This window comes from Hyperoodon ampullatus (assembly GCF_949752795.1).
Source record: "Hyperoodon ampullatus genome assembly, chromosome: 4".
NCBI lineage: Eukaryota > Metazoa > Chordata > Mammalia > Artiodactyla > Ziphiidae > Hyperoodon > Hyperoodon ampullatus.
In genome coordinates, this window is record NC_136917.1 from 118,277,398 (window position 1) to 118,349,486 (window position 72,089).

General features: G+C 45.1%; 1 long non-coding RNA gene across 2 annotated transcripts; it reads left to right on the top strand.

The window, feature by feature from the left end:
- The first annotated feature begins 21,688 nt into the window (after nucleotides 1-21,688).
- On the top strand, nucleotides 21,689-44,777 carry LOC307051498. Of its 2 annotated transcripts, XR_013810826.1 has the most exons (4): nucleotides 21,689-21,755; nucleotides 34,860-34,929; nucleotides 39,054-39,116; nucleotides 44,550-44,777. It is a non-coding gene; the product is annotated as an uncharacterized lncRNA (long non-coding RNA). The 2 variants fall into 2 exon arrangements; XR_013810827.1 differs by lacking the exon at nucleotides 44,550-44,777 and having other exon boundaries at nucleotides 39,054-40,022.
- The last annotated feature ends 27,312 nt before the right edge of the window (nucleotides 44,778-72,089 follow it).

The window sequence follows — 72,089 nt, forward strand, 5'->3', positions numbered from 1 at the left end:
TCCTCCAGCTGTGTTCTTTTTTCTCAAGATTGCTTTAGCTATTTGGGGTCTTTTGTAGTTCCATAGAAATTTTAGAATTGCTTATTCTATTTCTGTGAAAAATGCCATTGAAATTTTGATAGGTATTGCATTGAATCTGTAGATTGCTTTCGGTAGTATGGGCATTTTAACAATTTTAATTCTTCCAATCCATGAGTATTTTTCATTTACTTGTATCTTTTTCAGTTTCTTTTGTCAGGGCCTTATAGTTTTCAGCATATAGGTCTTTTACCTCCTGGTTAAATTTATTCCTAAATATCTTATTCTTTTTGATGCAATTGAAAATGAGATAGTTTTCCTAATTTCTCTTTAGGCTAGTTAATTACTAGTATATAGAAATGCAACAGATTTCTGTATATTGATTTTGTATCCTGATACTGTATTTATAAAATCATGTCTTCCACAAATAGTGACAGTTTTAATTCTTCCTTTCCAATTTGGATGCCTTTTATTTCTCTTCTATATTTGCTCTGGCTAGACTTTCAGTACTATGTTGAATAAAATTGTCAAGAGTGGGCATCCTTTTCTTATTCCTGATCTTAGAGAGATAGCTTTTAGTTTTTCACCATTGAGTATGATGTTGGCTGTGGGTTTGTCATAGATGGCCTTTATTATGTTAGGGTATGTTCCTTCCACACACACTTTGTTGAGAGTTTTTATCATGAATAGATGCTGAATTTTGTCAGATGCTTTTTCTGCATCTATTGAGATGATCAATGACTTTTATCCTTCATTTTGTTAATGTGGTGTATCACATTGATTGATTTGTGGATGTTGAAGCATCCTTACGTCCCTGGAATAAATCCCACTTGATTACTGTGTACGATCCTTTTAATGTATCATTGAATTAGGTTTGCCTATATATATATATATATATATTTTGTGTGTGTGTGTGTGTGTGTGGTACACGGGCCTCTCACTGATGTGGCCTCTCCCGTTGCGGAGCACAGGCTCCGGATGTGCAGGCTCAGTGGCCGTGGTTCACGGGCCCAGCCGCTCTGTGGCATGTGGGATCCTCCTGGACCAGGGCACGAACCTGTGTCCCCTGCATCGGCAGGCAGACTCTCAACCACTGCGCCACCAGGGAAGCCCGTGTTTGCTTATATTTTGTTGAGGATTTTTGCATCTTTGTTCATCAGCCTGTAATTTTCTTTTTTGTGGTATCATTGTCTGGTTTTGGTATCCGGGTAGTGCTGGCCTTGTAAAATGAGTTTGGAAGTGTTTCCTTTTCTTCTACTTTTCGGAAGAGTTTAAGAAGAATTGGTATTACTTCTTCTTTAAATGTTTGGTAGAATTCACTAGTGAAGCCATCTGGTCCTAGACTTTTGTTTACGGGGTATTTAAAAATTACTGATTCAGTGTCCTTACTAGCAGTCAGTCTGTTCAGATTTTCTATTTCTTCATGATTCAGTCTTGGAAGGTTGTGTGTTTCTAGGAATTTACCCATTTCTTCTAGGCTGTCCAGTTTGTTGGTGTATAATCATTTGTAGTAGTCCCTTATGATCCATTGTGTTTCTGTGATATCAGTTTTAAGGTCTTCTCTTTCATTTATGATTTTATTTATTTGAATACCTTCTCTTTTTTTCTTGGTTAGTCTAGCTAAAAGGTTGTCTATTTTATTGATTTTTAAAACAAGCTCTTGGTTTCATTGATCTCTTCTGTTGTCTTGTTAGTCTCTTTTTCATTTATTTCTTCTCTGATCTTTGTTATTTCCTTCCTTCTTTTAGCTTTGGGCTTCATTTTTTCTTTTCTAGATCCTTGAGGTGTAAAGTTAAGTTATTTATTTGAGATTTTTCTTATTTCTTGAGGTAGGCATTTATCACTATGTACTTCCCTCTTAGAACTGCTTTTGCTGCATTCCATAAATTTTGGTATGTGGTATTTCCATTTTCACTTGTCTCAAGATATTTTTTTATTTCACTTTAGATTTCTTCTTTGACCCATTGGTTGTTCAGTAGCATGTCATTTAGTCTCCATGCATTTGTGGATTTTCCAGTTTTTTTCTTTTAGTTGATTTCTAGTTTTATTGTGGTCAGAAAAGATTTTGATTTGATTTCAATCTTAAATTTGTTAAGACTTGTTTTGTGGTCTAACATATGATCGATCCTAGAGAATGTCCCATGTGCACTTGAGAAGCATGTGTATTCTATTGCTTTTGGATGAAATGTTTTGTATATATTTGTTAAGTCCATCTGGTCTAATGTGTCATGGAAAACCAATGTTTCTTCATTGATTTTCTGTCTGGATGATCTATCCATTGATGTAAGTGGGGGTATTAAATTCCCCTACTATTATTGTACTGCTGTCTATTTCTTTCATTAGATCTGTTAGTATTTGCTTTGTATGTTTAGGTGCTCCTACATTGTGTGCATAAATATTTACAAATGTTGTATGTTCCTATTGAATTGACTCCTTTATCAGTTTGTAATGTCCTTCTTTATAGTCTTTGCTTTAAAGTCCATTTTGTCTATTACAAATATAGTTACCCCAGCTTTCTTTTGCTTTCAGTTTGCAAGGAATATCTTTTTCTGTCCTTTCACTTTCAGTCTGTGTATGTCCTTACATCTGAAATGAGTCTCTTATAGGTATCATATAGATGGATCTTGTTTTTTCATCCAGCCAGCCACCCTATGTTTTTTTGATTGAAGAATTTAATCTATTTACATTTAAAGTAATGAACTCCTTTAGCTTTTGTTTGTTTGGAAAGTTTTTTATTCCTCCTTCAATTCTGAATGAGAACTCTGCTGGGTAGAGAATTCTTGGCTGGAAAAGTTTTTTCATTCAGCACTTTGAATATACTGTGCCATTCCCTTCTGCCCTGAAAACTTTCTGCTGAAAAATCTGCTGATCATCTTATGAGGACTCCTTTGTATGTCACAAATGGTTTTTCTTTGGATACTTTTAATATTCTCTCCTTGTCTTTAACTTTTAACATTTTAGTTATAATGTATCTTGGTGTGGGTCTCTTTGGGTTCATCTTATTCATAACTCTCTGGGATTCCTGGATCTGGATGTCTGTTTCTTTCCCCAGGTTAGGGAAGTTTTCAGCCATTATTTCTTCAAATAAGTTTTCTGCCTGTTTTTTTTTTTTTTTTCTCTTCTCCTTCTGGGACTCCTATAATGCAATGTTAGTCTGCTTGATGTTGCCGTATAAGTCCCTAAAACTGTCTTCATTTTTTAAAATTCTATTTTTCTTTTTGCTGCTCTGATTGGGTGAGTTCCCCTGCCCTATCTTTGAGTTCAGTGATCTTTTCCTCTGCTTCATCATCTACTATTGAACCCCTGTACTGTATTTTTCAGTTTAGTTATTGTATTCTTCAATTTTGTGACTTCTGTTGGAACTTTCTTGTATTTTCTCTTTGTTGAAGTCCTCACTGTGTTCATCCATTCTTCTCCCAAGTGAGGTGAGCATCTTTATGACCATTACTTTGAACTCTTTATCAGGGAAATTACTTATCTTTGTTTCATTAAGGTTTTTTTTCCTGAGGTTTTATCTTAGTTTTTTTGTTTGGAACATATTTCTCTGTTTCTTCATTTTGCTTGACTCTTTGTGTTTGTTTCTTTGTATTAGATGAAACAGCCACTTCTCCCAATCTTGAAGGACTGGCCTTCTGTAAGAGATGAAACTTACTGTTCAACTTTGCCCTGGCTTTTGGTTGTCTCTCAAACCTTTGTGATCATCCAAACAGCCTATTTTATTTTTCATAGCTCCCAGTTGTTGAGGGTTTGCCAAGACCAGTCAGTGTCCCAAAAGGGAGGATCTCAGTTAGCGCCTAGATTCAGGCTGATTGGAAGCCAGACCCTCAGGCAACAGCTTTTAAAGAATGCAAATATATACAGTCCTGTGGGACTACAAACGTAAACCCTGTTGGTCCCTGGAGCCAGGTGATCTAGAGGTGTCCCTTGGGCAGCAGTCACAAAAATTAGGGCTCCAGAAGAGGGTGAGTTGTAGTGAGGCAGGAGGAGAGTGCAAAGATGGCATTGCCCAACTTACGTTCCCTGAGAACACCTCCACACCCTCTGGATGTGTGTCAAACCTGAAGCCTGCCCCTCAGCCTGCTGCTCCAGGAGCAACAGGTAGACCTCTTTCATGGAAATGCTGGGGGTGTGTTTCAGTGTGCTGTCTGTGCATTGCCCTGGAGGTAGTCGCCTGCCAAGGACTGTCTCTCTGATTGTTATAGTCCCATAGGAGCTAGTAAGTGCCCTGGCCTCCAGAGTCAGGCAATCAAGGGGTAACCCCTGGGCGGCAACTGGAAAAACCAGGGCACCAGACATAAAAACCAAACACATGTAAGAGCTCCCCTCTGAGAGATGCTGGCACTCTAGAGCATGGCAGAGGGAGAGCGTGAAGATAGTGCCTGCTCTCTGCGGTCTCAGGAAAGGATTATAGTCAGCCCTTAGATGTATGTTTAATTAGAAGCCTGCCCCTCAGGGTGCAGCCATGATGATAAGCTAATTGGCCTCTTTTGAGAAAGATTGAGCTCCTGGGTCTGTTGCCTCTTTCTGTGTCCTGGGATGGTAGCTGTTTAAGAACTCTCTTTCTGGTTACAGTCCTGTAGGACCTGGGAGCATAAGCCTCACTGTCCACCAGAGCCTAGCAGCAACTGCAAAGATCAAGGCAACCAGAAAAAGTATAAGTTCCTTTTTGTAAGATACCAGCAAGCTGGAGTGAGGTGGAGGGAGATTGCAAAGGTTGCATTCACCAGTCTCTGTTCCCAGAGATCCCTTCTGTGGGCCCCTAGGAGCGGGCCAGACCTGAAGCCTGTCCCTCAGGTCAAAGCTCCTGGACAAGCAAATAGACCTCTTTCTCAGAAAGACAGGAGTGTGTTTCAGTTTGCTGTCTATGCAGTGCCCTAGGAGTGGTAGCCTACGAGAGCTGTCTCTCCCATTTTTAGAATCCCATGGGACCGAGGAACTCAAGCCCCTCTGGCCTCCAGAGCCAAGCGATTAAGAGGCATCCTCTGGGTGGCAGCCACAAAAACCAGATCACCAGATGTAGAAACTGGGGCAACAGACATGTGGAAGCTCCCCTCTAGGAGATGCTGGCACTTGAGTGTGGCAGAGAAAGTGCAAAGATGGTGCCCACTGGTTGGAGCAAGGCAGAGGGGGAGTACAAAGATGGCACTACCTGAAAAAAGTGGGGAAAAAAGAAAAAGAAGAAAAAGAAAGAGAAAAATAAGGAGAAAAAGGAAGAAAGAGGAAAAAAAAAAAAAAGATGGCGCCTGCTGGCTTTAGCAAGTCAGAGGGAGAGCAGAAAGATGGCACCCAGCCTCCATCCCAGGAGAGTATTCCAACAGATCCCTGCCCCTCAGACCAGCACTTTAAAATTAGGAAATGAGTCTCTCACATAAAGTCTGGGTGCTTTTCAAAGGGCTGCTTCTTCAATAGGCCCTGAGCCAGGTAAGTCTGCACATGAGCCACTTAAGAGATGTTCTTCAGTTTGCCACAGCCCCGTGAGTCTCAAGGCCATGAGCCCCGTTGGTTTTCAAAGCCAGTTGTTCTGGGAGCTCGTATCTCAGGTGCTGGTCTTAAAACCTGGAGTGCCCAATGTAGGGTACAAACCCTTTGCTCCTCAGGGAGAAGCTCTGGGTTTTAAGTTCCCTCCCGATTTTGTGATGCCACACCAGGTGTGAGGTTTAGGAGAGATTGTGTCTTAGCCTTTTCTACCCACTTTGATGTGGTTTCCCTCTCATGTGCCCAATGTGAAAGGGTGGCTCCACCAGTTTTTAAGTTTTTTTCAGAGGAAATTGTTCCATATGTATCTGTAGATTCAGTGTGTCTGTGGGAGGAGGTGAGTTCAGGATCTTCCTATGTCACCATCTTAAGCTGGAACCCTCTTGTATTATTATTTTAAAAGTATATTTCTCTATGACTCTGAACACAGGGGAAAGCAGAAGCAGAAAAGGAAGTTGTCCATCCAAGGAGGGCTGGGAGACCCAAACTGTGTATGTGAGTAGTAATTACTTCCACACCAATTGTGGGTCACACTCTGCCTTGTATGTACCCTGGAGCCATGTCACAGTGAAGGGTGGGATGGCTGCAGGTATCCAGGAGGCTGCTCTCATGAGGTGGGTCCACAAGAACTGCTCCCTCCCCGGATGTGCCCAGAAGTACATGCACGACAAGGCCTGCAGGGCCTGCTGCTCTCCAAGGATCCAGCCTCTGCGTCCCCCCTTTCTTTCACCCTGAGTTAAATATTTCCCATTGTGCCTGGGGAAGGCTGCAACCTTGGGACTTAGGGCAAGGCTCGCCAGCGCTGGGGGTGCCAGCGTGCTGTAGGATTGCCCCAGGACCTCTAGTTCAGTCTGAGATGGGGTAGGGATATGGTCAGTGAGCACCAACACAGCTTCTCTCTTCACCTGCCTCCGAGGCCCTGGTCACCACATGCAGAGGACTTGAGGAAAAAGGAGCATTTTAAAATATTGAGTTTCCCACTGGAAGTTAAAACAAGAAATGAAGCAGCGGGGGTTGCTCCATTCAGTTGCCTGAGAGCAGCTGCTGACCGCGTCTCCAGCCCCCAGTGAGGGGAAGGCAGCACTTGCCCCGGGTAGGTGCTTCTTCCATCCAAACCAAACTTCCCCTCAATGACTTCATTGAAAGCTGGTGGTTTACATCATGAAGAGAAACTCCATTTATTTCTTTGTAATAACTTTGGGATTTTATGGACCCACAAGAGGATGTAATTTAAGAAAACATTAGCAAACTATTCCAAATACCAAGGTTTTGAAACTTGCTACGCCAAATAATCATCAATGGAAATATTTCAATACTAACAACTAAAAGCTGCAGCAAAACTTCTTTTGAGCAGGGCTTTGGAGGTGGAGAGGTTTTGAAATATATATTTTTGGTCATAACATCCTGGAGTCCTAGGAAAAGACAACTGGATTTCCAGGAACCCATTATGAACAACATATGATCTAATAGAAGTGGGTGCATCTAATGCCTCCCTTGTGGGGCTTTAGCCCTATAAATAACTTAGAAGATTCATGGGCTGATCCTCTCACTGTTGCTTTGCTTTGAACATGGTGTTAGAGGGAATTACATGATGTTTTTATTAGGATTTTAAAGACAAAATAATCAAAAGTTTACCAGGAAAGAGGGTGAGCTAAGAATGGCCCCTCACTGCAGAAATATGATATTTTTCAAGTTCCCATTCTATTAGCAATCATATGTTAGTGATATATATTTTTTTACACAATCATTATTTTAATATATCTAATTTGTAAACAAAGCAGTTATCTAATTTTTTTGAAGCCTTTGGTTAGACAAACATTTCTTACACAAAAACCACAAACCATAAAAGAAAACATTGATAAATTTTGTAGACTTCTTCAAAATTTAAAAAGGAAAAAAAAAGCTCTTTAAAAGCACTCTCAAATAAATGAAAAGATAAGCCACACACTAGGAGAATAGATTTACAAAACACGTATCTAGTAAAAGACCTGTGTTCACATTATAAAAAGATTTAAAATCACTCAATAAGAGAACAAATAACCTAATAGTCAAAATATTCTAACAAACACTTCACTAAAGAAGATATACAGATGACAACTAGGCACAAAAGATGCTCATCATTAGTTATTTAGAAAATGCAGATTAAAACCTCAGCAGATAATAAAATGCAAGTGTTGGCTAGGAGGTATAACAACTGGGACTCATACGCTTCTTGTAGGAATAAAAATGCAACAGGCCTTTTGGAAATTTGACGGTTTTTTTCTTTTTCAGTTAAACACACACTTCAACTATGTGACTTAGCAATACCCCTTTCTAGGTATTTCCGTCAAAGAAATAAAATATATGTCCATACAGAGACTTATACAAATAATAATAACAGCTTTATTCATAATAGCTCCAAACTGGAAACTACCCAAACCTCAACTGGTGAATGGATAAACAAATGTGATTTACCCATAAAATGGAATACAGCTTAGCATTAAAAAATAGCTACCCACAGATGCACACCAAAATTTTGGGTGAATGTGAAAAGCATTATACTAAGTAAAATAAGCCAGGCACAAAATAATGTGTGTTGTAGAATTCCATTTATATGAAATTCTAGAAAAGGAAAATCTATAGTGACTGAATATTAGTGCTTTCCAGAGACTGGAGCAGGTGGTGGATGTGAAGACAGGATTTTCTGCATAGAGGCAGAGGGGATGTCTATATCATGATTGTAGTGATGGCTATGTGACCATATTTTAAAAAATACTTTGAAATGTATGCTTAAAATGGGTGAATTTTATTGTATGTAAATTTCACCTCAATAAAGCTGACTTTATCAAACAAGGATAAATACTACAAAGAGAAACTGCAAATCCATCAAAATGGAAGAGTTTCAACAATAACAATTATGTTATCTGTAGGTTATTTGTGGATGCCTTTGTCAGGTTGGTGAAGACCCTTTCTATTATTATTTTGGTGAGTGTTTCAGGAATAGAATTTCCATTGGAAAAGAATTTTCTTTTGAATTTTCTTTATTTATTTATTTATACAGTAGGTTCTTATCAGTTATCTGTTCTATACATATCAGTGTATATATGTTAATCCCTATCTCCCAATTCATCCCACCACCATCCCCCCACCCCGCGTTCCTCCCTTGGTGTCCATACGTTTGTCCTCTACGTCCGTGTCTCCACCCCTGCCCTGCAAACCGGTTCATCTGTACCATTTTTCTAGATTCCACATATATGTGTTAATATATGATATTTGTTTTTCTCTTTCTGACTTACTTCACTCTGTATGACAGTCTCTAGGTCCATCCACGTCTCTATAAATGACCCAGTTTCATTCCTTTTCATGGCTGAGTAATATTCCATTGTATATATGTACCACATCTTCTTTATCCATTCGTTTGTTGATAGGCATTTAGGTTGCTTCCATGACCTGGCTATTGTAAATAGTGCTGCAATGAACATTGCGGTGCATGTGTCTTTTTGAATTATGGTTTTCTCAGGGTATATGCCCAGTAGTGGGATTGCTGGGTCATATGTTAATTCTATTTTTAGTTTTTTAAGGAACCTCCATGCTGTTCTGTTAGTGATATTTTTATTTCCTTAAATACCCAACATCATAAATCTTTCGAAGTCTTTTTGAACCATGTTCAACCCTGTCCTCCTATTGAAAGCATGCAGGATCCAATGGTGGGAGACACAAATTCCCAATCAGCAAATCTTCATCTTTTTTCTCCAGGAGACACTTGTTGAAAAGGGTGGATGTGCACACATGATCACCTGCTCATCTCACTGTAATTACATGCACATGCATTATACTTACAAATTTAGATATCTGTCTCCTACTCCCACCCCACTTGACTGACCTTCCTGAAGGCACAAGTAAATCTTATTTATGTTTATAGTCCTAGGCCCACACTGCTGCTCAATTGTTAAGTAAGTCTAAGTCACTATGCTGAACACTCTGTTAAGTACTGAGGGCCAGGGGAAGGACCAGAATCTGCAAGGGACACTCTTGAGCTCAAATTTTATGGAAAGAGAATTACCATTTCAGAGAAAAATTCAAGACTTTAGGGTTAGAGCTAACATTTAAATAGCAATTTATAGGTTATAAGATTGTCTCTGACCCATATAAAATCACTTTGAGGGGGATATTTTCCCTATTTTTGAAATGAAGAAACCAAGAATCAAAAGAGTAAGTGGATTTTTACAAAGTCATAGAGCAGTAAGGGTGAAGTTGGGTCTTCATCCCCAGGTTTGGTTCTTGCCCCATCATACCTTCCTCTCCCCACACTTTTCCCCAAGTCAGAACATTTACACATATACACCTACTTTTTTCCTTTCATAACTGCTTTATTGAGATAAATTTACATATCACAGAGTTCACTCTTTGAAAGATGCAATTCAGTGGTTTTTAGTGTATTCATAAAGTTGAATAATCATCATCTCTATATAATTCCAGAACATTTTTATTACCCCCAAAGGAAACCTCATACCCATTAACAGTCACTCTCCATTCCGTCTTCCCCCAGCCCCTCGCAACCACTAATCTACTTTCTGTCTCTGTGGATTTGCCTATTCTGAATATTTCATATAAGTGGAATCATGCAATATATGGCCTTTTGTGTCTGGCTTATTTCACTTTGCATAATTTTCTCAAGGTTCATCTATGTGGTAGCATGTATCAGAACTTCATTCCTTTTCATGGTGGAACAATATTCTATCATGTGGGTATAACACATTTTGTTTAACATTCATCAATTGATGGATATTTGCACCGTTTCCACTTTTTGGCTAATATAAATAGTGCTGCCATGAACATTTGTGTCCAAGTTTTCATATGAAGATATGTTTTCAATTCTCTTGGTTACCTAGAAGTGAGAATTTTTGAGGCATATGGTAACTCTATGTTTAATATTTTGAAGAACTTCCGTACTGTTTCCAAAGTGACTGTACCATTTTACATTCCCATCAGCAGTGTATGAGGGTTGCAATTTCTTTGTATCCTCACCAACACTTGTTATTTTCTGTTTTTTGATTATAGCCACCCTGGTAGATGTGAAGTAATATCTCGTTATAGTTTTGATTTGCATTTCTCTGATGACTAACAATGTTGAACATCTTTCCATGTGCTTATTGGTCATTCATATACCTTCTTTGAAGAAATGCTTATTCAAATCCTCTGTCCATTTTTAATTGGTCTTTTTTTTTCTTTTTGTGCTATTTGATTACCACAGAGCTGTATAGAAGGAGGTGGGATTTGAACAAGTTAAAACACTGAGCTAAACCTAGTCTAGGACTGTCTAGGGTTCTGAGTTCAAATTCTGGCCCGACTATTTAGTCAACTGAAAAATTCACACATCCTACTGGCTCAGCTTCATTTTCTTTTGTTTTAAAAATAAAATTATTTATTTATTTATTTTTGGCTGCATTGGGTCTTCGTTACTGTGCACGGGCTTTCTCTAGTTGCGGCGAGCAGGGGCTACTCTTTGTTGTGGTGCGTGGGCTTCTCATTGTGGTTGCTTCTCTTGTTGTGGAGCACGGGCTCTAGGCGCACAGGCTCAGTAGCTGTGGCTTGCAGGCTCAGTAGTTGTGGCGCACGGGGCTTAGTTGCTCCACAGCATGTGGGATCTTCCCGGACCAGGGCTTGAACCCGTGTCTCCTGCATTGGTAGGTGGATTCTTAACCACTGTGCCACTGGGGATTTACAATATTGTGTTAGTTTTAAGTGTATAGCAAAGTGATTCAGTTATATATATATATATTTTTTCAGCTTCTTTTCCATTATAGGTTATTACAAGATATCAAATATAGTTCCCTGTGGTATACAGTAAATAATTGTTGCCTCTCTATTTTATGTATAGTAGTTTGTATCTGTTAATCTCATAGTCCTAATTTATCCCCCTTGCTCCCTCCCTTTCCCCCTTGGTAACTATAAGTTTGTTTTCCGTGTCTCTGAGTCTGTTTCTTTTTGTATATACATTCATTTGTATTATTTTTCAGATTACACATGTAAGTGATATCATATAATACTTGTCTCTCTCTGACTTACTTCACTTAGTGTGATATTCTCTAGATCCATCCATGTTGCTGCAAATGGCAATATTTCATTCTTTTTTTATGGCCGTGTAACATATATATATATATACACATATATCTATATCTATCTATATCTATCTATCTGTCTATCTATCTATCTATCTATATCTCACATGATCTTAAACCAGTCGTCTGTTGACGGGCACTTTGGGTGTTTCCATGCCTTGGCTCTTGTAAATAGTGCTACTATGAACACTGGGGTGAATGTATCTTTTCGAATTAGTGTTTCTATTTTTTTCTGGATATATGCCCAGGAATGGGATAGCTGGATCATACGGTAATTTGATTTTTAGTTTTCTGCGGAACCTCCATACTGTTCTCCATAGTGGCTGCACCAACTTACATTCCCACCAACAGTATAGGAGGGTTCCCTTTTCTCCACATCCTCTCTAGCATTTATTATTTGTAGACTTTTTGATGATGGTCATTCTGACCAGTGTGAGATGGTACCTCATTGTGGTTTTGATTTGCATTTCTCTAATAATTATTGATGTTGAGCATCTTTCCATGTGCCTGTTGACCATCTATCTGTATGTCTTCTTTGGAGAAATGTCTGTTTAGATCTTCTGCCCATTTTTCGATTGGGTTGTTTATTTTTTTGATAATGAGTTGTGTGAGCTGTTTGTATGTTTTGGATATTAACCTCTCGTCAGTCTCATTAGGCAAATAGGAAGTCTTGAACCCTGAGGTCTGGTCATCTTTTGGGTACCTCCTTCTTTGCAGGAGGCTTCTTGGGTCTGACCCCCAGCCTCCTCTCCATATAAACCGAAGACCTGTATATTCCCAGATATGTGAGTTGAAAGGGGTGTTAGAACTGGTCCAGTTTAATCCATGGCTTATTGCTGCCATCACACTGTCCCAAGAACATTTTATGACTAACAATCCCATCTCCAGTGTGGTGCTGGGGGCAAGAACCCCAGGGGAGGCTGCAGCTGTTGAGTGATACTCTAGCATTATTTTAAACCTCCATAGAAACCTTGTCACCACATCATGGTTCTGATTATATCCATAGCTGTAGCTACTTTAAGCTGTTATTACTCCCATGGTGGCCAAGTTTTGGTTTGCCTATAGGCAGGGACCACAAATCAAAGACGATGGGCCAGAGGTGTCATTAAAAATAGCTGCATGAAGATGTGTAGGATATAACATAGAAACTGTTGAGTCTTCATCTTTGTCTCCTACACTATCTTAAAGGGCTCTTTCTGTTATGATGTTAATTCTTACTTGGCTACAACTTTGAAATTTATATGAAAAGACAACCAGCAAAAAAGGGGTCAGGAAAAGGAAAACAAGTGGTACTCACCAGCAGAGGAAAATGGACATATGTTAAACGTACCAGAGGAAGAACATTTTCCCCTGTTCTGATTATATAGTACACTGTGTGCACAGCTCGTGCTTTCTCTGGGCACAGGTTTTTGCAGGGGCTGACTTCCAGTATGAAGCTCTGGGTCATGCTCAGACCAGCCTGGCTTTCCCTCACTGTGAGGGTGGGTGGAGTGATCCTAACACTTAGGCTTTACCCATATCTTACCATCCTGAACTTTCCTCCAGAGCCAGATTAGGATTTCTGGTGACCCACTGCTCATGGAGCAAGATTAGGAAAAGAAATCTCTGGGAGACAGCAGGGTATGGGGAAGTTGTGTGTAGATTCCTGAGCGCTCCAAAGCTGCTTTCCCCTCCTTGCTTGGTTTATTTTTTGAGGGGTGAGGTCCACCAGCAAAGGGGAGGTGGCATCTTTTTGTGAGGGATCTGGGGAGCCTGCTCATACCCTTCCAGCTCAGGGAAGCTGCATTTGAGCTCGTGTGTTCAGTGGCAGTTCTTGAATTCCCTCTGTGTTATCACTGGGTGCCTATGAGACTGTGGGTCTGTAGTGAAAACTATAACAGAAGCCAACAGCTGAGGGTATTTTCAGCTGGGGCTTTGGTGGGAGACCTATTGGCAGTGTGTGCATATTTGGGGGTGGAGGCTGCAAGGAGGAGGGTCAGAGGGGAGACAAGGCCTTTTAAAATGGATCTTTCTGTATGATTGTGCTGCTTACTAAAAATGGCAACATATTGGGGAAGGTCTGCAACTCCGTGGTGCTGGGAGATTTGTACTGAACTCTGGCCACGAGGAATATTTTCTCTTAATATGGGCTGGTGGAAGAGAGATTTTACAAAAGCAACATGAAATCTTCAAATGGCCCCTAGATCACACAACCTCTTGTTTCAGACTGTTCTTAAGCTACCTTTAAGGTCTCCCTACCTTTCTTTGGCTCATCCCACTTAGCCAGGTGGATGATGCTAAAACAGATTAACAGTGAGAACAGCAGGCCAGGGGTGGCTCCTGTTGAGGGTCGCCAGGATGCTGTGCAGGTGGCAGCCCCAGCTCCTTGGAGACCACTTAGCTATGAGACCAGGGAGAAGAGCTCTGTGCAGGTCTCTGAAATCGCTCCACACTTGACCTGTCACCCACTGCAGTCTAGGCTCCTTTCCCAGTGTGGCCCACTCTCCTGCTACCTCCCAAGTGGGGGCTTTCCAATACCATTACCCTCTGTTCAATTCAAGTCCAGCTCATAAGTTGCTAATTTTGCGTTAGCAATGTACTGGTTGCATATCATAGTTTTTTTTCATATTGTTGTGCAACTATCACTACCATCCATCTCCAAAACCCTTTTCATCTTGCAAAACTGAAACTCTATACTCATTACACATTAACTCCCAATACCTCCTTCCGTCTAGCCTCTGGCAATCACCATTCTACTTTCTGTCCCTATGATTTTGACTAATCTAGGTACCTCATATAAGTGGAATCATACAGTATATATCTTTTGGTGACTGACTTATTTCACTTAGCATAATGTCTTCATGGTACATCTATGCTATAGCATATGTCAGAATTTCCTTCCTTTTTAAGGCTGGATAACATTCCGTTGTATGTATATACCACATTTTGCTTATCCATTCATCCATTGATGGACACTTGGGTTGCTTCCATGTTTTGGTTATTGTGAATAATGTTTCTATGAACATGGGTGTACAAGTATTGATTTGAGACCCTGTTTTCAATTATTTTGGGTATATACCCAAGAGTGGGATTGTTGGGTCATATGGTAGTTCTATTTTTAATTTTTTGAGAATCATCATTTTGTATTCCTACCAATAGTGTACAAGGGTTCCATTTCTCCACATTTTTACCAACATTCATTATTTTCTGTTGTTTTTATAGTAGCCATCCTAATAGGTATGAGGTGGTATTTCATTATAGTTTTGATTTGCATTTCCCTAATGATTATTGATGTTGAGCATCTTTACATGTGCTTATTGGTAATTTGTATGTCTTCTTCGGAGAAATGTCTATTAAATTTTTGCCATTTTTGAATCAGGTTGTTTTCTGGTTGTTGAATTTTAGGAGTTCTCCATATATTCTGAGTAATAATCCCTTATCAGATATATAATTGCATGTATTTACTCTCTCCTATAATTTTTTATGATAAAATATTTAATTCCTGCCAGATCAGTAACACTAACACTGAGCCTTTACCATGTGCCTGGTCCTGCTAAGTGCTTTACATACATTGTGTCATTTATTCCTTAAAATTAGGCTAAATGATTATCCCCAATTTGCAGACCAAAAATCAGTGGTAAACTGAATAAGTGCTGGGATTTGAACTCAGGTCTGCGGATGCAAAACCCCTGCACTTAAGTTCCTCACTAGATTGCTTCAAAGGGACGTGTGCAACCCAGGGGCCTGATATGGCAGCAGGCATATTCTGTGGCAAGTCAAAAGACCCAGTTCTAGTTCTAACTCTGCCACTGACCAAGGGACTGCTGTGGGATGAATGGTGACCCACCCCCAAAGGTGTGTCCATGTCCTAATCCTTATAACCTGTGAATATTACCTTATATGGTTAAAGAATGAATATTATATAGCAAAAGATGTGATTAGCAATTTTGAGAGGAGGCGCTTATCTTGGACCTACGTGCCATCACAAATGTCCTTGTAAGAAAAAGATAAAGGGAGATAACACAGATGGAAGGTGAGAACACAGAGAGCCTCACAGAGGAGAAGGCAATGTGAAGACAGAGCAGAGAGTTGCAGCCACAAGCCAAAGAATGCTGACAGCCACTGGAAGCTGGAAGAGGCAAGGAAGGATCTTTCCCCAGAGCCTCCAAAGGAAGTGCAGTCCGGCCAACACCCTGATTTTGGACTTCTGGCCTCCAGAATACATTCTGTTGGTCAAGCCACTCAGCTTGTGGTACTCATTACAGCTGCCACAGGAAACAAATACAGAGACCTCAGACACGTGAGTTACTCCTCTATGAAATTAGCGCGTGGGGTGAGAACACAGCTTGGCTTGGTTTCTTCATTGCCACACTGGAGTCACCCACTACAGGAATCTCCAAAACGTAAAAACATTTTGAGGTTAAAAACATCACCCCAAAGTAACTGAATCAGAACCACTTGGGTGTGGGCTCAGAAAACAGCAACTATATAAACCCTCCAGGTGATTCGACTAGGGTCCAAGGTGAACACCCCCGGGTTTCTGTGTCTCCACCCTTAACCTCTGAGAGTCTGTGATTCTCACCAGAGAGAGCTCAGCATTCCCTGTCATCACTTTCCTCCAAAGTCTCAAGAAATGGTATGAACTCCTGAGCAGGAGAGAACCAGGACTTGCCAGAATAGAAATGGATGTCAGAGGAAGTCTTTCCAGGACCGCAGAGAGGAGTGGAGAGCTTGGGGAGTAACGGGAAGAAGCCAGCAGGGTAGCGGGCGGAAATGAAAATGCCTGGGAGGTCTGGGGAACCTTCGATAACATTGGATCAGACAACAGAGGGGGCTGTGGGACCAGGGGGAGGCACCTGTGAAAATAGCAAATACTTGAGCCAGAGGCGTTACACATCCTGCCGTGGCTCCTTCAGGCTCCCTGCAGAGGAGGGCTCACAGGGCCAGGGTGATGTGTCTCCCACGATGTTGGCGTCCCTGAGGGCCCGTCAGGAATTTGACAGGGGCTGCAGACACATCTGAGAAAGGCATATGAGAGAGATAGAGGGAGCAATAGCCAGATCATCATTCCCAAAGATATAGCTTTCACCTCTGCCCCCTCCTGCCTGCCTGCTCTGGGAGATCCCGACAAGCCAGGAAACTTCTCTAAAAGGGGTGGGCGGGGTTCAGGGTTGGGGGAGGGCCCCTCTGCCAGGCGCCGTCGCCTCCCCTCCACCACACAGCTGACAGACACTTGAGAACTTTCCTTCCCAAGCCTGTGTCCTGCTGGTTCAGGGCAAAGTGTGCAGCTTTCCCACCAGGATCAGTGAGGAAATGGCCTGGTTTGGACTCAGACAGACTGATTTGTTTTCCCAACAAGGCCTCAGCTCAGTGCAGGGAGCCCCGGCATTACCCATTTTTCCAGGGTGCCTCTCCCTCCCTCCCTCCCCCTCCCTGCTCCGAGAACACATCACCTAGTGTCTGTAAGGCTTCTGCTTCTTGTTTGACATCCCTTATTTACAAAGCAAACAGAATGTTCCTTTTAACACACATCATGCTAAGTTTATTAATGCAGAAAACAATCCCAGGGGGCCGACCCAGGGGACCTTTGAAACCTGCCAGCACAAACTCTTCAAACGCTTAGTGCGTCAGATCCTCCAGGACAATATTTCACACAATGGAGTAAAAATAATATTTTTCTTTGGGCCTTTCCAGCCGCTTTTGTGGCGAGCAGACAGAAATGATTTTCTTACTCTGCTCCTCAGAGCAGAATCTGGACGAAGCTGCGTTTATTTGTTTAACGCAATGATTTCATCCTAAATGTCTCGACAGCAAATAGTTCGTGGTTTAATAAAGGGCCTTTGAAAGGAGGCTGGAGCTGGGGAGATGTGAGGCCTGTGGCTCTCAGGGGCCGAGTGGCCACGGGCTACTGTGGCTGGGGCAGAGGAGGATTGGGTGCCCCCCTCCAGCCGACTGGGAGCTCGGGGACAATTCGTGCTGCTTCCATCCTGGAGAAGGAAGGAGACTGACCCTTTGGTCACAAATGCCAGGTCTTCCCTAAGACCAGCTCTGCCAAATACAGGCAGACACAAACCCAAAAGCAGATTCTCAAAATTGCTTGAAAGAAAGAAGCCTTTTGAATTCATTCCTGCTTTCCCCTGATGAAAAATTTTGTCCATGTCAACAAAATGTTGGTTGCTGTTCTGATGCCAGCCCAGAGTTCAGTAGCCAGGGCTCTGATTATGAGGAGGGAGAGGGAACAGCGCCAGCTCATGCCCATTGACTTCACCAACAAGCAGACCCTTCGCTCCAGCCAACAAGGTCTTCCAACTTGCAATTAGACGTGTCAACCAAGGGGCTTCAGGGCTTCCCCAGCGGCGCAGTGGATGAGAATCCGCCTGCCAATGCAGGGGACACGGGTTCGAGCTCTGGTCTGGGAAGATCCCACATGCCACAGAGTAACTAAGCCAGTGCACCACAACTACTGAAGCCTGTGAGCCTAGAGCCCGTGCTCCACAAGAAAAGCCACTGCAAGGAGAAGCCTGCGCACCACAACAAAGACTAGCCCCCGCTCGCTGCAACTAGAGAAAGGCTGTACACAGCAACGAAGACCCAATGCAGCCAAAAAAAAAAAAAAAAAAAAAAGGTGTCAACAAAAACTCAGAAAGGCTCATTTGTGCTTCATTTCTTCTCCTTGGGAAGAATTGTCAGAGGGTGTAAAATGGAACAAATATACTCAGAGGAAAAGAGCCAAGGGCAGGTGGTGAATGGTATAAAAATTGCCCAGGTGGTCCTAGATCGTCAGAGTCCAGCTCCCTCATTTTACAGGGGAGGAGGGAGGCCCAGAGAGGGCCAGTGACATGTCTGAGGGCACACAGCTATTAGAGCTGTGACTGGAATCCAAGCAGCCGACTTCCGAGATAAAAGGAGAAAAGGGCCCAATCTAGCCTTACAGCTAGCAAAATCAAAAGGCTGAATTACAGGTCTCATTTTTGCCAGTTGGGACTTGGATGGAACATCTGATTCAGTTCCTGGTGATTTGGTTTTTGGAATAGCTGATTTGGATCTGAATCAGTTCCCAGAAGGGATGCAAGAACCAGTGAAGAAGAGAATATCTGTTTATACATACAGATATATTTCCAATTATAAAAGTAATAATTATTCATTGAGGATTATGTAGAATATATACAAGTATAAACAAGACAACAAAGATTACTTAATTATTATAAGTACTTATAATAAAGTATAACTGTTAACTTATTGGTATATCTCCTCTTGGAGATTGCTTTTGTCCTTCCTTCTATATGCTTTTTATTTATTTATTTACAAAATTAAGATCCTCATTGCTTTTTTAAAAAAATTATTTGATTTATTCTTAAGTATCTCCCCATATCACTAACAGTCTCTCTGAAGCATGACCTTAGAAAGGCCTGTGGTATCCATCATATTATATGACTGTCATAATTCCTTTCCCCAATACCCTGAGTCTGGTCATAGGGTAGAATATCTTGGAGTAGGTCTTAAGGAACAGTCACTGAAAGACTGTCAGGCTATGTGGGAAATGGCCCCCAAATTCTTACAGCAATTGAAATCTTTCCTCCACCTCAGAGTAGCTTCGATCGCTCTCAAATCCAACTGCCCGCCCTGCCCTCAACTCTCTTTGATCCTTCCCATTTCTCTCTTTTTCCTACTTCCTTTCCAGACCTGAGACAGGCATATATTAACTCCTTACATCTGCATAATATTTTACAACCTCAAAGAGTTTTTATAAAAAATGGCCTCATTTGATCTTCATTAGAAACCTACAACATGGGCAAGGCAGAATGATCTCAATATTACATTCAACAAATGTTGCTTGAGTGCCAACTTTTTGCCTTTTAATAGCCACTGAAGGAGGGATTCAAATAAGTAAGTCTTTTTTTTTTTTTTTTTTTTTTTTTGTGGTATGCGGGCCTCTCACTGTTGTGGCCTCTCCCCTTGCGGAGCACAGGCTCTGGATGCGCAGGCTCAGCGGCCATGGCTCACGGGCCCAGCCACTCCGCGGCATGTGGGATCCTCCCAGACCGGGGCACGAACCCGTGTCCCCTGCATCGGCAGGCGGACTCTCAACCACTGCGCCACCAGGGAAGCCCAGAATAAGTAAGTCTTTATTTCAAGGAATTTTTAGTCTAGTGAGCACTTTTAAGAACTTCAGTAGGTGATGGCTGCTGTTATTATTGGCTTAGATGACTTACCTTCTGTCACATGGCTAGTTAATGGCTCAGGCTAGTGACCTAGCACATCTTCCACTTTCTGAACTCTATCCCCTATATCACAACAGTTAGTTAAGAGTCGATTCAGAACTGGGGGGAATGGTCAGGGCAAATGGTTGATAGGAAGCTTTTAGAATTTCCTCCACCCCTTCCTCTCAAGCCCTAGTACAAGGTCCTAACACTTAAGATGCCAAATTTCCCTAATTGGAGTCCATGAATTGTTCTTTGTGTTGGAGGTAGACATAATGTAATTTATCTTTTAATGAACAAGTGGTTGTTTTGGATTAAACTTCTTCACCCCTCAAAGGATAAAAAGGAGGAAGGAATTTATAATAGTTATTGAGCATCTCCCATGTCTCTGCTAGTTTCTGTACTCTATGCTTTACATATATATTTCATTTAAATCAGAACAAACAAGAGGTTTTATTCATTGCTGTATTGCTTAGGACCTAGTGCAATATTTGCCACATAATAAGCATTGAATATGTACTAAATGAATTAATGAATACTCATAGGTAAGAAAATCGAGATTCTGAAAGGTTAAGCAATCAGTACTAGGGCACCTAGCTAGTAAGCAATGGAATTGGGATTCCGTTGTGATTCTTCCTGGCTCTAGAGATGTGCTTTCCCAACAATCCACCCTGTGTCCCTTGGTAAGCTGTGTGCATGCTTTAGGCTATGGAGGGACTATTCAGTCACCATGGGTGTAGTGGCTTGGAGAGTCTGGTGCACTGTGCACAGACTACCATTTGGTTCATTTTTGTCTCTTTCTACAGTTCCTAGCACTTCACTATGAAAACAGCACCTGCTATTGTGTCTGCTGATGGACTGTTCCCTTCCTCTAAGTCTTTCTGGATGCTCCTAGCTTATATCATCATTTGCAATGGCAATTTGACTCCTTGAGAGTAGAGAGTGTGTTAAGTACTACAGTGTTTTTATATTCTTTTCAGAGATATGAATAACAATGGCCTCCCTCTGAAGAAGTTAAAGCAAAAAAAAAAAAAAAAAAAGTCAAGCTTTGCAAATGTTACCTCTACATGCAGACCTGTGCCATTACTAGGGACCTATTGGGCAGGGATAGGAGAGCTGCTGGCGGAGCTGCACTTTTCCTCTGGGAATGTCAAGTGTTCTCCTTTGGTCTGTGTGCTGGGTCCCAGCCAGGGAGCTAACTGTTAAATCTTGAAGGAAAGGCTCTTGCTAGCAAGACTACCTGCCTAGCGTGTATATCTTTAAATCCACTGTATATGTCATTGTTCAAATGTCTTTGGGAATTTAGAATCCAGATGCTTATGTTTCATGCATTGCCAAGATGTAACATTCCATAAGATTTGGAAAATAGAGCTTTATGAACTAAAATTAGAGTCAGCTACTCTGAAGTTGAACAGCATCTACCTTTTTTTTTCTTTCTGAATAGTGAGATATTTGCTGGTAATATACATATTGACATAAGAGAACAATGATGTCTAAAGGCTTATAGACACTCTCTGGGAACATCTAATTGATACTAAAAGGCTCTGTCAGGACTGTTTGGGAAAGAAAATTGATGGGTATCAAGGAGAGTTGCTTTCAGCTCTGGCCGAGAACACTTTGGGTTCCTTTTTCATTGTCCTTACCTCTCCCCCATCCCAAGACTCACCTATTGCTCAAGTATGCGGGGCTCTTGGACTGAAACAATAGCAGGTAAATATTTCAACACCAGCAAAATATTGACTGCTTCAGCATGATTTCTTTGTCTTCGTCACCCAAGTCTGAGTTTCAGCCCAGCAGTCTCTGAGAGATTTTTTTTTTTTAAGATAGGGAAGGGGGCCTTTCCAAAAGTGATGATTTTATTCTGCAACTTAAAAATAGGATCCTTCCTGAAATATTTTTTTTCTGGAATTCCAGAATGTGACCTGACACTCCAGATCATCACTGTCCCTTTCTGGAACTTAGACCGTATCTTGGAGGCTTGGTAAGTTACAGTCAACCCGTTCATTTCTAACCTGAACCAAATGTAAGCAGTCCCATGTGGAGGTGACCCAGGGAACATTTTTCCCCACATTTTGAGACTTGCTGTGTATATTCCTGACATGCACACAAATAAATGATGTAATTGATTGGGGATACTAAGCAAACCACTCATACGTAGCACCTGACTTTAGAATAACCTACCTGCTGACTCAAAGTGACTGGGCATAGAATCCTCCTAAAACCTCAAAGTGCTTGCTCCTGAATATATTAAATCTCTTTTACTTATCACATCACTTAAAGCACAGTGACAGCCTGGCACTTTTAATATTCTTTTTATGACATGTCATGTCTATCACAGGTCAAAAGGGGTCCCCCAAGCAAAGCAATAATATTGAGTGAAAACGTATATAAAGTCTCTCTATTAGAAAAGTTTGTTTTGGCCCCCAAACATCGGCTTTTATGGGTTCCTGTAAAATCATGACTATTTCTTAGCAGTAGGATTTTCCAAGTCTTGCAATGAAATTCTTAGTAATACTAGTTACTTTAAAATGAAGAATGAGAGACTTTGACCTCAGGAAAGATGGGTTGGCGTATTTTCCCTATTCATGCTACTAAATACAACTAAAACCCTGACATTATATATGAAACAAGCGTAGGAAGACTCTGAAAGACGGAAAGAAGAAGGCGGACCAGCCAGGGACACGAGGCCCCAAGGAACGATGCGGGGATGAGTTCCCTGGGTTTTCTTGTTGCCTCGTATATCCTACACTTGGAGCTGCAGAAGCTGACCCAAGAAATGCCAGTGACTGCAGACATAAAAAGCCCCAACAGAAGCCTGCCCTTTTTAGCCAGAGCACTAGGAAGAGTGCAGCCCAGCAAAGCAGAAAACTTAAATAAGAACCACTCTATTCCAGCCACATACTACAGGAAAAATTATGGCCTTACCCTACCCATGCCAGCAAAGGCCTAGACCCGCACCCTCACAAGGCTGTAATGAGGCACTGCACCCCGCTACCATGATGGAGTTAGCGAAGACCAAATAGGGAGCCAGGACTTTTATCCCCGCCAGTTGGTAGTGAGGCCCACTGCCACCCCTGTAATTTTAGTGGAGCCCACATGGGGGGCCTAGATTTTTTTCTCTCGCCCAACAGTGATGAGGTATCCCTCCTCTTCCCCACTGAGGTGCTGTCAGAGGAGGCCCGGTGGAGAGTCAGGCCTGGCAATTTCAAAATTGCCAGTGGTGACGAGGCCACCCCTACCTCAGTGTCAGTGGAGACAGCATAGGGACCAGAACTACTACTCCAACAGAGCAGCAAAGAGGAGCCCCCTACCTTGGATACCAACTGGGCAATCTGGATTCTACCTCTACCTGTAAGTAACAAGGTGATGTACCCCACCTACTTCAACCGCTGGAGTGGTGTTCAAAAAGAAACCTGGGGGGAACCAGACCAGAAGGTTTAAATAAGGCTCAGTCTCATAATATAATAGGAAAATGTCTAGGTTTCTATTGAAAATCACTTATACAAGAGCTAAGAAGATCTCAAACTGAATGAAGAAAAACAATAGACTCTAACACTGATATGACAGAGATGTTAGAATTATCTGATAATGATTTTGAAACAGCCATGATGAAAATATTTCAGTGATAGATATTTGAGATTAATTTACCAAAATCTCATACCTAATGACACACCAAGTTCCAAAGCCAGGTCTAACTAAGCTCTTTCTACCACAGCATGGTGATGCCCAAGTCTCCTTAGATTCATGGTTCATGGATCACTTTGCATTTTAGCATACAAGTTCTGTACTGCTTTGTCAGATCTACACCTAAGTATTTTTTAATACTCAAGAACTCCTGTTGCTGTTCTCTGTATGCTTCTTTTTCATAGCAACCTGTTCTTGTTTTATGGTCACAATAACTTCTCAAGTTTCTCAAAGCATGTGACTATGCAGTTATAAAGGTTCTCCTTTATGTCTTGTATTATATATGTTCCTTCTGTTGTAGATAATTCTGTTTGTTCTTTTTGGGTCCTCTTTTGTGGTGTTGATTTTCCCCAAATGTCCGTTGATTCTTGATGAGTCTTCCATATTTAAGGGTGGAAGGACTAGGTTAGTAATATGGGAGGATGGTGTGAATCTTTTTTGCTGTTGAGTAGGTTTGCTGAGAGCTCTTGGTGACCATTTTTTTTCTTTGAAATCTTCATTGGTTTATATTAGTGTATAGAATTGAAAAGTGAGACTCGCCTGTCTCTATGATTTTGGCGATTCATCTACTATCCATAAATTTTCAAAGATTACCAGCAACCCCACCTGCAAATTGCAAACTGAAGTAAGGGAGACGTCAGGAATAAGGAAAGAATATTTTTAAAGGATAACAAGCAAGAGGATATGCTTACGAAGAGGTGGTAGGTGTAGAACCTTGTCTCAGGTATACGAGTTCTTTATTTCTGTTGATGATTATGGGAACACAATGCCTCCCAGCCACAGGTGAGCTGTTCATAAATATTTATTGAGCTGAATTACTTTTCCCTAATTCTTCCCTTCCATTAAATAAGAAATTATTAAGAGCATTCACAAGTACTTTGAAATGTTTTTAAGTGAAAGATTATTTGGACCTGTTTAGTGTGCGTGTCATCTGGGAGGGCGATTGCCCCACGCCAGGCACTGTTCTAAGAATTTTACGTATTTATGTTATTCAATTATGATCACAGCCCTGCGAGGCAGTGTAGCAGTTGCTGTTGGCTGTCTGTCCATGTCTACTCTCACTCTCCTCTATGCCACAGACTGTTACTGCAAGCACCTGAAATTCTCTGCCGAAATAACCTTTTATTTTTTCCTGGCTGCCGGAGCACACTCACCCCACGTGCAAGACACTGGGGTGCTGAGAGTTAAGACCCTCAGAAACATCCCTCAGAATGACAGAGGGGGGACTTGGTGATAATACCCCAGCTTCCTTAACCCTCAGCCGGGGGTATCTGGGGTACATTGTGCACACTCTCCTGGAGTCCCTCATGCAAAGGAGTCCCAGTTGCTCACAGGTAACCCCTTATCAGCTGCCTCCCCTTCCCTGTTTCACTTCTCTACCCACACCAGGGTGTCCCAGGAGCACCTTCCAAATAAACTCCTTACTCTCAAATCCCTGTCTCAGAGCTTCTGGAGGCACCCAAACTAAGGATACTGGGTAAAATTACTGTCCCCATTTTGCAAATGAAGAAACTGAGGCATTGAGAGGCTGGTTACTAGAACATGGATAGAAAGTTAGTAAGTGGCAGAGTCGGGCTCCCAAGTCCAAGTTTTAACCACCACCTTATGATGCCCTAATGCCTCCGAGCGCTGACGGGGCGCTAGGCACCTTGATAAGTGCTTCATCCAACCTCTTGTACAGGTGATAAAACAAGCTCAGATAGGTTATGTAACAAATCCAAGGTCACAAGTAGTAAGTGTCAGAGTGAGGGTTTAAGCTCAGGTCAGTGCTCTTAACCATCCTGCCATGCTGCCCCCTTGGCAGCCTTCAATGTTTACCTGCTTTTTCAACTAGATGGCTCTCAGGTGGAGGTAAGCAGGGTCCAGGGCTCTCACTAGCATGTCCAAGGGGACATGAATTATAGTCCTCAAATGGGCTGCATCCCTTGTCCTAAGTCTTTGTGCTGGGTTTTTTTTTTTTTTTTTTTTTTTTTTTTTTTTGGTGTGAGTTTCATGAGTCTGCCTGTCAGCCTGGATCAGAGTCTCCAGGCTGTTTTCTTTCTTCAAGTAATACCTTCTAGTACTTACTTGCCTCTGCTCAGGAATGGTTCTGGATGCTGGTCTTACCCCTGAGGAATGATGGAGAGAGACCAGGGGTGGGTAAGGTAAGGCTGTCAGTAATGACTGAGCCTTTTCTCTGTGCTAGGAGCTTTGCATAAGTTATATCATTTAATCCTCTTAGAAATTCCTTAATGTAATTGCTCCTTTTCCCATTTTAAAAACCAGGAAACGAGGTTAAGAGAGGCTACGTAACTTGCCCAAGGAATTCATCCAAGGTTAAATAATTCAAAACCCAAGTCTCTTGGACTCTAAAGCAGTTCTCTCTTCACTGAGCCAGGTGAGGGGCTGGCAAGTCAAGGATAGGTAGGAAGCTGCCAGCAACTTCCAGGGCACGTCTGTCCAGCATCTGCTGAGAGGTGCCAGACTGTTTCTGATTATGATGGTTCCAGTGTAAGATCCCTGCTTAAATCCCAGTTGGCTGGTATTAACACTCATTGTAGGGGCAGATCTGTCATTCAAATCTTAAGCACACACACACACACAAAGTCTTAAGCACATTCCCTTCCCATCTATGAGCATTCTCCAAGTGTTGGGCTCTGTGCTGACCATTACAAGATGGGGCTGAGAGAACAAGGAAAGATCTGATTCCTACTTGGGAGGACCCTAATGCCTGGGTTGGAAAAATGGACCACATGCAGATGAGGCAGCTAAACACACACGTGACACTTGTATATAAACTACTTCTCGTGAGGGGACTGGGAAACAGTTGGGTTGGTTGGTGTGAATTTGAAGCCCCTTTCTGTACACTCATACCCAGTTTGGGATCCCATCGCTTGAACAAGACAGGAAAAATTGGAAAGGAACCAGAATAAATGTACAATATGAATTGCTCCATGACACAAATTATGAGAAATTTATTTTTCTAAAGCAAAATAAATCAGGTACACATACCCACTCTTCCAGATGTTGAGAATCCTGGGGCCAGATGTTGGGGTTCTGTATCTTACCTATGTAAGAACCCTTGGGCCTGTGGGGCAACAGGGTCTGTCCTCATCTGTCAGTCACCACTGTCTGTTTGAAGGATGCTGTCTCCCCTAGCGTCTTCTTCCCTCCATGCCAGACGTGGCCTCAGGGACCATCATGGAGAGTCGTGAGTCACAGAGGTCAGTGTCCACCTCCTCAGGCACTGGACATCCTGATTCTGCTACCTCGGTGTTCCTGTGTGTGGGTGGGTTCAGGCCTCTGTCCCTCCTGGAATGCTATTTATACAGACCCCTTCCAAATCTTGGGAGACTATCCTGGGATTGGGGTGGGGGTCTCTTCTCTTAACCTCAAGCTCACAGCCCCTGTTCCCTCCCTACTGTTAGGCCACCAGCCAAATTCCCTCCCTGGGCCTTCGTCTTTGAACTCTGAGGCCTAGCTATGGGTGATCTTCCAGACAGATTCTTTGAACCACCCTACACAAAACAAAACAAAACTCGAAGAAGTTGTTTATCACCTCCCTCCATTACATACACACATATACGCACAGACACACAGGCACAGGCACAGTCACAGACACACACACACACACAATGAGTAAACAAACCAAGTCTTTTGGAAATGAAAAGCTATTCCCCTCTCCCCATGTATAAAGGGATTTTACACACCAGCATATTGTAGTGGCTAAGAGCATAACTGTTTCAATTTATGTCTCAGCTATGTCACTTATTAGCTGACTAACCTTGGGCAAATGGCATAACCTCTTTGTTTTCTGATGTGCAGACTAGGGGTAATAATTACATCACAGGGTGTTGAGTTACTACTAATAAAGCATTTGTTTAGCACAGTGCTTAACAAGCACCCTTAGAGCAGAAGCGCCCCACCTTGTTCCAGCTCTTTCGAGCGTCGCAGAGCCCTCTCCTGAGCTCTAGGCAAAGATGGAGGGAGTGCTTCTGAGCATCAGGATGTTTTAAAAGAAAACCCATCTATTATGGGCTGAATTGTGCCTCACCTCCGAATTCACATGTTGAGGTCCTAACTTCCAGTACTTCAGAATGTGACTGTATTTGGTAAGAGGGCCTTTAAGAAAGTGACTAAGTTAAAATGAAGCCATGAGGGTGAGCCCTCATCCCATATGATATCCTTATAAGAAGAGCAGATTAAGACAAACAGGGAGACACCAGGGATATGCAGGAACAGAGGGACAACCTTATGAAGAGGCAGCAAGAGGGCAGCCATTTGTAAGCCAAGGAGAGAGGCCTGGAACAGATCATTCCCTCATGGCCCTCAGAGGAAACCAACCCTGCCGGCACCTTGATCTTGGACTTCTAGCCTCCAGAACTGGGAGAAAATACATTTCTGTTGTTTAATCTACCCAGTCTGTGGTATTTTGCTATGGCAGCCCTAGCTGACTAATATACCATCTCAGAGATACTAGTGCCAATGTCTCTAAAGTGCATCATTGCCAGTCCTTGAACCTCACTCAGGGAGAAGGACACCCGTTGGCTTCAGGAGCTGAGAATTTGTGATGCACAGCATAAACCATTCTTCTGTTTCCATACATTCACCTCCCATGGCGCCCACAAGTTGGACATTTTAAAAGGACACCAAAACAGCAGACTTGGGGTCAGAAATTCCCAGAAGGCACTAACAGAAAGGATTTAGTGCTGCCCACCTCAGGAGGCAAAATAATGCTTCTGGAAGTTGAATCAAAGGTTTACTCATTGGTGAGGATATGGAACTGTATGGAGGGGCTCTCTTCCTCATCCCATGATTTTAAAAAAGCATTTAAGCACTACATAAGCCCTGTGCCTACGGCTTTTCAAGGGTCTACAAAATGTTTCAGAATGAAAAATTAAATTGATTTCAAGATAATTTCTTATAAAATGGCCAGGTGAAATTAAAAACTGAAATTACAACCCAGTTATAAAATGCCTTTCAAAAGGTTTTCAATTGCATTTATATTTAAAATAGGCTGCTGAAGTATTTTGATATAGTTGATATCATGGGAGTGGTAGCAGTAAAAGTTAGTATGCCTTTGGACCTGTGAAGGACTTAAACTGGTTCTGCTTTCTCTCCACCCTCACCCTCAAGCTCATACCAGGCCGGTGTGGGTTTAGGAGATGACAGTAACAGGGGGACTGGGTCTGTGATGTGGGAATGGGAGCTGGGGAGAGGCTGAGGCTCCCAGTGATAGAAAGACATGCCGTATAAGAAGGTGGTCAGGAGTCCAGCTTAAACCTGGGTTCAAACCTGAATTCTGCCCCTGTGTGACCCTGGGCAACTTATCAAACCTCTCTGAACTTCTTCGGTGTTATCACCTGCACGAAGCGGGTAACAATGCTTACCTCATCAAATTTTCATGAGAATTAAGTGAGAGGAAGAATATAAGGTGCTTAGCTACGCACCTGGGGAATAGGAAGTGCTTGATGAATGCTATTGTAGCTGTTGTAATTGTAATTGCCTTCCTCAGAGTCTCACAAAGGAAGGAGGGAGGAGTCTTCATCACTAAGGCTTTTGCTCAGCTTGAGCCACAGAGGAAATAGTAAGTGGCTTTTGACTGGATGTTGTTCCCACAGTTGAGAAAAAACAGCAGTGCAGAGAGGTTATGTGGCTCGCCGGAGCACAGGTCCCTGTCGAGGACTCTGGGAGGAGGTAGGACCCTGCCTGGGGTGGGGAGCCTAGGCAGAGTGGGCAGGCAGGGCTCCAGAACACCCCTCCACACAGGAGCCGCTGCGCAAGGCCCCAGGGGGCTGATGGGCCGGTTCCCAGGATCCTGCGGGCCCAGGCGCCTCTTCTGCGGCTCCAGGGCAGAGGGAGCAGAAATTGCCAGCTGGCATCCTAGGAATGTGAACCGCTTTGCAAAGATGTTAAAGTTTGCTGGCGATAGGGGACTGATTATATCTACTCTGCCAGGAGCAGACAGGCACAAGACAAAATCCCCGAGAGCCTCAGTCCTCTCACATAGGGTAGTGTCCCAAGCAAAACTAAGTCCAGGACAAAAAGGACACAGGCTGTGAATTCACAAACTTGCAGCCAGGGAACCCTTCTGCAGGTCACTTTAGTTTCAGCAGGGGTTGAAAGGAGTTAGGAAGGTTGAAAGTAGCTTCATAGAGTAAAAAGAGGAAATATTTAGAGTCTCTGGTAAATGTTCTGTTGAGCTGGGAGTTTGGGAGCCGGAGACTTTCTAATTGATCTCTGGGTACGTGTGGAAGTCCTTCATCAGCTGCCAAGTGGCAAGGGAGCAGTTTGGGGACATTTCAAAAGAAGATTGTCTCTTGTTTGGGGTGGAAGATACTTTGAGGCTGGCCACTTCCTGGAACAAGGGGGTGGTGTGTGGTTGATGGGGTGATTTTTGCTGTCAAACTGTCATCATGGCCCCTATGGGGGAGTAGGGAGGCTGCGATCAAGGTAGTTTCTCAGTGGACCAGAAGGCCCCTGGCTGGGTTCTAGGCCCAGCTGGTCCCTGAATGGGTCGTTTCCCTGGACCTGTTTGTTATGTGTACACTGAAGGGTGCGACCACCCAAGAACGTCAAGTCAAATGGCTGACCTTTGGGCCAAATCCAACCTGCGATTGTGTTTTCTTTGGCCTACAAATGATCATTAAGGTTTTTACTTTGCATGCCATTAGGAAGGGTGTGCCTTCTCCAGTCCACAGCCCCTCTGCTCTCTGCTGTGTTATACCTCCCAAGTGCCCGCCTGCAGGTAACCTCTGTCCCTGTAGGCATCGGGCCTGTGCCCCTGACCTAGATGACTTCTAGTGCCTTCCTGGTGCTGGCTGTCTCTGCACCACCCTCCACAAGTATTTGACACTCCTGCTTCCTGAGTCAATTATCCCTTTCAGAAGGGAGAAATGATATAATTAACTACCTGAGAGAAAGTGAACAGAGCAACAAGCTATAACTACCGAGACCCACAGTGGAGGCTGAGGCCCGGGGCCTCATTTGACCTCACCCAGCTAACAGTGGTCTGATGCTTCCCTGGTTGGAAGAGATCAGCCAGGCCAAGCCCAGTTCATGCTTAGAGCCACAGCCTTCACAGAGCAGGACAAGAAGAGGCCTCAGCCAGCCCCCAGGCTCCACCCCTCCCCATCAAGTAGCCAGGATCAGAATCAACACCCCAGAAGGGCAAATCCTTTCCTCATGCACTGTGCCCAGGAAACAGTTACTCTGCCCCTAATTTGGGGCCTGAACACTGGTGTGTCGTTGGATCCTTGCATCCCAGCCTCAAACCACGGACCAGATAAATCAAGTTGAACTGACTTCAAAGCAAACACTGAGCAGAGCCATCTGTGATTCATTCCTGAGCGGGCCCTTTTCTAGTTATGTAACCAGAGAGATCCAGACAGAAAGACACAGCTTGGAAGAACTTTTTTTTTTTAAACCCAAAACTTTACAGTATTGGGATAATTATGGCTTCCATAGTGTTGATTACTTTAAGCTGTCAGTAATTTGAGTCTTGGAGTCAGTGACCAACTTTTTGTAATTGCATTCTATCTTCCCACTTCCATCCCTAGGTAAAGAAAAGAGAATCCTGAGTTCACAGGGCTCCCTTCAGAGCCCCTCACCCTGGGCACTTTGTTGTCAGGATGCTGCAATGGATGCAAAGGATCTCCCTCCAGGCATCCTTCTGGGCTCTTCACACACTTGCTGCCCAATCCACAGTCTTATTAGAGAATACCTGTTAGTCCCCTACCTGAAAAGAAGGGTGAAGCTTAAGTTGGCTTAGGCTTTTGATGTGAATCATTCACAAATCACCCAAAATGTATATTGTGGTTTATGGATAAAGACAAATACTAGAGACTTTAAGAAACTATATTTTCCATACATTTGCAATTTAAAAACTTTTTTCTGATTATAAAACTAATATCTATCAATAAAACAAACCAATGAAACAGAAACAGACTCACAGATATAGAGAACAAACTAGCAGTTACCAGTGAGGAGAAGGGTGGAGGGAGGAGCGAGATAGGGGAAGAAGATTAAAAGGTACAAACTACTAGATCTAAAATAAATAAGACCTAAGGATGTAATGAACAGCACAGGGAATACATCCAATATTTTGTAATAACTTTAAATGGGGTATAATCTATAAAAATATTGAATGACTATGTTGTATACCTGAAACTAGTATAACATTGTAAATCAGCTACACTTCAATAAAAAAACTAGGCATATTAAAATATACCTATTAATGTAAAAATTCTAAAAAGTATAAAGAAAAAATATTTATTCCATGTCCTTGCCTGGGAGGATTATTCAAACGATAAGTGATACTAATATTTCAGCACATTTCCCTCCAGTCTTTGTTTCATCTATGTTTATATTTCTAGAGTTGAAACTATATTACATTTGTAATCTTGTATCCTGAACTTCTACTTAAATATGTGCCCACATAATAAAAAAAACCTTCATAATCTATAAATAGCAACATTACTTCCGATGAAATGGATGTACCATAATCTAAAAAAACAAACCAAAAAATCCTCTATTATAGGACAAAGGTTGTGTCCAATGATTTACTACTGTAAATGCTGCAGTGAACATCTTTAGCTATTAATTTCTATCTGCATTTCTATTTGCTTTCATAGCATCTATTCCTAGAAGTGTAATCAACTCAGCATTAAAGTGTATGTAAATTTTTGAATATTCTTAATACATTTCACAAAGATTGAACCACCTTTTCACCATTAAGTATGAGTATTTTTTTTAAACCTTACTATTTTGATAAGTAAAAAATGTAGTCTCATATTTGCATTAATTTAGCCTTCTTTGGTTACCAGTTAAAATAGTTATTTTTTTCAAATCTTTCTTAGTCATTTTCATTTTATCCCTTCTTAGAGTAGACATTATGCAAGTCCATGGACTGAAGCTAGGGATGGTTGTGAGATTCCTGGTGCAGAGGTGCTCCCACCTCAATGCAGACCATCCTAAGGCAAGAGCAGCGAGGTCTGAGAAGAAGGTTAATTGAGCCAGGATATCCAGAGGAGGAATAAGTCAGGGGTGGTTTCCATTCCTGGTTATACTGGTTATCTATTTCTGTGTGACAAATTGCCCTCAAAACTTCATGGCTTAAAACAACAAATGGTTGTTATCTCAGTTTCTGTGGGTCAGAAACTCGAGGGCAGTTTAGCTGGTGCTTTGGGGTTTCTCCTGTAGTTGCAGTCAAGACACTGACTGGGGCTGGAGGAGCTGCTCCCAAGGTGGCTCATTCACATGGTTGTTGGCTGGGGGCCTCAGCTCCTTACACGTGGGCGTCTCCACAGAGTGTCCTCACAGCATGAGGACAGCCTTCCCCAGAACAAATGATCAGAGAGAGAGATTAAAATGGAAGCCACTGTCCCTATTATAACCTAATTGTGAAAGTGATATACTGTTACTTCTGCCATGTTCTATTGGTCATAGAGACTCACACTGTTACAGTGTGGAAGGGAAAGATACAAGAGTGAGAAGACCAGGAGGTAAGGATTATTGGAGGCCATCTTGAAAGCTGGCTACCACCCTGGCTGTGGGTTTTCACCAGTTCCTTTTCTGAAGAGAGGAGAGAATTAGTAGCAGATAGTAGAAAACTTCTCTATGATTTTCACAATTTGCTTAATCATATATAGTTAACAATATATAGTTAACCATATATAGTTCTGTTCTCATCATAAGGCTGGTGTCAGCCCATTTGTGTTGTCTCCATAACATCTGTAATTAAAAGACCCTTTGCTTACAGTTACAGTTAGAAGGAACCAGGGCCAGGAGCTCAGCTCCTGTTACATCAAGCACTGAACAAGCCACTTCCTCTCTGCTGGGGAGTGAGTGGACAGTACAATAGTCACACTATGGTCACCTTGATGTGTGTAATTGTCCGTGTGACTAGCTATAGCTATAGAAATAGCTCAGAGACTGTCAACCTGCAGTTTGGCAAACTCAACAAGGACGGGCAGGGAGACACGGGGCCCAGGCTGCGCTGCCTCTTCCCAGCACGGAGCCCCTCCGTCTCCCCACAGGCTGCTCTCCCACCCTCAGCCCAGCCCCACCAGTGCTGAGAAATGGCCTTGGTTTGCCTTGGAGAGGTTCACTTTCAGTCCCCAGCAAACGCCTCTTTGTCCTCCAGGCTGCCAGTTCATTTCAGCTGCCAGGGCTCAAAAATTTCTTGCCCAAGGTTGAGAATCAGGCAGAGGTGTTCCCACTTGGGACTGCATAAATATCCACACAGTCTACAGTGGGCCAAGCAAGGTCAGCGGGCAGCTGTAAATGCCTCCCTGACAAAGCCAGCAAGCTAGCCAGAGCCAAGCCTCGATCAGTCCTCCGTGCCGGGCAGCTGGGTGCCCACGAGAGACCTGGAGGACAGGTTGGCTCGGCTGGCAGCCTCCGGGGAGGGACTGAGGCTCAGCTTCTTCTCATAACCGGTCAGGCATGCAGGAGGGAGATGACATTAAGAAACAGCCTCCCAGATATCTTCCTTATGCCAGGGTTTGCTTTTACTCCTCAGAGGAAGCTACTGGGGCCTCAGCAGTGATTAACTAATGCTGACCCCAGGGTTCCGGGAGTTTAGACTCTACACAATCAAGGATTTAAGTGTGTGCATGTGTGTGCACACACACGCGCAAGTGTGCTTTTCCCCTCTTGTCATGAAAACACACGAAACAAGAAAATCCTGGAGGCATTTATCTTTTTTCTCTAAAACATTATGCTTGAATATTCCCATTCCAGAATACCATCTAAGCCAGGCAGCAGTTTCTCTGCAGTGTGTGAGAACAGGCTTGCTTCCTGCCGAGGAATGTTTTTTCTTGTGGCTGGTGGTCTGACTTAGGCATAACTTGGTGGTACGAGGAGGATTCCTCACCCCCTCGCTAGACATTAAAGAACTACAGCTACACTGTATTACATGTCAACGATCCTCAAAGGAAACAACAGAAAGACAAAATATATTCTAGTCTAAACTCAAAGATAAAAATATCTTTTGCCTTCCATGAAATTATAGAAAAATGTATGTAATAAAGCCCTATTAGCAAATATATTTGGTTTAATTAAATTTTAGAATTTAGTGTATTGTGTCCCCAAGGAACTTTTGCCATCAGATGCTGTAGCCAGGAACTAAAATGTGTGTTCCCAAAGGTTCCAGAGGTCAGTGACAAGCATTCACAGTGACATGCTGAGTAGCCCTTCCCTGATGTATTTCCCACACCCAACTCAGTAACTGTTTGTTGGATGGGTTAATGAATGAAAGAGATCCTTTTCTTTGAAGGCTGGCCTGGACTGTGTTCTGTCACATGAACTTAAAGAAATCCCACTAAGAAAAAAGCAAACTGAAAAGCAGTATGTATAGTATGATACCCTTTTTTTGGCTTAAAATTAAAAAGAAAACACCTCTATATATTTTTCTCTATAGAAAAATCACTGAAAGATTACACCTGGCACCGTTTATGCTGTTTATCTCTGAAGACGGAAACTGACTTTAGGTAAGAAGACTATCACATTTTTTGTAATTTCTGCCTTTCTGCATTGTCCAACCTGGTAGAGCGAGTTTGTATCACCTTTTTTTTTTTTGGTTAAAAAAATAAGAATTCTTTGGGCTTCCCTGCTGGCGCAATGGTTGAGTGTCCGCCTGCCGATGCAGGAGATGCGGGTTCATGCCCCAGTCCCGGAGGATCCCACGTGCCGCGGAGCGGCTGGGCCCGTGAGCCATGGCCGCTGAGCCTGCGCGTCCGGAGCCTGTGCTCCACAACGGGAGAGGCCGCAACAGTGAGAGGCCCGTGTACCGCAAAAAAAAAATAAAATAAAAAAATAAGAATTCTTTAAAGACCTCACTTACAGTGTTCAAAGCACTCTACTATTAGTCATTCTGTGGGAAAGAATTTTAATTTTTTATTCAAAGAGAAACCAAAGTCTAGGAAGGTTCATCAGTTCTGAAGGTCATGATAATTTTCTAACTTTTCATTAAATGATTTGAACCACCAGGCCAGTGGTAAGAAAAAAAGAATGCTATAAAAAGTTAGTAGAATATTGAGAACTACATTAGGTTCAATATTCATTTATTCAACAGGAACTTATTGCATGGTATTCTTACTTTATAGGTTTGTAAGTACAACAGGAACTGTGGCACAAAGGGTAGTATCATGGAAAGAAGTCAGGGTTCTAGGTGGATTTTTTTTAAGTCACCTAAAGTTTCTGTCAGAATTAGAACCTCAGACTATGGTATTTCTTTTGTCAAGGTTGGTTATTATAGCCTGTTCTTCACCTCAATGCTTTATTTCTCTTCCTTATCATGTAGCATGCCCATTTAACATGATGTGGTCATGTGATGTTTTTCCTATAAATTTATCATAATTGCAATTTTAGATATATAACAATCTATACACTCAAAGAAAATAAACCTTCTAATGAGGACTCAAGCTAACCACCTTAGGGAATTGCTCTTTTTGATTGTATTTTAAGGCCATTAAAATATTTGTTTAGTGATTTATTCATCCTGGAGACAGATGTAAGGATCGGTCTATTTTTCACGTTACACTGGAGTTTTCTTTTAAAATATTCTCCTTGGCCTTGTGGTGAAATGTGCATTATGATACTTCCTCACAGTGACACATGCAAAAGCGTTATTCATCAAACATTATTTTCAAGCATACTTCTCATTATTCTTTCAAGTATATAAACATAAGGAAGCCCTGTACTCTTCCCGCAATATAAAAAGAATCAAAGATGTAGTACAATTTCTGACCCACATGGACTGCATTTTAAGGACAGGGTCACCATATTTCACATGAAGTTCTCTCTTGTTCTTTTTCCTCCCTCCCCCTCACCAAATACATAACTGTACTTGGTCTGATGCTAAATCAAGGTAAATGAGACGTGACCTATTAAAAAGGAAATGAATAATTTGAAAGGGGGGAAAATTGCATTCCTGTCTAGAAGTATGGACATCATGGCTTGAATGTATAGGTTTATTCCACCACTTCACTAGATGATTTTGCTTTTTGGGTGGCATGTCTTCCATCATCCAAATTACCTCATGAAATCAGCAAAGTAAGTCAAACCACGTTTTGATGCTCTCTACTTTCTATTTTTTTCATGGTTCTTTTTAATGGGTTCTTTTTAGTTAATGGATGTACGTATAGCAGACCTATCTTTGAGGGGTCTGTGGGAATAGTTCTTATTAAACTCCCTAAAACTTGATCCACAACAGGAATTAAATGATCTGTGTGAGCAGGCACACAGGTCAATGTTTCACAGGCAAAACTCTTAATAGAATCCCTCATGTCTTCTAAGTACCAGTTGAGCCAGCCTTGCCCCTCCTTGCAGAATGTGGAGGAGGAGGTGAGGTTGGGGACCCATTCTCAGGAAGTCACTCAGCTCCTTCATGTCCTGGGGGCCAGCCTGGGTGGCACAAGAGTCATCCAAGGAGGCCAGGTCTACACAAACAGTGAAAAGGGTCAGAGGGTAGAGATTCTTTGGCTGCAGGAGGAACAGAACGTTGTCTGGGTACCTCTATTAAATGCCATGAGCGACGTGGCTTTGATCAGGCAACTCACAGAAAAACCACTGAGGCAGCCAGTTCCCTAGTCTCTGTGTCCCTTGTCACTGTCTTAAGAATTGCCGTGTCCTGGTCTTTGCACAGCTTTTTGCTTTATTTTTCTCTTTTTATTTATAACAAGGAGGGAGGGGAGAAAAAGAGTGTTTTTTTTTAAATTTATTTATTTATTTTTGGCTGTATTGGGTCTTTGTTGCTGTGAGCGGGCTTTCTCTAGTTGCGGTGAGTGGGGGCTACTCTTCGTTGCAGTGCACGGGCTTCTCGTTGCAGTGGCTTCTCTTGTTGCAGAACACGGGCTCTAGGCGCACGGGCTTCAGTAGTTGTGGCTCACGGGCTTCAGCAGTTGTGGCTCGCGGACTTCAGAACGCAGGCTCAGTAGTTGTGGCACACGGGCTTAGGTGCTCCGCGGCATGTGGGATCTTCCCAGACCAGGGCTTGAACCCGTGTCCCCTGCATTGGCAGGCAGATTCTTAACCACTGCGCCACCAGAGAAGTCCCTGACAAAGAGTTTTGATACATTATAATCATCCGTGTTTTCTCCTTATGGAGTGAATATTTCCTCTTATTTCTAGCTGGTCAAGGCCAGTATTGAGAGTAATAAGAAATAAATCTCCCTTACTGTGATTAAAGCAACCATTAGAAAACAGACTTTGCTGATGGACTTTTTTAATATTAGTTTTGGTTTAAAGCAATGGGGTTTTGGGGGGAGGAAAGCCCTCTCCAATACACTGCTGCAGGAGGAATGCAGCAGGGGCCCACGAGAGCTGCTATTAAGTGAGTGCTCCTCTCAATAAGGGAGTCCTTAGGGCTCTTACTTCTAAGTTATTTAAAGAGTTACACGCACGAAATCAAGAAAAGAGATGTGTTTGCAAGTGTCTTTACAAAACCTAACGATGAAAAGCCTGAGTTGCCTGTGACAGACAAAAGCAAGGTGCGGGGAACCATAGTATAACTTCAGACCATAGCATAAAGTGTTGGGAAAGTCGGTTCTCTTAGAAAAGGCATTCAGTTATACTGAAGTATTGTGAAACAGTGATACTTTAGCCTTGATGTATAAATGTTCCTAAATCTTTCAGAAATTGAGGAAGAACATATCAAGAGCCCGACATTTATAGAATTATCAAACAGTGTCAAGTCACAGCCAGAGAGCACTTCTAAAACAGAGTCCACAAATGTGAAGTGTCACGTAACCATTTCATGTTAACAACGATCATCATTGTGATCATGACTAAAATGGCCTACCTGTGCTTTCTGCTCACATAGAGATATTTGCCTTGCAAGTATGTCAGTTGCTAAGTTCTGAAATATATAGGCCTGAACTACATTTGGGTTTGCACTCTCTCTCCCTCTCTCTCTCTCTCTCTTCATGTTTCAAAATAACATAACAGCTTTTGGAGCTATTTTTAACAGCCCCAAACTGGAAACAACTCAAATATCCAGCGCTAGGTGAGTGGATAAGCAAATTGTGGTACATCCATATGATGGAATCCTACTCAGCAATAGAAAAGAACAAACTACTGTATACAGCAACATGAACGGATCTCAGAAATGTTATACTGAGGGGAAAAAAAAGATACAAAAGAGTACATGCTGCATGATTCAATTTATACGAAATTCTAGAAAAAGCAGAACTAATCCGTAATGACAGAGGGCAGATCAGTGGTTTCCTGGGGCTGAGGTGGGAAATTGCCAGCAAAGGAGCACAAAGGAACTTTTTGGGTGATGGAAATGTTCTGTATCATGACAGTGGTGATGGTTATAATGGTGTATACATTTATCAAAACTCATCAAAATGTACACTTAAAATGGGAGCATTTTATTGTATGTGAATTTATCTCAGTGAAGTTGGTCTTAAAACAAGAGCTGAAAACAGCATCAACAACAAAAACTTGGCCCAGGAGTATTTATTTGGATCATGGAAAGTGTCTGTGATCTGAGAGGAAGCACACCAAACTGTTAGTTTTGGTTCCTCCCAGGGAGTAGGAATTGGGAAGAGAGATGAGAGAGATGTATTTTGTTTTGTTTTATTTACTTTGTGCCCTTTCTTACAAGTAGGTATTACTTTTGTACTAAGAAGAAGAAGAAAGAAAAAAAGATAAAGTCCCGGATAAGAAAATGGTATGCTGAGAGAGACCACCCCTTGCTCCTAATGTGCTTACCCTTCTGGTATGGGTGTAGCTATGTGTGTGGTTATTGTGTGGTTAAATCAACAACAGGCTACAGGCTTGCAAGGGGGCAAGTCTCTGTAAGACCCCCTGTGTGGAGGCTGAGGGCCCATAATCTGTGTTGGGATGTGTTCATGGGGGCACAGCTTCCCCAAGCAGAGAATAATAGGGGGCCAGCCACATAGCCACGGGGATGGCTGGAGGAGGGTTACGCCAGCCCCACAGGGACAAGAGTGTAAAAATCTTAGGATAAGGGCCTTGGGGCTTCCTAAAGAGCTTCCCTGATTTTGCAGAGATTCTGTGTTCCTGCCTCCCAACCCCCGAGGTTTTTAGTATTTCTTTAAAAAAAAAAAAAAAAAAAAAGTTGGCCCATCTCAGCTGGGTTAAGGGGAATAAGAAAACCTTTTGTATTGTTTCATTTGTTTTGTCACTGAGTTTCAGAGAGAAGGAGAGCTGGGTGTCCTTGATGGCCAGACTTGGTGGTGACTGAAGGCATAAAAATGAGGAGTAAGAGCCCAGGCTGTTTGAACAGACATCCCTCACCCCCCAGCAGTTCTTCCAGGATTTTCTGTGAAAATTTGGGGACGGGAGGTGGAGATAGAAGTGCTTGGTTATAATAACATATACCCAATAGAAAACAACTATTTAAAGATTAGCTGCACTGTGATACACCTTTCCACATGGCAAGAAGCGAGTTTGGTTGGCCCCTGTTTGCCAGGGTGATTTACAGAAGCCTTTGAACACCGATGCTTGTGGCCCTGTGAAGACCGGTGACTAACTGACCTGTCTGTGTATGGTCCACTTCGGAAACAGAAACTTCCCCGGTGGCATGGGAAAGAAAACACCAACCTAATCCTGAAAGAGTAACTTTAAACCAAAGCCCAACCGAGAAAGAGAGCGGGAGAGAGACTGCCAGCCGAGCCAGGCCAGAAATAAAAGTCCCATTGTCCCGGCTGAGGCCAGCTCCAGGCGCAGACTCCCACCCTGCTTGGCTTGCTCTGCACGCTGACACTTCTGGTACCCCAAGAGAGTGCATTCCAGAGGCGGGCAGCCTTCACACAAAACTGCAGCTGGAGGAGAAATCATGCTGGAGGCACGAGGGTGTCGGGTACGGGGAAGTTATGACACGGGAAATCATTAACCACTGATGGAACCAACCTCAAACCTGCCAAAAAAACAGGGATGATGAATCTGGGAGGGTTGAGTCCATGAGAGGAGAGCAAGGGGTGGGTTAAGAATAGGGGAGGTGAGAAAGGGGAACTGTCCTGGCTCAGCTAGAGCAGAGGATGAGGACCCTGCTCCAGGAAGGAGTCCAGGTCCTAGAAAGTTTTAGTGGTCATCAGGGCCCTGGCAGCTCAGGCAGCAGCTCACTCTTGGGGGCAGGGACATCTGGGCCCATCTGCTTAATAAAGATACATCGTAGGGGTAAAAAGCCCCAAGATAAAACATTTAAAATAAAAGAGTGGATAGACCATCAACAGAAAGCAAAGTGGAAAGAGATGGGATGGAAGTCAGGAGCCACTGATTTTAGTCTTGTGACCCCAACAAGTCACCTGCCAGTTCTGGGCTGGACATCAGAGTGAAGTGGCTGGGCCCCGCCTCTGCCATCCCTTCTCCATCTGGTGTTCTGAGATCCTCAGAGTATGTCTCCTGGGTCCAAAGAAGAGGTTGTCCTTACCTGCCTTTTTCCCTCTTGTCATCGCATTCTCAGGACTGCCCTCTAGAATCTCCAAGGTCTCCCCCAGCTGGGAAATCGCCCCATTCTCTGACTGAAACCTGTTCACACCAGAAGTCTCAACCCCTCAAACTGGACGAAGGTGGAGAAGGGAGCTTGGAGGGCCTAAGGGTTCTGAATGTTGGGGAGGGAAGATGCTGCTGCCATGGTGACAAGGGCCCACGAAGAGGAGTCTGGGCGTGATGAAGACATGCTTAGAAGACTAGAGCTTCACATCCTGGGTCCTCCTTCCTTACCTTCAACTTGAAGAGGAAAAATGGAAGCTAGTCTCAGAATTTAAGAGCAGTCTGAAAATGTGTCCTTCATTATAAATGGGCTGCACTCCCAGAAGACTTAGTCATGTAGGTGCAGTTCTGAAGTGCCTTGGCTCACATTCAAGCCTGAGGTTTAGCCTCAGCTTTGGCTTTAACTAGTTCAGTAGACTTGGTAGAATCAGGATGCCTCTCTGGGCCTCAGTTTCCTCATCTGGAAAGCAAGGGGCTGTCATCCTCTCCAAGTTGAGCCCTGAGGAGGTCCAGAAGAAATACAAACACTTATTCAAGGTGAATGATCAATCCATGGGTGGCTCCGTCTCCCTAGCTAAATGTGGTCCAAGCCAAGCAGTGCCTGATGAGGAACTAAGAATCCAGGCCCAGGAGGACAGAGAGAAAGGGCAGATGCCCAAAATATTATTGCCCATGTCCCCCCACCCCAACCCACCCTGCAGCCTCTAATTATTAAAAACAAAAAAGTGAGAGGCTGGGTGACATGATCTCTGACAGTCCTTGTAGACATTGGCTGATGCTATGAGCAAAAGCCATCTTTAGTGCACCCTCTCTGCCATCATCTCCTATTTTTCCATCCTTGTCAGCCTGTAGAGGTAGAACGGGTGGGAATGTGAGCTCATGGCAGCGACATTTAGCCAGTGCCCTTGGTAGAGCCGTCTAGAACGCACATTAGGGCAGTCTTTTGCCCTGATGCATGCCCTTTCTCAGCAGCACAGACAGGCAGAGCGGAGGGCAGGGCTGGCTTCATGGATGTGCAATCTTGGAAGGGTCCGTCACTTGGTTTAATGCTCTGCTGTCACCATTTTGAAATTTTTAATAATTTTTTAACAAGGGTCCCCTGCATTTGCATTTTGCCCTGGGTCCCACAAATTATGGAGCTAGTCCCAGCAGGGGGCCTTGCCAGTGGGCAGCTTCCTGGACCAGGAATTAGTGGGGACTGATCTAGGTAGGGCACCCTTGCCATAGGTGTCAGCTCCATGGACTGAGGGGCAAGAGATCCACGGGGTATGTGGACACTGCTGAATATATGGGTGTACAAGCACATAACAGTGAAAATACACTTGTAGCTCTTAGGTAGGGAGGGTTTTTTTTTTTTTTTTTTTTTGCAGTACGCGGGCCTCTCCCGTTGCGGAGCACAGGCTCCAGACGCACAGGCTCAGCGGCCATGGCTCACGGGCCCAGCCTCTCCACAGCATGTGGGATCTTCCCGGACCGGGGGATGAACCCATGTCCCCTGCATCGGCAGGCGGACTCTCAACCACTGTGCCATCAGAGAAGCCCAATAGGGAGGGTTTTAACTCTTAGGTAGGGAGGCCCAGGGCCATTGGGTGACCTACCTTTTCCAAAGAGAACCCAGTACAAAAGAATGCATATACCCAATGTGAGTAGATACACACGTGTGTGTGTATAAATATATGTATATATTTATTTATATACGCACGTACACAAATGCACACACAGAAAAACCTTAAAGTGGTTAGAGACCTTGAGCAATTTAAGATCAATAGTGAATCAAATGTGCATGTGCTTTGCACTGAGCAAATTTTCTTAACTCATTCAAAGATTCTAGTAAGACATTTAGACTTTGAAAACTTTACAGAGGTGACTTTTAAACAGAATATGATGGAGGAATCTGGGCATAAACCTGGGTCAGGACTGTCACCTGGGCAGGAGGGAGTTTACATGTTCATTACTGTTATTATCTTTCAAAGGAGATGTGCACATGCACTGTTTGGATATTCACAGACTCTTGAGAATAAGAACTTACTTGTACTCATCTTTGTGTCTTTACCGTGTGCCAGCAGAGAATCTGGTAAATTAATATTTGCTTAATGAATGAATACTCATTTCTAAGTGGACAGGATTTTTTTTCTTAAACCTGTAACACATTTAGTTAAGGTGGCTGAATATATATTTAGCTATGTAAATATATCATGGATTAGTAGAACATTGGATGACAAAAGGCCATTATCTAGTCCATCCCTCTCATTTTATAGATTAGAAAACTGAGGCTCAAAGAGTCTAAATAAATTATCTGAGGTCACCTCCCTAATCTGTACCAGAACTAAGCGCTTCTGCCATCTAACCCAAGTGAATTCTTCCACTAACCCACCCTGCCTTAAGAATCAGGAAGCATAAATAAGGAGTCAGGCGTTTACTCACCACTTCTATATAGTTTTCCTAACCCTTCATTATGGAAAAGAAGAACCTAAACGTTTTAACTGTCACCTGCAAAAGGACTTCACAATCTGCTACAGTTGCTCTTTGGCAAGCCCCTGGGAGAGACAATTTGAGATCTGATGCAAAATGAGGAGGAAAGGTCTAATAAAAGCTTTTTATTTGCAGATTGGAATTAAGTGCTCTGTGCCAGGCTGTTGGCTTTCTCCTGACTTCAGGCTTGCTGCTTTAATGCTTCAGCGAGCAGAAAATTGGAGAGTAAGAGCGTCAATCACTCGGTCCTGCCAAATGGCACCCCCTCAAACCTAAGCGAAATGTAATATTTTGCTTGCTCAGAACAACTCCAAATCCACCTCAGCTGCCTCCATACCGCGGGTTTTGAGGAAGCTGCAATACAGTTATTTTGTGTTACCAGAGCATCTACCCCTTTGTATGATTCCTTAAAGCTGCATTTCTAAATAGGATTGTCCAGGTCACAGGTGGCCAATCAGATGCAGCCCCTAAGCCCCAAACTGCTGGGCAGTACTGACATCAGAGCGCTGCTTTCAGGGAGGGTGGAGCAGTGACCAGACAGCATTAAGGCTTAGCCAGGAAATTAGTGAGTTGCAAATTGCACGGCGGTGGCTTCAGGGCAAGAGGAAAATTGCAGGCCATTGCCTGGAGAGAAACAGCGGGGTGGTATTTTGGGGCCTGGCGCCACGGGGCCACTGGGCATGCTCATCATCGCCTTAAAACACCAGCGCGCGGGCTTCCCTGGTGGCGCAGTGGTTGAGGGTCCGCCTGCCGCTGCAGGGAACACGGGTTCGTGCCCCGGTCCGTGAGAATCCCACATGCTGCGGAGCGGCTGGGCCTGTGAGCCATGGCTGCTGAGCCTGCGCGTCCGGAGTCTGTGCTCCGCAACGGAACAGGCCACCACAGTGAGAGGCCCGCGAACCGCAAAAAAAAAAAACAAAATTAAACAAAACAAAACAAAAAAACCACCGGCGCGCGCATGCGTGCACACACACGCACGCACAACCACAGCAACATTTTCTTGAAGTACAATGTATAAACAGAAAAGTACACAATCATAAAGTTCAATGAACGTTTATAACCCTAACTGGCAACCTGCACCCTGATCAAGAAAGAGAACATCCCCTCCGGTCCCATCCAGTCACCCGACTCCACGGGGCACTGCTATTCTGATTCGGCCCCGTCTTTTCCATAGAAGCCAAGTGGCAACCGAAGAGGAGACAGCCTGGTGGAGACTGTCCAGATTCCTCCCACAACTCCGTTGCTGCAGGCCCAGCCTGGCAGCCTGCTGGGTCCTAGCTAGCCCGGCAGGGCCTGTGGACCTTGACAGGGCCCGACTGGGAGAGGAGGCGTGGGCAGCACCTGGAGGAGAGGAGGCCTGAAGACAAGAGCGGGCAGCGGAGGTGGAGAGACAAGCCCGCGGGCCGCCATGCCTGCCCAAGGCCAGAGAAGGTAAGGTTCCAGTCTCCTCACTGAGTCCAGGCTGTTGGTTCTACTTGACAGCATCGGCTGTTCACAGAGGGATTCTTCTGTTTCTTTTTTGGTGTTTTTGTGGGTTTTCTCTCCTTGTCGGCTCTCTGAGCTGCTTTATAGTGGTCAACCGTTTTGAGGGAGGGGTAGAGGCTGTCTTGCTCCACCGGCTTCCTGTCAGGCAGCAGAGTCAGGCCTCCATGGCTTGGCAGCTTCCACTCTGATTCTTGTGGCCTGGAGTCATGGCTGGTTTTGCTTAGTTTGCCACCTGGCTGCAGTGGACTGTTTCACCCCAAGTTAGATGCTGTTTCTGAGGAGAAGTGAGCATGTTTTAAACAGGTTTCATGTTCTGCTCCGAGTTTTTGGTTTGGCTTCCCTCTGGCGTAGAGCTCCCTGGGTGCTGGAGTACATGTTGGTACCCGTGAGGTGGAATCCATTTCGACGTGGGCATCAAGGTTAACAGCCAGATTCTCTTTATGCTTTCAGTGGACTGGGAAAGAGATGCTTACATTCTCAGGGGAGGAGATCTGTCCAAGGTCTGTCCCAGTCACAACTGCATCCTTGGCTTGGGGAAAAGAGTTCCCTTGCCTCTTTGGGTTTGCCTTGGTATACTTCTCCACGCCCTGGCCTCAGCAGGTTTCTCTTTTTGCTAAGGCCACTGCAGATGTCAAGTCCAATGAAGGCTTTTTAGTCCTAATCTTAAATCATCCCCGTGGCAGCAATGACGCCATTGACCTCTCTGTCCACCAAGACATTCTCTTCTCCCTCGGCTGCCGGGAGCTCATGTCTTCAGAGCTTTCTCCTGCATCTCAAGTTCCTCCAATTCAGTCTTTCGTTGTCTCTTCTTCTTCCACTTCTCTCCTTGGTGGTGTGCTTTCCTGAGGTTCCGTCCCCCACTCTCTGACTCTGCACCCTTTTGCCAGGCGATCATATGCACACACATGGCTTCAGCCTTACATCCAGATCGCCAGCCAGACTTGTTTACTATATTTTAAAGCTCTAGGCTTGCCACTGACCCCTTCATGGATCCTCTATGAGCATCTACAGCAGTTGCTTTCAACTCTGTGTGCACATTAGAATCATGGCAGCTTTAAAAATACATACTGTTGGGACTTCACTGGTGGTGCAGTGGTTAAGAATCCTCCTGCCAATGCAGGGGACAAGGGTTCGATACCTGGTCCAGGAAGATCCCACATGCCGTGGAGCAACTAAGCCCGTGTGCCACAACTACTGAGCCTGCGCTCTAGATCCCGTGAGCCACAACTACTGAGCCCATGTGCCACAACTACTGAAGCCCGTGTGCCTAGAGCCCATGCTCCACAACAAGACAAGCCACCGCAAGGAGAAGCCTGCGCACTGCAATGAAGAGTAGACCCTGATCTCTGCAACTAGAGAAAGCCCACGTGCAGCAACGAAGACCCAATGCAGCCAAAATATATGTATATATATATATATATATATATATATATATGAGCTTTAACCACCTGAACTACTACTGATTCAGTTGATCTGAATCGGACCTGGACGTCATTATTTTTAAATCTCCCCAGGGAATTCAAATGAGCAGTCAGAAATTAGGACTCTGAGGCACAAGGCACTTAAAGGTAGACAGCTGGAGTGCTCTGGACAGAAACCCCTTTGCATTCCTACACTAGGCCCTCCTCCAGGAAAATAAATCACAACTCTGGCCCTAGATTTTTCAAACCTCTGTGTAGGCATTAACTGATGAATCCATGGCCCCATTGGGAATCAAAATTGATCCTCGGGCTAGACGTGAAAAAACTGAGGCTGAGAGAAAAGACTGATTCAGAAGACTAGTTCTCCACCCCTTTCCCAGCACAAAACCTCCTCTGACCCTGCTTGAATTCCAGGGCTGGTTTAGGGTGTTTTTAGGGCCTCAAGCTCAGTTGTTTTCCATTCAGTCTCGTGCCTCCCACTTGTCCCAATGCCCTGAGGTTCTCTGACTGTAGAATGACCAAGGAGACATGAACAGAGGGGCTGACAGGAGATGTATTTCTAGGAGCAGTATTAGAAGCCACTAGAGGAGTCAGACTAACCCTGAGCCTCATTCAGTTTCTCTAACTATCAAATTGGAGGCAATTCCTACTTTCAGAGACGTGTGAAAAGCAAGCAAGAGATAAATGAAGATGCTAAAATATTATCATTTATATTCTAATTTAATCCAGAATTGAGTTTGTTCACACAGGGCCTTAAATAACTATCAAGTGTGTGCTCAGGAAACAACTTTAGAGATAACCCCATCCAACCGCTTTCACAGGCCAGGAAACTGAGGCCCAGCAGTTAAGAGGCTTGCCCAAGATAACACTCCTAGCCGCATATCAGGTTTCCTAGTTCAATGTGCATTTCACTCCAGACTTCCCTAGGGATCTATGCCACACCCATGTGGCTGGGCCTGACCTTCACATATCACCTTTCCAAACAGAGCACCCTACCTGGGGCCCAGGGCCATTTGGTGACCTACCTTTTCCAAAGAGAACCAAAGCTGTTCTTATCCCCTTCTCCCCATCCTGCTTCCCTCTCTACTTAAGACCCTGAATGTAGGTGGTCTGAGGTTCTCTGCCTAAAGCTTCAAAATGTCCATGGTCTTCCTACCTCTGCCTGCTGTCACCTTAGGGCATCTCCCTAGTGGGGTAAAATTTGGGGGTGGAGGGAGTTGTTAAAACTAGAAGAGACTTGGCCAGAGAGGGTACCTGTTCTCTAGCACCAGAGAAACCTCTGTTTGACCCTGGGCTGACCTTGGACAAAATATGAATCCTCTTTTTTTTTGCGGTACGTGGGCCTCTCACTGCTGCGGCCTCTCCCGTTGCGGAGCACAGGCTCCGAACGCGCAGGCCCAGCGGCCATGGCTCACGGGCCCAGCCGCTCCGCGGCATATGGGATCCTCCCAGACCGGGGCACGAACCCGTATCCCCTGCATCGGCAGGCGGACTCTCAACCACTGCGCCACCAGGGAGGCCCTGAATCCTCTTTAAGCCTTCAGCTTTCTCACCTATGAAATGGACATCATAATGAGATGGGGTTTTATGAGAATTAAATGAGACAATTTCCCTAAAGCAATGGTTCTCATATATGACTGCACATTGGAACTACCTGAGGAGCTCACACACACACACACACACACACACACACACACAGATGGCTGGGTAATAACCCTAGAGATTGTGATTTAGTTGCTCCAGGCATCTGGATTTTTTAATTCCCTTAAGCAGTTTTAACTGTGCAGCCAAGATGGAAAGCATGGCTATAAAGAGCTCAGCATAGCACTTGGGCAAGTGATTAGCTAGTTCATTCATTCATTCATTCACTTCTCATATGAGTAAGATAATGCTGACGACTCAAAGCTCCCTTCCCTACTGGAACCTCACAGGCCCTTTAAGGACCTTCTTCCTTTTGAATGTTCTGGGGAGCGTTTTCTTCCCTTTCCCCAACCTCAGTTCTGCCCAGGGCTCCCTGAGTTTTCAGAAACACTGGACTGTTGACTTCCACCTCTGAGAGGTCAGTGGAAGTAAAGGGCTTCCTGATCACAGGTGACTGTCCCCAGACCCATTCCAGGTACCTCCTGGCTGTGTCTGTCGAGCAAGATTGTTTAACCTCTTGGTGCCTTCCTTGTATAAAAGGAAGGGCTGGGCATTGTGCTTTAGTGGCTAGGACAGTGTGTCTTCTGCAAGTGGGATGATAACTTCTGCCTTGAAAATTATTAGCTACGAGGAGGACATAAGGAAGAGGCCATGTGCAAAGAGCTTCGACACAGGCCGGGCCTGCAGGCTGCCCCAATAATCGGGAACAGTGGTCTCAGACCGTTGTCTCCACGGTGCAGATTTGTAGGTCACTGCTGATACCACTTTGCAGACAGGGGGAAGCTAGGGAAGGCGGAGGCCACTCTCCCGGCTGGTTTTACCAGCACGTCGCAGACCCAATCTCTAAACCTCCCTCTCCTGGCCAATTTTTAGGACCTTTCCCCACCCTAGTCCACCTCTCAACTGCGCTCTGACTTGAGTTCCAGTTCGCGGCGCGGGGGAATCATACAGCACAGAATTGCGCCTGGGCGTGGCCTGCCTGGGGTGCGCGTGGCGCGTCCGCGGGAGCGCACGCCTAAGGCAGCCCGAAGCCAGCGTTCCCGGCAGGGCGCGCGGGTCAGCCGCCGGCCGGGCCCTCTCTCCACCTCTGTCAATCTAGAAGCCCGGATCCCCGAGGCCCCAGGGGTCTCGTGCTCCGGAGGGTCGCGCCGCGGTCCCAGGCAGACGGCCCCTCCTTGAGGTTCCTACGAAGTGTCTGAGAAAACAAACTGTTGCCCAGGCCGCAGAGGATCTGGCGGCGGAGGAAATAGCTCAATGCCTGGCGGGCCACACCACCCTTGGCGCTGGCTCCAGGCTGAGCACAAGGTTCTTTGCCGCGACCCCGCTGTGCACCCCCGAGTGCCAGTCACCGCCCTCCGCGCATTGCTGGTGGCTCCGTGGGTGGGGCGACGCACCACAGTCCCCGCTCACTACCACCCGCTGGAACCTCAGATAAGCTTCAGTTTCTCCCAGCCCGTCACTCCTTTTCAGGTGGCATAGTGTCAAGGGCCAAGATTTCAAAGTCTGGGTTCCAATCCCTGCCTTCCCATTTATGGGCATGTGACCCAGGGCAGATTACTTGATTTCTGCCTCAATTTCTCATCTGTAAAATGGGCATGATAAGATGTCCACCCATGTCGAGTGTTGTGAGGAATAAATGAATGTAAAATACCATAATAAACACTGTATAAGTATTCGACATTGTTAATAAAGTAGGGATTATAATATTCACCTTGCAGCGTTGCTATGTTAAATGAGATAACGTAGGTAAATTGCCCGTATTAAGTGGGCGGCGGATAAAAAATATTTATTAGTATTACCATTACTCCCGGGAAATCAGATTTCTTTCTTCTTCTTCTTCTTCTTCTTCTTCTTTTTTTTTTTTTTTAATCTTGGCCTCCTCATGTTCACGTGTGCGAATTGGGACTTCAGGCTCAACATAAAATGGTCCCTGAATTCGTGCCCAGTTGTAATTTCCTTGGCGGTTTGGAAAGGTGCTCTTCCACGTTGCCAGGCTAGCGCCGTGCTTTTGTTTGCAATAGGGCAGTGAGTAAATCATATCCTGGGCTTAGCAAAGCAAGAAATAAACACATTCACAGTAGGACTCTTCAGATGGACTATTTTATTCCTCTTTTGTATTTGTGCTTGGTCGTTGATGGTCCTCTGCAGACTAATGCAATGTGACGCGTCTTAATATTACTGGTTCCGAGCTGAAGACAGCCGTTAGCCTCATGCCGTCGGGGCTGCCTGGACAGGGTTGGGAACCACCATGAAGCCCAAGAGAGGGCAAGGAAAGATTCTTTTTTAAAATTTTTTTATTTTATTTTATTTTTTAAATTAGTTTCTGCTTTATAACAAAGTGAATCAGTTATACATATACATCTGTTCCCATATCCCTTCCCTCTTGCGTCTCCCTCCCTCCCACCCTCACTATCCCACCCCTCCAGGCGGTCACAAAGCACCGAGCTGATCTCCCTGTGCTATGCGGCTGCTTCCCACTAGCTATCTGCCTTACGTTTGGTAGTGTATATATGTCCATGCTTTTTTTTGGTCACTTTCTCCCGCGCTCGTCCAATACCTCGCATCTGAGTTCCTGGGGAGACATTTTTTCCGGGTTGCTAGTGAATTTAAATACCGCTGCTTCTGTGATTATAATTTTCTGCTCGAGCAAAAAGCGGGAGTGCCCTCCTGAGCCGGGTGCCGCTTTTTGCCGCGGTTGGGAGCATTTAATTAACCCTTTATATATAACACTTGGCCGGGCCAGGCAAACAGCCTCACCCAGGACACCTGCTGTGGAATATTAAAGGAGAGCAGAGGCTGTCTTTGGCTGGAATGTTGGTGGTGGCCGTGTCCTAAAAATCAGCCTTGATGGCTGCTGAGGCCCAAGTCAGGGACTCCACTCCTCTTCTCTCCCCACGGTGCTGGCGGCCTGGCGAAGCACAGGCGGTAAAGTAGGTGCCACTGAAAAAAGATAACCACCAGCCTCTTCCTGGGCAGTTCATTTGAGGATTTCTGTCACTAGGGTGCTTCCACATGAATTTGGACTCCTTGCCCAGGCCCAGAACCCTCCCTGCAGCGGCCCCCAACAGAATTTGAAGAAGAGGAGGGCCAGCGCCCCGGGCTGTGTAGAAGCTCTGGGGAAGCAGGGTAGCCGAGGAGTGAGAGACGCGAACGCGTGGGCTCTGGATGCAGCCAAGTTTCTACCTTTTAAAGGAAGAACCAAGCGCCGACCCTCGGCCTCACCAGAATGACAAAGGCAAAAACAAAATTTAGCGGCGGAGCAGCTTTCAGGAAAGGGGTTCCGGGGCGAGGAGGCGAATGTGAGCCCGAGTGTGCGCCCCGGGGACCCGACGCGCCCGGGGATGTTCGCCGGCGCGCTCGCTTGCCCCCTCCACAGACGCGCTGTTGTTTATAAACTCTTTTCGGGCATCAGGGCAGCGACGACGCCGTTCGTGCTGGATGGCTTTCGTCCTGGAAGGGAAGGGCAAACAAACCAATCTTTGGCAACGCTCACCCTCCCCATGTCATTCCGATTCACGACGGTTTTCAATGTAAATGCATTTTGTAACCTCCAAAGCAACGACTCTGTTTGTTTTCGTGTAGGAAGGTTAGCAAAAGCGCTGGTGCCGTCCTTCGCGCTTCTCTTTGATTCTGTCTCAGATTTACGGGTTTTTACTCGGCGATACGGCCCGGGCCGACCGCCTGCCCTCCCTTGGACCCGGCAAAGCGAACCCTAGGCCCCGGTCCCTGCTGCAGCTCAGAGGAAGGCGATTGCAGAACTTATCAACCCCCTCCCCAGGACCTCGGATTTCATCTCTTTCTTTTCCCCCTGCATGTTCAGTTTGTTTTCTCAAGACCTAAGCAATTTTTAATGTACTCTAGACTTCCCGCTTAATCCTCATCGTTTATTGTATAATTATAGTTTCAAAGTGATTATGTAATTAAAATCATGTTTCGTTGCAGCAGGACTTCAAAAGGGCGGCAGACCCCCGCTCTGGCATTATTTTCTGGTGATGTAATAATTTCCCTGTGATATTTAAAATAAACACATTAGTTCAAGAATTCTAAACATGTCTCAAAGTATATAGTAGGCTTGATTGGCACGAGGCTGGGTCGTAAAGAAATGGTAAAACCTATCACTAGTTTAATATATTTCTATGCTCCCATGCAGGGTAAATTATAGGATAATGGGGCTCAGGCGATGGTAAGCTCTGTTTATATAATCCATTTCTTCACACGAGTTCCCATTGCTTTCCCTTCCCTTTGCTGTATGTGGTGGTTCTCTGATCCCCTGACCTCAGCCATGTGTTTTCACTTTTTCTTCTGATCTCAATTCCATGACCAGCGGGGAATAAAATACAAATTGAATAGTAACCATTCACAGGCCGCTCTTTTCAAACTGTTGTTAAAACCTCTCTGTCTTGTCTAGCGGTTGATAGATAAATGTGTTGTATTTCTCCCGATTCCTCCCCCCCCCCTTTTTTTTTCTCCGGCAAGGGAAAAAAATAACCCTCCTCAGCCCAATTATGCTCTTTAAAAATAAAACCCACACCTCCTTTCAACCCCTGTCCTGCGCTTCCCGCTCTCCCCGGCCGGCCCATTGGTTCCGCGGCGGTGGGAGATGCGGTGGATTCACCACGTGGAATAAAGAAGCGGCGGGAGCCGAGCTCCGCTGGGGGAAGGCACGGTGCCCCCGTGTGAGGTCCGCGCCATTGTGCCGCGGCCTGAAGGTTCATTTAGCGTCGAACCTGTATCTCCTCTGATGTCTTATCCGAGCGCCCAGCATTGGCTCCGAAGTTGGGGGCCGCTGCTCCTAGAAAGCGGAGGGAGGGAGGGTGTGAAGGAGCCTGGGAGAAGGAAATTAGAGTGAAAAATTACTCCTTCGCCCGCCTTTTTCCCTTCATGGTTAGACCTCTTTGAAGGCGAAGTGGACAAGAGGCCCAGGTTTTACAGCTTTTCTCCCCAAGGAGAAACACAATGGCTCCTGATTTCTGGGCCTTGCCTTTCCCAGATCTCTCTTCCTTCTACCTCTTCTGCTTCTTTTCGGGAACGTAAGGGCAAAAGAAAATAATTGCCGAAACTTCCATCCTGCAGCCTGCCCTCCTTTTCATCAGGGCTTCTTCGGGGTCAACGGCGCGGCAGCGTCTTTGTTACTCCACTGCCAGCGCGGGGTGGGGGGTGGCGGTGGGGAAGAAAGGGGTGGGAAGGAGAACGTCTGTGGACGCGGGACCCACTATCTCTGCGTCTCCCAACTGCAAAGTGCTCCTCACTCTTTTAAAGCGAGCTGACACACCCTTCCCAGGATGGGAGAGGGCTACCGCAGGGTGGCTCGCCGCGCCCTGCCCAGGGCGCGCACCTCGCCCTGGGCGCACGGCTCTGCAGCCGGCTGGGGCGCCCGCGCCTCCAGGCCGCTCACGGCGCCCGCCCGGGTAGGGTTTCCCGGCGGTGCAAACCAACCCGCAATCGGCGAGGCCGCTTGACAGCGCTCTTCGCCGTGGGCCCGCGTACCTGTAAGCTGAGCCCCGCTCACATGCTTCACATTAAACCTCCGTGCCCGGTGCCTTTTCTCTTTTTTTCTTCCGAAAGCGTTCTTATAAACTTCCCTTCGTTTATTTAGCCTGGTTTTCATTGCTCCAGTTTTGCATGGGTTGCCTTTGTTTAGTTTATTAACCCACGGGGTTACTTTAACTAAACATTTGGGCTGAATACTTTGGGGTTGAATTTCAACGTTTTCTAACGAAATTACCGAGTTTTTTGAAGCCGCACAGAGAACGCTGTGTTGAGTTTATTAGTCAATTTAACAGACTATAAGGGAGGGGGAAAATATGAATTTAGGACAGTCCGGGCTCGTACCCACTGGGCGGAAGCACCTCGCGAACCCTTGGGGTTGAGGCTTCACCGGCGCGAAGAGCGCGCGGGGACGGCGAGGGCGCGCTCCTCGCTTCAGCGAAGCGCGCACCCGGGGCCCCGGGCCCCGGCCTTCTCCGCCCGCGGGCCCGGCTCCCCGAGGCGCGCGCCCGAGCGGGTCTTGCAGCGCCAAGCTCCGGCGCTGACGCTGGGGGACCGGAGAGGGGGCGGAGCTGCGCGATCCCCGCGGGGATCCCGCGCTTTCTCCAGGTTGTCACCCGCCACGTGTTTGTTGGGTGCCAGCGGCGGGAGAGCTCTGCGGGACGATCTAGGGAAAAGGATTTGTGGTGGAATCTGCCGGAAAGATTGGAGGCAGTGGGCAAACTTCCGAGGTGGGTGGAGAGCAGGCTGGCAGCTCCATCCCCTGGCCGGGGTGAACCCCCAGCCCATTTGGAGACTGGGGGTCTTTGTCCCAAGCCCAAGGAAGACCTGAGGGACCCCGGGGAGTCGGACACACAGACCCACTCTCTGAAAAGCGGCCTTTCCGGGACCGAACCGCGCCATCCCACCGCCTGCTTGACCTAAGGGGGCAGGAATGGTGAAGAGGGAGATAGTGATGGTGCTTCTGGGTCGGTCCAACTAGAGCACTGATAAGAAGGACCTGTTTCCACAGCTTCCTTTCCTAGCCAGCCACCTCCGCCACTTTTCACACACTCTCTCATTCTCCACCGGATTCCAGCACAGTGATGCCCAGTAAGAGGTGGCCTGGCTAAAACGTCCTTGACCCCTAGGCTTTTCAGAGGAAGCTGAGAACTTTGCTGTGCTTCTTTGGTGGCGCTAATGAAGTGGAAGCTAGAACCCAGAAAAAAACCTTCAACCAGCTGGGGAGGGATGAGGAGCCCGAGGGAGTGTAACACCGAGATTCCTTAACTGGTTTAGTGGGTTGGTGAGCTTCACATGGGTGAAAAGCAGGGTTTCTTACTGCAGCATGCAGCCACCAGGGCCCTGGACCCCAACATTTTCAAATTTAGTTATAAGAGGTAGTACACACAAGAAGTTCAAAATTCACAGGTACAAAAGGGTATACCAGGAAAAACCTCTCATCTCTCTCAGCCTCCCCCATCCCCCTTCCTACAGGTGACCACCACTGTTAGATTCTTGGGAATTGTTCTGGAGAAAATTACAAGCTTTCGCAAAAGGCCTATCCACTTCTTTCCTTGCTCTGCTTCCACCTTCTGGCACTCCCCGTGCACTTGCTCACCATTCAGTGTCTCTGAGAGGGCCATCCCCACCTTAGAGGTTGTTGCTTGTCACCTTCCCTTTCCCTAATCCTGCCCACACATCCGCCTAGAGTTCTACTAGCCTGTCAAACTCAGCAGGGTTGGAAAGGATTTGCTTGTGACTTTTCCTTCACACAGAGAAGAAGTCCAGTCATCTCTCCCTGCAGTTCTCCAAGTCCATGCTTTTCCTCTTCTACAGCACGACTTTGGACTTTTCTTTCCCTTTCCTCTGCCACTACTCCAGGTCCTCTTTGGACCATTGGAACAGCCTGCCAGCCAGCCTCCTATTCTTCCATTCCCTTTCCTCCAATCCACCTTGCACTCGCCACATCGGTCCTCTGAGGCCCACTTTGATGTCCCTTATCTGACCACTAGCCTCTGTGGCTTTCCACTGCCACTAAGTTGCCAGGCTGCAGACTGCTGCTAGGTCAAGAACCCATCACACCCATCGCAGATGGTCACGTCTCAGCTTGGCTGACTCCCATCTCTTTGGGATGACCTCAGCTCCCCTCCCTCTCCCTCCTGCCAGCCCTCTGCTGTAAGCATTTGTCTCACCCTCTTCTCCAGCACCCAATCCCTCAGGCTCTCCTGCCCCCAGACATTTCCTCAAACCTTCTAACACCTGGCAGACCCTTGTCCCATCTCCACTGGTCAAAATTCTTCAAGGCCTTGCTCAAAAACGGCTCACTCCCCAGCCATGTGATATCATTTCCTCCCCTGACCCTCAGAGTGATTTGTTCTGACACCACTTATATAGGTGTGTTGAATAATCATTTGGGTGTTTGTCCCATTTCCTCTCCTAGATTTTAAACCAGTACATGCAAAGCAAGCAATAATTGTTTCAGTTAATAATACTTCCCTGACTATTCCTCCTTTCTCTCCCTCCCCACTCCCCCAAAAAGAAGAAAGGAAACTGCAGTAAACATTAAAATACCTTTCTCTTTCTTTAATATGAGTTAATATTATCTGTTAGATTATCTTATTGAAGTAAATCTCACTGAGATATGACCAGTGTACAGGATTAACCCCTCTAGAATTCACACGCATTTTCAGAGAACTGGTTATTCCACTGAATCTCCACACTGGACAGGGAGGTGCAGTGGGCCACACTGGGCCATTGTTTGCAGCAGCAGATCAGTGAGTGGTAACGTAGGGCTCCACTCCTGAAAGGCTGTAGATGCCTGGTGAAGATGCCCTCGCTTAAGAACATAGAAATATTATAACTGAAGTTCTGGGTTAAGATGACTAGCCAGATTAAATTTCACAGATGGTCCTCCTCATGCTCTCTGCTCTTTAGGGGTAGGAAAGCCTACTGCTGGGAGCAGAAGGAAATCCTCTCCCTGGCCCCCTTCATCTTTTTGGTCACTGGACTCCAGATTCCCATTAGCACAGCTTTACACCTCTAGTCTGGTCTGAGCCAGTGGGGTGCCAGGGAGTGGGGGAAGAAGACCCCTTCTCCCCTCCCCATAGACTCCATCGGGAACCCTGAAATAAAATGCAATAGAGGTAAAACTGTGTTGGCTATGCCCGTGCATCCCAAAGCCCCAGTACCTTCCGCTACAGCCAGATTGCTGTCCTTAAGCTCCTTGTAGAGCTGTCACTGGTCTGACCAGTTTTAATGCTTGACAGGCCTGCTTTGTATAGAAATTCTATGAAGTATGCCCTTCCTCCACCCCCAACCACTGCAGGGGGCCTGGCGCAACAAGTAGATGGTGGGGCTACCCTGGTGAACAAGATAGACAAAGACCCGGCTCTTGTGGGGCTTACCTTCCTATTGTATTTGGGGCTTTAACCCCGTGGCACCCTGTCTCAGCTCATGGGGAGAACACTGAGGTGGGAGCCAGCCTTGGGCCCCTCGAGTCCATCTGTGATCTTTGTGTCCCAGGAATGGTTTGCTCAACCTCACGGATCGGTTTCTCACCTCCAGACTTGGAAAGTTTTGTGAGATTGACCAAATCAGTGGGCGTTCAAATCCTCTAAACGTGAAGTATTCACATGTTCGGATCTGGAAGTTTAATTGTGATTATAAAAGGAAATCTGATCGGTTCTGTGTAATAGCAAAAACAGACACACACTCCTCTCTCCCGTTCCCCACCCCCAAGGAAAAAAAAACAAACACCCTGGAAAGAATCTGAAGTTAAAATAAAAAGCAGCTGGCAATAGGCCCATCGTGTGTGATGATAATTAGACAAATGTTTTCCAAGTATGGGATGATCTTGTGAAGACAATGGCTGGGAGGGGGAAAAAAAAAAAAGCTTAGGAAATGGAATTTAGTGCAGCAGTGATTTCTGCCTGCCTGCAAAGGGTTTAAGTGGCACAGGATGTCACACAGTCTTCAATTTAGTACCTTTTATTTATTTTTTTCCTGCACCCTGGGAAACATGTCTTCAGCTAAAAGACTGAAGAAAAACTTGAGGCTTTGATTTACAAAAATTAAAGCCATGACTAGGCTTTGGATCAAGGTTGTGTCCCAGGCCTGGAAAGCCTCATCCTTCATTGTCTCAAACCTTTCCTGCCCTGAGGAAAAAGAGTTAAGAGTCTTAAGCTAAAGCAGCTCTTCTGCCATCTGGGGCTCTGACTTGGTTGACCCTCTCCCAAATTATTGTAATCCTGAGTCTGAAATGGATATAGATCTGGTCAGGGTGACGGCAGCTGCCTTCTGCTTCTGGGTGGCTCGGGATCTTCTGGACAGGCCTGGGTGGGGGCCGGGGGACTGTGGTGGAGGGAAAGCAGGTACCATCAGCAACCTGGCCGGCTCTGTGCAAAACTGAGGCCTTTCTTTCTCTATGCCCATCCCCCAAGCAAATTTTACTCTTTAGAAATTATATTAGACATTTACACCTTAGTGTGAATATTAAGGCCATGTGTTAACTCACCCGAGGTTATTTACATTTTAAGCTTGGGCTTTGATTGGAAAAGAAAGTAATTTATCCCCCATTAAAAGAATTTCAAGTATGTGGGCATGTGGAGCAGGCTATGGGTGGGAAAAGGAGTTGAGGGAGAAATAGGAAACACTCCCCAGCTAGCTAGGACAGGGGGAAAAAAAAGACGGGTGGAATCCCCTCACCTGGAGCAAGAGAGGTAGTACCATGGAGAGTATGTGGATTAGAGGCAGAAGAAAGATAAATGGAGATTACTTTCCTTTAATAAACCGACCCATCTGCCCTGAGCTTCAAAGGGAGGAAGACCAGATCACCTAAAATTTCTACTGCATTTACCCTTCATCCACCCTCAGATTTTACCCCAGGTGTGTACTGTCCGTTGACATGAAAGATGGTTGCTATGTCCAGAGCCTGTTGGAAATGCTTACAAACTGAAGCAATTGAAAAGTGTAATAGAGGCACATGGCATATGTCCTGTCTCTGGTCAGTCGGCTTTGGTATTTACTGGTTTGCTTCTAGGGGAAATAAAAAGCAGGTTTTAGTTTTCCTTTTAATCAAGGAGGAGTTTTTAAAAAATAAAAACCATTTTCTGGGTATAAAATGATACATGTGCTGTGTAAAAATGCAAACAAATACGGAAAAGTATAAAAAAAGTCAAAACAAAACCAAACTCAACATCCGACTCAAAGGTAAGCATTGTTAACATTTATGAGAACCGTTTCCTAGAGTGACTTTCTTTGCATATAGGTACTTATAGCTTGATATCTACAACTTAACGTAAATGGAATATACCAGAGGGGTATACATATCCTCTCTGTGATGGGGCCTGAACATCTTCCCATGTTCCATGTCAATAAATGTGGATCTGCATCATTTTTCCTTTTGTATATAACATACACACAGAAAAGTGCACAAATCATACATGTACAACACCACAAATCTTCAAAAAGTGAACACACCAATGTAACCAGTAGCCAGATCAAGAAACAGAACCTTTCCAACATTCCAGAAGCCCTTCTTGCCCCCTTGCAGTCACCCCTTTCCAAGATAACCTCTGTCCTCACTCCACCATCCCGGGATTAGCTGCCCCTGCTTTTGAACTTTATATAAGTGGAATCATCCAGAATGACTCTTTCTTACCTCTTTCACTCCACATTTTGTTTGCGAGATTCATCCACGTCATTGTTGACCTACCCTCACAGCTATATGGCATTCTCTGCGTCCACATTTATGCATTACCCAGTCTGCTGTTAATGGACATTTGGGTCCAGCTTGGGGCTATTATGACTAGGGCTGCTGTGAGCATTCTTTTGCATGTTGTTTGGTGGATGTATATACACATGTTCCCGGTGCGGATAGGCACGGGTGGATTGCTGTGTCATAGGGTACATGTATTTTCAGCTTCAGTAGATACTGCCAGGTGTATTACCATTTTTAATGGCCAGGCCACATGGGACTCTGTTGCATTCATGCACCACATTTACTTATTTATTTAACCAGACTCCTATTGATGGGCACTTATTTTGTTTTCTAAGTGTTTCTATTAAAAACAATAAAGGGACTGAATCTGTGGGAGACTGAGAGAGAAATTTCTCTCTCCTGCTTAAATTAGGGCCCAGGCCTGTTGAAGTTTGTGTAGCTTGGGTGATTTTCACCCGTTGTGTCATGCAAGGGAGAATAAGGCCCCAAAGTCTTGGTTTTGTTTTTATTGCTTTTACATGGTTACGACCTAAGGGGGAAAAAACTAAATAATTTCAGTAATCATTTGGGGACTTTGTGTTTTGTTTGGTGGCGGATTGCTTTAATGGAGGGAAGATTGAACGAGAGGAACAGACAAGGAATAGGAAGCCCCCAGCACTCCCAAGTAGAAAAAGGACAAATTTGGCATCAAGTTGGGCACCTGGGCTCTCATGCCATTTCTCTTTCTAGATGGTCCTGTGCAAGTATTCCTAAGTGAGTGAAGTTAAGTCAAGCAAGTTAGAGTGTTTTTACATTCTTTTTCTCATAGTGTTAGCCATTCTCTATTGGTGGGCATTTGACTGAGCCTTGCTGATTAGATTTCATCTGTTCATTCAGCAAATATTTTATTGAGCACCTACTGTGAACCACAGACTCTTCTAGGGTTGCAGATACACCAATAAACAACACAGACAAAAGTCCCTGCTCTTGGGATCTTCCTTTATAGCAGAGCTTACATTTTCTTAGAAACATTGGGAATAGTTTCAGCTTGCTCCCTTCATAAGAGGACGATCCTGGGAAAGTATGTTCTTTACTTCATTTTTCTTATATCTGTCAAAAAGTTTGATTAAAGCTTTTGGAGACCGCTGATGTGACTTTAGACTCAGCCCTTGTCCTCTGAGCATTGGTTTCCCATCTGAAAAATAAACATGACGATGCCTCATTAGAGGAATTCTGAATATTAAATAGATAACATATATAAAGTACTGTGTTTGGTATACACTAAGTGCTTAATACATGGCCACCATTGCTATTATTATGTGCTCTATGAACATAATAAAAATGTATAAAGTTTGATTTCTACCTCACTGGGGTTCAATATCTACTCAGGAGGCCAGACTAAAAGGCAAGAAATAATCACTGAGCAGAACCAAGAGGATATAATTAAGTGGTTCAGTAAATTGTAGGGTGTTAACTATAAATGCCATAGGAATTCAGAGGAGGAGAAGATGGATTTGGGCTGGTGGAGGTTGGACTGCTGCCTGGCTCTGCAGGAGAGGGATAAGAGAGGATTCAGAAGGTCCCTCCAGGTCCTGGGGATGAGGTGGGAGAGAGTAAGAAGTTGGCTGGATAGAAAGGTAGCGTACAGTCATGACAGGCCGGGGGGAAAGGCGGGCCATGGAATTTAGACTTGGTATGCAAAGAAAGAATAGGGACCAGCCTTAAAAATCCCACTCAGGTCCATCTAGGTCAAGGAAGGAGAGGAGAATACTCCTCTCTTTCATTCTGAGTCCTCACGCTGAGGAGGGAAGGCTGGTGGGTGGGTCGTTGGGGGGCTCTTAATTAGGATGTGGGGGGAGACGTAAGACTCTCTTGACAACTCCTCCCCACACTAGTCAGGGATTAAGTTAGCTGGCTGTGAAAAGCACTTAAATAAGCAGTTTGGTTTTTAATGCCAATTTCAGGGTATACTGTAACCTACAAGTTCTAGCCCATGAGGATGGCATGTACTGTTTGGTTTGCCAGTTTGGGGCAGGATAAGAGTATTTGGCAGGGGCATTGAGAGAACAAACATGAGCCTTTTGTACGTCTTTCCCACCTCTCTGCCACTTTCCTCACAGAACTGATGGGGCTCGGGATGTTGACACTGCTTCTGCACTTCAAGGCCAGCTTCACAGTTTGGCCAGAGGATTCTGTGATCTCTGTTTCCTGCTTCCCCCTTGGTGTACGAATGACCATTACAAATAGTGTTCAGAAGACGTACAATCAGGCATGCCCACTCATCAAAAGGGTCCTTTATACTCAGCCTTATTTAAATCTAGGAGACTTGAAGCATTGCAGGAATACTAACTCTGTAGCTTTCTTCAAAACCTGGGTAGGGGGAAGGTCACAGAATGAGGTTAGACAATAATCTGTAATTATATATATATATATATATATATATATATATATATATATATATATATAAAATATGTAATAATCTACTTAAGGTATCAGGGTTAGGAAATGGTGTTCCTACTTTTCAGATTAAAAATGAAAGCAGAGAGCAATCAGATCATCTGGATTTGCAATCAGATAATCAGAAACTCTGGCCAAGGGAAAGGCCAGACAGAGAAGTAGATCCCTGAAATCCACCAACAAATCACACTACCTGGCTGCAATCCGAGGGGGATGATGAAATCAATCTAATCAAGTGGTTGTAAAATACATGTAACGTTACATTTACCATCTTACCACTTTTAGGTGTATAGTCAACACAGGGAGTGCATTCATGTTGTGCACACAATCTCTATAATACTTCTGATCTTGCAAAGCTAAAGCTCTGTACACAGTACATGGCACCTCCCTACTCCCCTCTCCCCCCAGCCCCTGAGGGCTACCATTCTACTTTCTGTCTCTGTGATTTTGACTGCTCTAGGTATCTCATATAAGTTGACTCCTACAGTATTTATCTTTCTGTGACTGGCTTATTTCACTTAGCATAATGTCCTTCAGGTTCATCCATGTTGTAGCATGTGTCAGAATTTCACTCCTTTTTAAGGCTGAATAATGTTCCACTGTATGTATACACCACATTTTGTTTATCCATTCATCCATCAATGGACAACAGCTGTTCATTTATAAGACAACTATTTTTTTTAGTTAATGTCTTGTGTAGGTTACATATTCACATGGTTCAAAATTCAAACTGTATAAAAAAGTAAATGGTGAAAGTCTCTCTTCTGCTCTTGTCCCCCAGCCACCTAGCTCCTTTCTCCAAAAGCCACCAATGTAACTCATTTCTTCAAGATCCTTCCAGAGTTGTTTATACATATATGTAGAACTGGTGACATACTATACACACTGTTTGGCAACTTGCTTTTTTGACTTAACAACATTTCTTGGAGATGTTTACATACATAGAAAGTATATACACAGGACTTCCCTGGCGGTCCAGTGGTTAAGACTCCACACTTCCACTGCAGGGGGCATGGGTTCAATCCCTGGTCGGGGGAACTAAGGTCCCACTTGCCCCACAGTGCGGCCAAAAAGGAAAAAAGAAAGTATACACACATGTGCATACACACACACATCTACATGTTTGCATGTTATTCTACACCATAATTTACTTGTTAAGTCCTCTATTGATGGATATTTAGTTGTTTAAAGTCTTTTCCAAATAACGTTGCAATGAATAAGTAACATTACATTTGTCATTTTGCACAAGTGAGAATATCTGAAGGGTAAATTCTTAGAAGTGGAATTACTTCACCAAATGTTCCTTTGTCAAAAGATGAAGTTGTGATAGACATTGCCAATTGCCTTTCACAGGGGTTACATCCATTTCTACCCCCATCAACCATGTGTGAGTGTTTGTTTCTTCACATCTTTACTTATATGTTGAATCATTCATTTTTATCACTTTTTAATGTTAGTAGCTCAAACTTTAGAAATGTTATAAACTATGCCATAAGCCCAGCAAAAAATTGCATTCTTATTCTTTCTTTCTCCTCTCTTCTCCTTGGGCAATTTCAGGCTCAACTTCTGCATCTCTGGCTAGACTGATTCAAGTTGCTGTAACAGGGAATGTGGATGTCCGAGCGAGTGCTGGTACTGAGATAAGAAGCATTTCACTCAGGTCACTGAAGGGGACAGGTTGGTGGTGAGTGAATGTTCTTGTCCAATGACTGTTCTGTGACCTCCATGAAATGACTCTGTGGCCTGCATATAGCATCTCCCGAACAGATGTCCACATCACAAAATCTTCTCCACAATTAGCTCTAATGGCCACCTCCTTAATCTAAAGAGGAAATGTAACTTCCCAGCCTACAGGCCCTTCCTCCAGGCCAGAGGCCAGCCTCCCATGGCAGTGGGACCCTCTGAGAAAGTCTGTATAGCTACAACCCAACTCGGCTCTTGCTGGGGTAAAGACCAACACCATCATGCCTCATCTTTGACAAACACTGCCTTCTTTTTAAAAGCTATTTCAAAGAGAGGTGTTTTGCGTTCCCTGATTTCTTTGACAGCAAATGATCCAAGTGCCGTTGGTATTATAAAAACAGACAGCAGAATGAAAGAGTGGGGCTAGGACCTCGACAGTCCCTTCTGGCCGAGCATATTGTAGGGGCTCGTTAGGTATTCCTGAGGTATATATTCCTCGCTTAATCCTACTCTACTAGGTATTACTCTGCCCATTTTGTCATCAAAATTCAAGAGAAGCCAAGAACCTGCTCCAGATGACAGAGCTAACAGATAGGAGGGGTCTGGCTTTAAAGCTGGTGCCGTGTGCACAGCTCTCCTCCCCTTCCTCTTGCAGCATTTGCTTCTGCTTGCCTCCTGCCCAGAGTGCCCCATCCTCCACTGCACCGCACCCACCCAGTCTGCAGCAGGCCTGTCTGGAGGCCCATGATGCACCCAGCAGAGCTGCTGGGCGGCTCAGGCGAACTCCAGGCACTCTTCCTTGGACCCCGGGCAGGTCCTGGGGAGTTTCAGAGCAGCTGGAAGAAGAGGGAGACAAAAAGAAAGTCCCAACTGGCATTGGCAGAGAGTATGGGGATCCAAACCAAACTTCAAGCGCTGCCTTCTGTCTGGACTGCCATTTCCCCTGCGCCCCACTTTGAGGCCCCCTGGCCCTGGCGCTTCCTTTGAAGACACCCTTGAAGAGTTGCTGACTCTTGCCCCTGGGCCAAGCCCTCCTTTTCCTCCTCCAGCACAACCACTCTCAACACACTGATTTCGAAAACTGTTTCCTTGTCTGTCACCAGACTGGGGAGCTCCCTCAGGGCAATATTTAATATTATTTGATGCTCACTTTTCTTGCCCCAGCTTCTTACTCAGAATAGACCTGTTGGAAAGTTTGTTGACCCAAACTGCAATCTCTCACCTGATTCAACACCACGTAGACAAGCACAGGAATCAAAGATGAAGCCAAAAGACCAGGTCGGGAGGTGAGCAGCAGAGTGCATGGCGGGGGGAGGGATCCCCGGCTTTCATCAAAGCCTTGGGAAAAGATGCTGGAGGCCCTTCTGCAGGGTGGCGGCCCATAGTCATGGGTGGTCAGCTTCTGTTAGAGGAAAAGGGTCAGAAGAAACCATGTCTCAAGGTCCTGACTCAGAACCTTGAGGTCCCCACCTCTCCCTCGAAGCCTGTGCTGCCTACATCAACCCCACAGAGCCCTGGTTTTTCTCCAGCTCCAAAGCAATCTCTCTGCACAGCCTCACAGATGGCCTTTCCTTATGGGTTCTGACTTCTGACATGGGTCTTCTCTCTCCAAGTAATAATGGCTAACCCACTTTCAGTGCAGTCTATGTGTCCAACTCTGTTCGAAGCCTGGTTATGTATTCAATCATTGAATCCTCACAGTGACCCTATATGGCAAGTATTGTTTTTATACCCTTCTACAGAAGAGGAATGGAGGCACAGAAAACTTAAACTAAGTTGCCCAGAGACACACAGCAGTGTATGTAAAATGTCAGGGCCCAGATTCAAACCCAGGCAGTTTGGCTTCAGAATCCATGCTCTTATAATCATCCTAAGTGGAATGGAAGCCGCTCAAGGGCCACAGTCGTATCTGCTCCCCACTAAACCCATGGACCCTGCACAGTGGTAAGAATCTCAGTAACATCCCTAAAGAACAGTGGGCAACAGAGTTGCTGCCTCAGACCTGCCATAGACCTGCCTGTGTTATAGTGTAGGTTACCGGGCACTGGAGCTTCCAAAAAGCTCTTAATATGTCCTTTTATGGGTTTCACAGCCAAGGCCACTTTTGGGTATACACCACACCTTTCTTCTCCTTCACCGTCCTCCCTCTTCTGAGCTCTATGCCGATGTGTCCCCCTGTGGCGAGGGAAGAACCCAGCAGGCTCTTTCCCCCAGCTGTGTTAGCGTGTGTGCTTGCTCTGGTAATGACACGTCAAAGCTGAGCCAGCTGGAGTCTTACTAACCGGAAAGCCCTGGAGTCAGGCCTTTCCCATATCACTTCTGTCTAGAAAGTAGATGCCAGAACCAGGGCTTTACAGGCTGGGGGTGTCCTGGACTTGCTGGGGGTTCTATCCCCTGCCTTAGATGGGGCTGGGGGTTGGAGGAAGCAGATCTTTAGCTTCGCAAACAAGTGGGGACTTACACAGTAAGTTACCACCCTCTCATTCAATTAGAGTTCTTAGGAGGGAGATGAAGAGGGAGAGGAAGGGCTTCCCTGGTGGTGCGGTGGCTGGGAGTCTGCCTGCTGATGCAAGGGACTCGGGTTCGTGCCCCGGTCCAGGAAGATCCCACGTGCCGTGGAGCGGCTGGGCCTGCGCGTCCGGAGCCTGTGCTCCGCAACGGGAGAGGCAAAAAAAAAAAAAAAAAAAAAAAGGGAGAGGAAAAAAGAGAGATGGACCTCCTGGGGCAACATGAATGAAGTCCTGGTAACAGAAATTTCTGCCCAGCTCATCCCCAAGGCGTGTAGCCTGGGAGAGCTATTCTGAGGGAGAGGATCTCCCTCCTAACCAGGCTTTTGGGGGTCGCTTTGCATTAAGCACAGATTTAGTGCCAGGAGTGTTTGGACTCTCATCTGGAAGTGGGTTATACATTCTGCTGTCCTGAAGGCAAAAACCAGCCCTAAACACCACAGGGAGGACACCAAGGTTCTCCATTGGCCACTGAATGCTGGGGCTGGCCAGTCACTCCTGCACACCCACCCCACCCCCTTGAAATCGAATCAGGGTGATTTATGCCAGGTTCGAAGTAAAGAGGCTGCTTTTAGTTATTTCACTTCATGCACCTCCTGCAGGGTGGCCAGCTGGTGAAACACCCGTGTGGGCTGCTCAGGTTTTCATATGGTTTTGCAAAGGCTCCCACTGATCCAAATGTCATAGCTAGTCTGGTATTCAAAGTTTAAATTCCTTGATTCGGGTCAACTCTTCTGTGCAAACCGAACCTGATGACAGTCTGCACAGAATAAGTAGGTATGAACTCTGATTCTAAAATGACATGACAGATCCTCAAACAAAGAAATCAGAACTTGCATATTTACAGTGGTCACCTGTGAGGTTGACACGGACATTTTTCTTGCCCAGAACAATTTTGGAATCTCTCTCTGGAACTCCAGAACTTACATTCCCTTCTTTTGCATGCCTGAGAAGTAGCAATGATTTTTTTTTTTTGAAGGTGGATTTAATTTTTGGAAACTGTCAAAAATAATTCAGAGCCAAGTCTGGTGAGTCAGACCAGTAATCAAGTTGGGTGAGACCATTTGGGACTTGAAACCAAAAAGCACATTATCAAGTAAAGTAGCTAATGTTCCTTCCGGACTAGCTCTGAAGACCTCTGAAAAGAGGAATTAGAGCTGTTTCAGGCAGTCGTAGCTTCCCACAGTATTGATATCCACTTTGAAGGGCTAGCATCTACTTGGCTAAATAGGTTGTGAATTGCTTGCTTGAAAAAAAAAAAAAAGCCTCATTACTTAAAATCATACACATTTATGTAAAAACTCCTCCTCTTAAATAACCATGGGATTTTGTTGCCATATAAGCTTATTAACCGGCACTGTTTTTCCTGTATTTATCATAGGCCATGAATTTATTTCAATAGTCCTACCACTGCTCCTGAGTTTTCCTTGGCGGCTGTCCAGTTCCTGAATGTACTGCGAGCAAGGAGCAAGTAGTTTATCATAACAAGGGGCTGGGATTATTGTTGAGAAAAGCAGAGGGAGGTCGCATCTGCACTGCCGGCCAGGCCAGCTGAGTTGCAGCCGAGAGAGAGAGGGCGGCATTTGCTTTGGGCTTCTTTTCTGTCCAGTGCAGTCTTCCAGGGGCGGGCATTCCATGCCATTCCGTTCACTTCATTGTGAGTCACTGAGTCCTAAACCTGCGCCTGGTATTGGGCTTGGCACCTCAGAAGGTTTAAAGGGAAGGCAAGTATCAATACTATGCAGGAGGTGCAAATTTAAAAAATGACACAGGGTAATCTGGAGGCAAAGATCCAATGGCGGAGGCAGAAAAAGGGATCCCCAAAGGAGGGGACATCGGAGACGCAGCCCGCAGAAGGTGACATTGGCAGGGTGGCTGGAGCCCAGGCTGGTGTAGAACCCGCAGCCTACCCTGCCCTTCCGCCCCCAAGAGCTGAGTTCCCAGCTCAGCACTGACAGCTGGGCCAGTGCTACGGATGGGATTACAGCATTAGGTGAGAAGTTAATCACAAACATGAATCAGCCTTGTTTTTTCCTTCTCAGCTCAGCTCCGGAGCCCTGCAGGGGAGTGGGCAGGGCCCCTTGCTGGATGTACAGGAAATCATACTGGGGGAAACATGAAGCCAGCCATTTCTCACTGGGGCCAAGATGTTACCTGCATTTTGAGATTACAGGGGAATTTACCACGTTACCTGGGAAGAGAATCCCCTCAGTGTGGCAGGCAGGAAGAGGAACCGTTTCATGGGCCAAGTGGCTTCTTGGGTTCCACTCAGGCTGTGACCACTGGGGGGTTTTTCATTTCAGGGAGCCCCACCTCCACCCCTGCTCTGCAGCTCCCCCCGGACTGAGCTGCGCCTACATCAGAAACCCTGTTTTTGCTAAGGGTTCTCTTCTCTTGTCTCCCACCCCTGGAAGGTCAGCTTATATAGAAAACCCACTTCTCATCCAAACCAGCAGGACTGGGTTAGGACCTGCCAGAAACCCTTCCCTCCCCAGCCCTCTTCTGGAATGTCCAACACTCTCAGCTACCCTTATGTTTCCTCCCATTCTCCTCCTTCAGCTCTGGAGCGTCCCACTTACCCCCTAATATTGGCAGAGCGGCTGTCACTAGCATAGACAGACGGCTGATGGCGTCGGCCTCCTTCGCTCTGGAACCCCCTCGCTTTCAGATTTGACAAATGCCGCTCCTCTGTCTCCATGCTGACCTGACGGGGCAGCCATTCAGTGAATGCTGTGCTAGGCTCAGAGTCACGCCATCATGGAATATTTCCCTCCTTTTGAATTCTGTTCGCAAAAATCCTCAGTTGCCAGCAGTTCTTTACAAAGAAAAGATCTCAGTGTCATCAGAGGAAGGTAACCCTCATCAGAATCTTAGTAAATCTCCATAGGTAGCCAGGATGGCAAAGGATTTCATTTCTTTGCTTCTTTCATGTTTTCAAAGTATTAAAGTTACTGCACACAAGTGATTAATCAGAAAATGTTAGAGTCTGACTTCATAGGTCATTGCACAAGCCTGCAAACGTTCAAGAATTCCATTTAGCTCTGGGTTTGAATGTCACATCTATTTGTGCAGCCAAGGGAGGCTGATTCTTCTTTTCTTCTGCCCCAAGGAAGTTTCATCTGGGAAGCAGGCAGTAGGGAGTGCTAGAACCAACAGGGTTTCTTACTATAAAAACATAGAGTAAGTCAGTCCCCTGCTGGAGTTAAAAACAAAGTGGACTTTGGCAGTTGGATGCAGAAGGGAGAACTCGAAAAGGGAGTGGGATGGTGCAGAGGATGGATCAGAGAGCACACAGAAAAAAAAAGTGATATCCAGGCACTGCTTTCCCTTTCCAACAAATGGAGCTGCTGCAGGAAAGGGTCAAAATGTGTGTATGACCAGACACCGATATGTGTCCTTTCAACCTGGACAAACAGACACCAGAGGTTATGCACACATGATACCCTCAAAGTCAGAATCACTTGTTATCAATAAAGCCCATACTCACCTCTGGGCAAAGGCAAAAAGATCACACACAGACACACATGGACACACTGACCTGAGACATGGATAAACAAGCACGCTGTCCAAAGCTGTCACCTCTCTGTAACAGACTGCAGGGGTCTTCTCGCAGGCCTCTCCTGGTGTCTGTCAAAGCTAATTGTTTTCTCAGACCTGTCTTGACATTCAACACAACTGAACACAATAGCAGACCGGCTCAGGCAGGATTTACCAGGTCTGTGGGGTTGGCATCCTTCAGTGGGAGGGGGGCAGTGGTGCCCAGGAGATCTGGTCCAGTGGTGGGGTGGGGACAGGGGGTGCTGTGCCCATGGGGGGATGGGGAGATGAGCACTCACACTTTCGAAAATGTCAGGAGCCAAATTCACAAAAGTCCCGTGGAGGCTGGCCGCTTCGTGCTGTGGTTCCCTCAGCCTTGGGTGCTAGGCAAGCTGACTGGGGAACACCCCGTGGTGACAGTGGATGGGGAGGCTCAACAGTTACGGGGGTTTCTAGCTTTGCAAGAAAACAGGCCCCTGGGAGACTGAGGTCATGATAGATCCTTTTTTTTTTTTTTTTTTTTTTTTTTGCGGTACGCGGGCCTCTCACTGTTGTGGCCTCTCCCGTTGCGGAGCACAGGCTCCAGATGCGCAGGCTCAGCAGCCATGGCTCACGGGTCCAGCCGCTCTGTGGCATGTGGGATCTTCCCGGACCGGGGCACGAACCCGCGTCCCCTGCATCGGCAGGTGGACTCTCAACCACTGCGCCACCAGGGAAGCCCTATGATAGATTCTTTAAAAACTCTGCGGCTTGGCCAACTTCTAACCCAAATTTTTACTCCTGCTCACCCGAAAGCTCCCAGGAGGGTCACCTGAGTGAAGCCCTTCTCACTCTTCAATGGCTAACGAATTCTCATTCCAGGTACATGAAGGAGATTTTGTGGAAATGTATCTGATTTCCCTCACACTCATCAAGTGAAAAAATTAAACTTTATTTCCGAAGGATGGATTAAAAAAAATGCTAATGGACATTTATATTCAGAAAATGGAAATAATTTTTATGACGTTTTTAGCCAGTTTTCCAAATACTTCCCACTTATACACCAAGGATGTGTTCTAGTTCTTTAGACACAAACACACGTTTAAGTGGCCCCCATTTAAAGGGAACGAGATATACAGACCCCCCTCCCACCCCGCCCCTCCAAGTTGAAGGACGGGTGGCGCATGGAGCCAGCATGTCCTGAAGACGCAGGCTTAAGGAAGCTTCTGAGTGGAGGAAGGACCTGGCGTGCCACACACAGCACCTGCTGGCAGATTCTGTCCACGTCCATTCTGTCCATCAGCAACTGCTCAGCCGTGGGAGGGGAGCCACGCTGCACACGTGAGGAACCAGAGGCCTTTCCAGAGAAACCAAGTGCTGATCCACAAGGGAGTGGTCTGGTGCCAGCAACTAAAGGGAGATCTCAGAATTGAAAACATGTTGTAGAATGTTCAGTAAAAAAGCAATCTGCTAATGGCCCTCCAACCCCCAGAAGGCCCAGCACTTTTTTAGATGCACAAGATACAGCCTGAACAGCACAGAGCTCCAGCCTCATCCAAAATTTATAACACAATCAGTCGCTTCAGTATGCTTCCCCAGTCGGAAGAGACTTTGAGAGTGTGTAAATGCTGATGGGAAAGAACCAGTCCAGAGAAAAAGAGGTTGAAGACACAGGAGAGAACGAGGATGATCAATGGAGAGAGATTTGTGAAGAGGCAAGAAGCCAGAATCCGGGGGACAAGAGGAGGGATTGATTATAAACAGGGAAAGGCGGTTTATTTCACTGTTCCCGGAGGGGAGGTGGAAAGCCCAGGCTCAGATGCCATCAGGTTTGTAGGTTTGGTGGTGGGAGGGAAGGAGTTTGAGGCTGTCACCATTACATCCGGTTCTGTGTGTAGGCAAGAGTTGTCTTATGGCACCTGAGTAGTTTTGTTTTGTTTTGTTTTGTTTTTTTTGCGGTACGTGGGCCTCTCACTGTCGCGGCCCCTCCCATTGTGGAGCACAGGCTCCGGACGCACAGGCTCAGCGGCCATGGCTCACGGGCCCAGCCGCTCTGCGGCATGTGGGATCTTCCTGGACCGGGGCACGAACCCGTGTCCCCTGCATCGGCAGGCGGACTCTCAACCACTGCGCCACCAGGGAAGCCCGGCACCTGAGTATTTTTGCAGGTGCAAAGTTAGAGCTAGACAAGCTCTAGAGTATACTAATTTTTCTAAACTTTTCACTTTGGAGGGCTTACAGTTAATCAGAGAAGCTGGAAAACATCCTGGGGCTGTCACCTTGTAGATTACCCAGAGAAGACAGGTCCAGCAGATTCTGGGGGCAGAGCCCCAGTCCAGGAAAGTCTCCAGGGACCATGTAGCAGCAATCGGCCCAAGACCTGGATAGAATGCCTGGTGCTCAGTCAGGAAAGAGGCCGGGGGATCTGCTGTGTAGCACATATTGTGTTCTACCCAGAAAATCCCTTAAATGTGATTATTCAAATGATACCCTTTCTCTATCAACTTAAAAAGGAAATAATATATACCCCATCTGTTTTAAATGAGAGCACCTCGCACCTTGGGTTTGTTTTTACAATGCTCCTCACACACCTGGCACTCACTGAGTGAATAAATGGATGATTGACTAAAGAGTGAGAACGTACCTATGGAATAAAAAAGGAAAAATAATTTGGAAATGACTGAAAATCTATTGAAGCAATCTCTACTTCCTCTCAATCCTTAGGGATTAAAGGGTTAATTTCATATTTGAATTAAGGATTTTAAACCCTTAACCCCATCACCTATCCACCGTTAACATCTTAATATCTTTCAGATATTTCTTTCTATGAATATATG